Genomic DNA, 72,089 nt, shown 5'->3' with positions numbered 1-72,089 from the left:
TTTCTGATTGAGAGGGGGTATATACTTATTTTCCCTCATTAAAATACAAATCAATTTATAACATTTTTGACATGCGTTTTTCTGGATTTTTGTTGTTGTTATTCTGTCTCTCACTGTTCAAATAAACCTACCATTAAAATAAATTATAGACTGACCATTTCTTTGTCAGTGGGCAAACGTACAAAATCAGCAGGGGATCAAATAGTTTTTTCCCTCACTGTACTTCTCAAGCTTTGAATAAGGCTCTAGTTAATAATGAATTAAACAAAGTCCCATTTCTGCATTAGATCAGTATTTTATTCATGAGAGCTCTGAAAATCATACAATGCACAATGTTTTTTATACCTCTACTACGCCCTAAGTGGGCCAATCAGAAAGCTCTAGCCCATATTTAGACAACTATCATATGTCTCTGTTAGCTGCACAGCAACCTATTGTTTCTTCCTGGATCTATTTCACACTCCAGCTGTGTTCGTGTGGTTGCTTTTCTGGTTCCTCCAGTATCAGGTCACACATACACAGACTTCCTTTACTGGTTTCACAAGACACAAATACTCTGTTGCTGGGCAAATATGCATCTTATACAAGCACATATGATTAACTCTCTAAGCTCTCTCACTGTCCTCACCCTAGGTGGGGACATGTTTTTCAGTGTCTAGTTTCACATCCTGTTTTCTGTTGTTGGTTTCACAGCTGCACTCTGCTTGCATAGATACAAAAATAAGACAACTGCCTCATTTTACTTCTAACTAAGCTAAACACATGATCAGATTATAGTCTTATGATTCTAACACATTTCACACAGTTTCGGGGTGGAATACTTTAGTCATTACCTTAAACATACAAATGCTTCTATCAGACTTGGGTGACTGGAGTCTTTGACAATTTTTTTGGGCCTTCCTCTGACACCGCCTAGTAGATAGGTCCTGGATGGCAGGAAGCTTGGCTCCAGTGATGTATCTGGGCCGTACGCTCTACTCTCTGTAGCGCCTACGGTCGGATGCCAAGCAGTTGCAATACCAGGCGGTGATGCAACCGGCTCAGGATGCTCTCGATGGTGCAGCTGTTTAACATTTTGATGATCTGGGACCCATGCCAAATCTTTTCCAGTCTCCTGAGGGGAAAAAGGCATTGTCGGGCCCTCTTCACAACTGTCTTGGTGTGTTTGGACCATGATAGTTTGTTGGTGATGTGGACACCAAGGAACTTAAAACTCTCGTGTTCGGCCCTCCTTTTCCTGTAGTCCACGATCATCTCATTTGTCTTGCTCACATAATAAAATGTAATTGTTCAATAATGTGTAATGTGTAATTGTTAAATAATTAAATGTGTTGTGTTTAAAAATAAAAATATCTGATCATATAATGTGTGTTTTTTAAATTACATTTACAAATAAAAATATGTGATAATAAACAAACAAATCTAAACTAACAAATGTCAAATCATATTTGTCGCTGAGATGGCCAGTCAATTTGAATTACGTTATTGTGTATTCTACGTAATGACGCAGTTTTACCTTATAACGACACATCACAACGTCATTTAGCAACTTTTAGCAACAAATCGACCTGCCTCTAGCAACTTCCCCTGAAAATTAGTTGGTAACACTGCAGGGGAGTTGCTCTTTCAGCTTTCAATTTTCTCTTAGACTTTCCAACATAATAATAGCCACATGGGCACATCAGGAAATATACCACACATTTTGTTTTACAGGAAATTCTACCCAGGACATACATTTTATTTCCAGTATGAGGGCGAAGAAAGAAATCCCCCTTGGTCATCACATTACAGTTCTCACAATGATTTGAGGGGAGGGTGGATAGGAAATTCTGAGGGGGAACATATTCATCTGCTCTTATTAGGCTGTCCTTTATGTTTCTAGCATGTTTAAAAGAGAATCAAGAGATATTCTGAAAAGCCCGGCCCACAGAGGGATCCCAGTCCTAAATAGAAGTCAGAGATCAAACTCCTGGTTCTCCCCTGTTCCTTCCACACGCCCTCCCATTGTACTGTATGTATGAACACATTTTGAACAATGGCTGCCTCAAATGCTGTGGTGCTTACAAACACAACAGGAAAGGTTGTGGTAGACGTGGGCCATCACAGGTGACTTCACAGCTTTTACTCTGAGCATTCATATCAATGACTCACCCTCAGATGGACCATCAATGCCAGAGTCTCCTACAAGACTGTTTACATAATCAACTGGGCATTTCAACAGTCTGTCCCCTCAATATGTCCTGGGCATATATTGCTTATCTTACTATTCGTTATAACTGCTAACTTTTTTAGCATTTGTGGCACAAATCCACTGCAAGTCAATGGTATGTATACAGTCACAGTGAAGTCTACACACCCTTTACATTTTGCAAGCTTAAATCTTAATAGAGATTCAATATAGTTTTTATCCTGCCGACCTATAAAAACTATCCCACATTTTCAAAGTGTAAGAAAATTGTAGAAGAACTTTCCTTCTAAAGATATCCAGTAGTTTTGATTACATATATTTCACACCCCATGAAACAGTTCTACAGCAACTTTACATGTGTGTTGTGGCCTGTAAGTAGCTAGCTAGAGGTTTAAGACATGGTTTGAATCTAATTAACCCCATCCAATGTGAGTACATGTTGAAGTACAGTAGATTAATAAAGCTACAGTACTGCAGCTCAACGGCTAACATAGAAAGTATATTGAAAAAGCGTGTTAGTGCATAGGTCAAAATGTATCTTTGTGATGCTCATTTCAGGTCTTTTTTCCAGCCAGACAAACACTAAATATTTCACTTCAAACATAGTTTTGTTGTATTTAACGATAGAGAAGAGAAGAGTTTGACCAACACAGATTCATGTCCAATCATTGAGGACGATGTCTACATTGTTAAAGTGGTCACATACCAATCTGTTCCATATAATAGACAGTCTTTGGAACATTGGAAAGCTGCATGTCTCCTTGGTTGTTGCTAAGCATGCATTCTTCTTCTATGGTGTTTATTGGTGGTGTTCAGACCAACGTTAAAGGTACATCACTGCCTCCTTCTGGGCTGGATGTGATAGAGACATGTGGTTCTGTCCTGGTGAGATCACAGGTCAGAGAACTCCCTGACTGTGGTCATACCAAAACACTCCAGGCACTCAGCCTATAAGAGCCATTCATACTGTCAGATCTAATATGGAAGAACTGAATACAACCATAAGAGCCATTCATACTGTCAGATCTAATATGGGAAAGAATACAACCATAAGAACCATTCATACTGTCGGATCTAATATGGAAGAACTGAATACAAAAGAGAAGGAGAGGTTGACCAGTATTCATCAAACATATGTTTCAGATCAATGCAGTTTTCCAACCATATTCATCATCCAGTTTTTTAATAATGATTTTTCACCTGAACAAAATATAAACATTCAACAATTTTGGGGTACAGTTTGCCCCATATGGAAATCAGACAATTGAAATACATATAATTAGGCCCTAATCTTTGGATTTCACATGACTGGGCCACCATCAGCCAATAAGAATGATTTTCCCCCACTAAAGGGCTTTATTACAGATATAAATACTCCTCAGTTTCATCAGCTGTCCGGTGGCTGATCTCAGATGATCCTGCAGGTGAAGAAGCCAGATGTGGAGGTCCTGGGCATGCACAGTTACACATGGTCTCCGGCTGTGAAGCCAGTTGGACGTTCTGCCAAATTCTCCGTAGAGAATGTACATTCAATTCTCTGGCAACAGCTCTTGTGAACATTCCTGCAGTCAGCATGCCAATTGTGCCACTCCCTCAAAATGTAGACATCTGTGGCATTGTGTTGTGTGACAAAACTGCACATTTCAGAGTGGCCTTTTATTGTACCAAGCACAAGGTGCACCTGTGTAATGATCATGCTAATCCTTCTTGATATGCCACACACTGGCAGGTGGATTGATTATCTTGGCAAAGGAGAAATGCTCACTAACAGAAATGGAAACAAATTTGTGCACCAAATTTGAGAGAAATAAGCTTTTTGTGCGTATGGAAAATATCTGGGATCTTTTATTTCAGCTCATGAAACATGGGACCAACACTTTACATGTCAAGTTTATATATTTTTTCAGTATAGTTTTAGAAGACTTAACTAAACACGTAGTCATTTCATTTTTGTCACATGTTTGGTAAACAACAGGTGTAGACTAACAGTGAAATGTTGACAAACAATGGAGAACACAATACAACAATTATAATAATAGGAAAAAGATTGTAGCACAAGGAATTAATACACGGTGAGCAATGATAGCTTGGCTATATACATGGGGTGCCAATACCTAGTCAATGGAAGCTTGGATATATACATGGGGTGCCAATACCTAGTCAATGGTAGCTTGGCTATATACAGTGGGGGAAAAAGTATTTAGTCAGCCACCAATTGTGCAAGTTCTCACTTAAAAAAGATGAGAGGGCCTATAATTTTCATCATAGGTACACGTCAACTATGACAGACAAAATGAGATTTTTTTTCTCCAGAAAATCACATTGTAGGATTTGTAATGAATTTATTAGCAAATTATGGTAGAAAATAAGTATTTGGTCAATAACAAAAGTTTCTCAATACTTTGTTATATACCCTTTGTTGGCAATGGCACAGGTCGAACGCTTTCTGTAAGTCTTCACAAGGTTTTCACACACTGTTGCTGGTATTTTGGCCCATTCCTCCATGCAGATCTCCTCTAGAGCAGTGATGTTTTGGGGGCTGTCGACTAGGCAACACGGACTTTCAACTCCCTCCAAAAGATTTTCTATGGGGTTGAGATCTGGAGACTGGCTAGGCCACTCCAGGACCTTGAAATGCTTCTTACGAAGCCACTCTTCGTTGCCCGGGCGGTGTGTTTGGGATCATTGTCATGCTGAAAGACCCAGCCACGTTTCATCTTCAATGCCCTTGCTGATGGAAGGAAGTTTTCATTCAAAATCTCAGATACATGGCCCCATTCATTCTTTCCTTTACAGGATCAGTCGTCCTGGTCCCTTTGCAGAAAAACAGCCCCAAAGCATGATGTTTCACCCCCATGCTTCACAGTAGGTATGGTGTTCTTTGGATGCAACTCAGCATTCTTTGTCCTCCAAACACGACGAGTGGAGTTTTTACCAAAAAGTTATATTTTGGGTTCATCTGACCATATGACATTCTCCCCAATCCTCTTCTGGATCATCCAAATGCCTCTAGCAAACTTCAGACGGGCCTGGACATGTACTGGCTTAAGCAGGGGGACACGTCTGGCACTGTAGGATTTTCAGTCCCTGGCGGCGTAGTGTGTTACTGATGGTAGGCTTTTATTACTTTGGTCCCAGCTCTCTGCAGGTCATTCACTAGGGTCCCCCACGTGTGGTTCTGGAATTTTTGCTCACCGTTCTTGTGATCATTTTGACCCACAGGGTGAGATCTTGCGTGAGCCCCAGATCGAGGGAGATTATCAGTGGTCTTGTATGTCTTCCATTTCCTAATATTTGCTCCCACAGTTGATTTCTTCAAACCAAGCTGCTTACCTATTGCAGATTCAGTCTTCCCAGCCTGGTGCAGGTCTACAATTTTGTTTCTGGTGTCCTTTGACAGCTCTTTGGTCTTGGCCATAGTGGAGTTTGGAGTGTGACTGTTTGAGGTTGTGGAGCCTCTTAAAGAGAAGAAGTTACAGGTCTGTGAGAGCCAGAAATCTTGCTTGTTTGTAGGTGACCAAATACTTATTTTCCACCATAATTTGCAAATAAATTCATAAAAAAATCCTACAATGTGATTTTCTGGAAATGTTTTTCTCAATTTGTCTGTCATAGTTGACGTGTACCTATGATGAAAATTACAGGCCCTCTCTATCTTTTAAGTGGGAGAACTTGCACAATTGGTGGCTGACTAAATACTTTTTTCCCCCACTGTACATGGGGTGCCAATACCTAGTCAATGGTAGCTTGGCTATATACATGAGGTGCCAATACCTAGTCAATGATAGCTTGGCTATATACATGGGGTGCCAATACCTAGTCAATGATAAACGCTTGGCTATATACATGATGCCAATACCTAGTCAATAGTAGCTTGGCAATATACATGGGGTGCCAATGTCTACCTAGTCAATGGTAGCTTGGCTATATGCAGTGCAATCTGAAAGTATTCAGATCCCTAGACTTTTCCCACATTTTATTATGTTACAGTCATATTCTAAAGTTCGTTAAATCTTTTTTTCCCCTCATTAATCTACACACAATACCCCATAATGTCAAAGCAAAAGACAGGTTTTTAGACATTTTCCTAATTTATTAATAAAAAACGGAAATATCTAAGTATTCAGACCCTTTACTCAGTACTTTCTTGAAGCACCGTTGCGCAGCATTACACCATTGAGTCTTCTTGGGTATGATGCTACAAGCTTAGCACACCTGTATTTGGGGAGTTTCATTCATTCTTCTCTGCAGATCCTCTCAACTCTATCAGGTTGGATGGGGAGCGTTGCTGCACAGCTATTTTCTGGTCTCTCCGGAGATCTTCAATCGGGTTCAAGTCTGGGCTCTGGCTGGGCCAGGTGAACCTGCGCCCCAGTCTGAAGTCCTAAGCGCTCTGGAGCAGGTTTTCATCAAGGATCTCTCTTGTACTTTGCTCCGTTCATTATTCCCTCGATCCTGACTAGTCTCCCAGTCCCTGCCTCTGAAAAACATCCGCACAGCATGATACTGCACCGCAGGGCATGGTGCCAGGTTTCCTCCAGACGTGGCCGGCTGCATTCAGGCAAAATAGTTCAATCTTTGGTAACATCAGACCAGAGAGTCTTGTTTCTCATGGTCAGAGTCCTTTAGGTACGCCTCTTGGCAAACTCCAAGCGGGCTGAACTCTGGAGCTCTGTCAAAGTGATCATCGGGTTCTTGGTCACCTCCTGACTAAGGCCCTTCTCCTCCGATTGCGCAGTTGGCCAGGCGAACAGCTCTAGGAGAATCTTGGTGGTTCCAAACTTCTTCCATTTATAGAATGATGGTAGCCACTGTGTTATTGGGGACCTTCAATGCTGCAGACATTTTTTTGGTACTCCCTTCCCCAGATCTGTGCCTCGACACAATCCTGTCTCTGAGCTCTCTACGGACAATTCCTTCGACCTCATGGCTTGGTTTTTGCTCTGACATGCAATGTCAACTGTGGGATGTTATATAGACAGGTGTGTGCCTTTTCAAACCATGTCCAATCAATTGAATTTATCTCAGGTGGACTCCAATCAAGTTCTAGAAACATCTCAAGGAAGATCAATGGAAACAGGATGCACCTGAGCAAAATTTCGAGATTCATAGCAAAGAGTCTGGAATACTAATGTATATAAGGTTTTGCAAAAATGTCTAAACCTGTTTCCACTTTATCATTATGGGGTATTGTGTGTAGATTGATGAGGGATTTTTGTTGTTGTTTGTAAAACAAATAATCATTTTTACAATAAGGCTGTAACTTATTTTTTGTTGAAAAGGTCAAGGGGTCTGAATACTTTCAATATGCACTGTATAGACTAACTATTTCACTTTAAACACTTTGTTATTTTTATGCACAAGAGAAGAAGAAGAGGTTGCCCAGCACAAATTAATGTACGAACATGATTTTTCATTACATATTTGTAATTTAGCAGATGCTCTTATCTAGAGCGACTTATAGGACCAATTGGGGTTAATTGCCTTGCTCAAGGCCACAATGACAAATTTTTGACCTAGTTGACACTCTTAACCGCTAGGCTACCTGTTAAATACATAACACAATACGTGACATAAGTAGAATACAGAACACTGAAAACATTACAGGACATTTTTCATGATGGAAATTGAAATATTAAAATGTTATTGGGAAAAAAAGAGTTTTGGGAAAACCATTTAAGAGCTGGAGTTATTATGCAGTCTGATAGCAGTGGGTAGAGATGGCGTTTCACAGGCGGTTTGTACGGGCAGTTATACAGGACAGTTTGTGGCTGTTTCTCAGGAGCCTGGTGGTGCAGTTACCTCTTTTGGAGGGGAGGCAGGTCATTCAGTGGATGGTCAAGAGTGTGCATGTCCCTTCACCAGGTGCACTGCAGCCTGTTCTGCCCTGCTCTGCAGTGACGGGAGCTGTGGTTGGACTGCCTCCACCTCTGGAGATGATCCTCAAGGCCCTCCTCTGCACCCTGTCTAATTGGGCCTGCTGCTTTTACTGCATCCAACTAACAGCACTCCACCGTATTCCAGAACAGTCAAAAGGCGTTTCGAGGCCTTTCTCACTGGCTGCTCCCATGTCACCACTGAGGTTAGAGTCTAGATTAAAATCAAGATACTTGATTGTTGTTACCACTGGTACTTCCTGTCTTCCTAGGATTAGTGGTGCAGGTTGTGGATGGTCCTCTGACCAAGGGCTAAATGTGCTAGTTGCCATCACCCCTCTGCCCTCTTTCGGTGGTGTAGCTGTGGAGCCAGGCTAGTAACCTTGGACACAGTTCAATGTCAGACAGATGTTGCAGGAACTTTGCGTGATCTACTCGATAAAAGGCTTTGGACACATCAGCAAGTAAATCACTCACCATTGTTGGTTTTATGGAGTCTGTAGCTGTCAGCCAGGAGTATGTGGCTTTCTACAAGGGCGGTAGTAGTGCTGGACATTGGGAGGTAGTCATACTGATTCGTGCACTCAGATAACACCTCCTACAGGCAGGGGACAGTTTTAACAATGTGTTTGATGACAGGGGCTAGATCTTCTGCATGCTCTTTTAGTAGCCAGGCTGGAATTCCATCAGGCCCACATGTTTTACTTGCTCTGAGTCTGTTCAGAGCTTGCTTTAACTGGCCAATGCTGCACAGCTCAACCTGCTTTGTAGGCATGGGGAAGATGGCAAGAGGTGTGGTGCTTGTCCATGCCTCAGCAAAGAAGCCATTCAAAACATCAGCCACGTCGTCGTCTTCAATTCCCTCGACCTGTATTCTCCCTCCTGATGTTTTCTTTGGTCCCAGTCCTTTGTTAATGAAGTCCCACCATTCCTTAGGGTTTTTCTTCTTTAGGTCCTGGATTTCAGTTTTGTAGTAGCTTGTCTTTGCTTCCTTTATAATCATTTGCACTGTGTTTCTGTATTTTCTCCATGTCATTGTTTCTCCCCATCTGTTGAAAATATTCTGTATTTTCCTGATGGCAGCCTTTATTCGTTCAGTCATCCAGGGCTTGTCCAGTGTTGTTGTTTTCTTATTTCTTATTGGCATGCATACATCAAGTGCAGTTTGAATGCAGGAGTTGAACGTCTCCACTGGGATGCTGGCCTATGTTGACTGCAATGCTTCCCACAGTTGTGTCGGGTTGACTGGCAGTGGATTTCTACTCCGAATAGCTCGTTTCCCATCTCCTACAACAGATGTACAATTGGAATGAGATCTGGTGCCTCGGAAGGCCACTGCAGTAACCTGAATTCACTGTCATGTTCGTGGAACCATTCCTGGACAAGCCTTGTGGAATGGGACATAATCCTGCTGAAAAAATGTATTTGAAGATGGATAACTGCTGCCATGAAGGGATGCACCTGATTGGCAATATTGTTTAGATATCCTGTGGCATTCAAACGTTGCTCCACTTTTATCAAGGGGCCCAATATGTGCCATGAAAACACAGCCCACACCATCACCATCAGCCTGCAATATTGACACATGGCATGGATGCATGTACTCGTGGTTTCCTCAATACCCTAGTCCTCTCAATATCTTTACAGTAGGAGCTATCTAAGCACTGCCAAAAACTGACAAGGTGCACACTGATCAGTAAAGAGAGATGCTAACATTCTACAACGTTCCCATTCCTCTGCACAGTTCTCTCACAGTGAGAAACAATAGGATTACAATAGTGTTCTATGCTTTCTTCATTTGATCCAATCCACTACCACTTCTTATGTATACGTTGGTGTCTTTTTAAATTGCACAATATGTAGAATCTCATTTCACAGTCAGAGCAGGAGTAAGGCTTCTCTCCTGTGTGTATACGTTCATGTTGTTTTAAGGTGCCCAGGTGAGAGAAACTCTTCCCACAATCAGAGCAGAAGTAAGGCTTCTCTCCTGTATGTATACGTTCATGTATTTTAAAGAGGTCCATTCGAGAGAAACTCTTCCCACAGTCAAAGCAGGAGTAAGGCTTCTCTCCTGTGTGTGTTCTCTGATGAAGTTTTAGCTAATTTGATGTTGTGAAGCATTTTACACAGTCAGAGCAGGAGTAAGGCTTCTCTCCTGTGTGTATACGTTCGTGTTTTTTTAAGTTGCCCAGTTGAGAGAAACTTGCCCCACAGTCAGAGCAGGAGTAAGGCTTCTCTCCTGTGTGTATACGTTCATGTTGTGTTAAGGTGCCCAGTTGAGAGAAACTATTCCCACAATCAGAGCAGGAGTAAGGCTTCTCTCCTGTATGTATACGTTCATGTATTTTTAAGAGGCCCATTTGAGAGAAACTCTTCCCACAGTCAGAGCAGGAGTAAGGCTTCTCTCCTGTGTGTGTTCTCTGATGACGTTTTAGCTTATCTGATGTTGTGAAGCATTTTACACAGTCAGAGCAGGAGTAAGGCTTCTCTCCTGTGTGTATACGTTCATGTATTTTTAGTTGCCCAGTTGAGAGAAACTCTTCCAACAATCAGAGCAGGAGTAAGGCTTTTCTCCTGTGTGTATACGTTCATGTGTTTTTAAGTGGCCCAGTTGAGAGAAACTTGCCCACAGTCAGAGCAGGAGTAAGGCTTCTTCTCCTGTGTGTGTTCTCTGGTGAAGTTTTAGCTCAGTTGATGTTGTGAAGCATTTTCACACAGTCAGAGCAGGAGTAAAGGCTTCTCTCCTGTGTGTGTTCTCTGATGAAGTCTTAGCTCAGTTGATGTTGTGAAGCATTTTACACAGTCAGAGCAGGAGTAAGAATTCTCTCCTGTATGTATACGTTCATGTGATTTTAAGTGGCCCAGTTGAGAGAAACTTGCCCCACAGTCAGAGCAGGAGTAAGGCTTCTCTCCTATGTGCACTCTCTGATGAACTGTCAGAGCCTTTGATATCATGAAATTCTTCCCACAGTCAGTACAGGAATACAGATTCTCTCCTGTGTGTATTTGTAGGTGTATTTTTAACTTTGATAGAACTGAGAAACTCTGTGATCTTCCTGCTGTTGCTCTCTGGATGTAGAGAATGTCGCAATGTCACCTGTGAGAACAACATCAGAAGAATAAGTCAGTTGGTGTGATATACATGTCAATCAAATGTACTGTGGGGAAAAAAAGTATTTAGTCAGCCACCAATTGTGCATGTTCTCCCACTTAAAAAGATGAGAGAGGCCTGTAATTTTCATCATAGGTACACGTCAACTATGACAGACAAAATGAGGGAAAAAAATCCAGAAAATCAATAACAAAAGTTTCTCAATACTTTGTTATATACCCTTTGTTGGCAATGACACAGGTCAAACGTTTTCTGTAAGTCTTCACAAGGTTTTCACACACTGTTGCTGGTATTTTGGCCCATTCCTCCATGCAGATCTCCTCTAGAGCAGTGATGTTTTGGGGCTGTTGCTGGGCAACACAGACTTTCAACTCCCTCCAAAGATTTTCTATGGGGTTGAGATCTGGAGACTGGCTAAGCCCTCCCAGGACCTTGAAATGCTTCTTACGAAGCCACTCCTTCGTTGCCCAGACGGTGTGTTTGGGATCATTGTCATGCTGAAAGACCCAGCCACGTTTCATCTTCAATGCCCTTGCTGATGGAAGGAGGTTTTCACTCAAATCTCACGATACATGGCCCCATTCATTCTTTCCTTTACACGGATCAGTCGTCCTGGTCTCTTTGCAGAAAAACAGCCCCAAAGCATGATGTTTCCACCCCCATGTCTTCACAGTAGGTATGGTGTTCTTTGGATGCAACTCAGCATTCTTTTCCTCCAAACACGACGAAGTTGAGTTTTTACCAAAAAGTTCTATTTTGGTTTCATCTGACCATATGACATTCTCCCAATCCTCTTCTGGATCATCCAAATGCACTCTAGCAAACTTCAGACGGGCCTGGACATGTACTGGCTTGAAGCAGGGGGACACGTCTGGCACTTGCAGGATTTGAGTCCCTGGTGGCGTAGTGTGTTACTGATGGTAGGCTTTGTTACTTTGGTCCCAGCTCTCTGCAGGTCATTCACTAGGTCCCCCGTGTGGTTCTGGGATTTTTGCTCACCGTTCTTGTGATCATTTTGACTCCCACGGGGTGAGATCTTTACGTGGAGCCCCAGATCGAGGGAGATTATCAGTGGTCTTGTATGTCTTCCATTTCCTAATAATTGCTCCCACAGTTGATTTCTTCAAACCAAGCTGCTTACCTATTGCAGATTCAGTCTTTTTCTCAATTTGTCTGTCATAGTTGACGTGTACCTATGATGAAAATTACAGGCCTCTCTCATCTTTTTTAAGTGAGAATTGAACACTGTCGGGTGGCTGACTAAATACTTTTTTCCCCCACTGTAGATAAGTGAATATCAGTTCTTGCATTTGTATGAGTTTGTATGAATGAGTGGTTACAGGATATGTAGACGTTCCAAACTGACAGAAGGGTGTTCCACAATCTTTGTTTAGCAATGACTAAAAGTTCCAACTGGACAAGTCCAGAAATTAAAAATGTAAAAGTCCTTGAGGAACGGTCCATGGTCAACCCACGGCAGGCACGCTCTGAGGGATCCAATCCAGTGTTTGCAGCAGGCCTCTCCTGGGTTGTGTTGCACTCAGTGAAAGAGAGAGATTGTCGGATTGCGCCGTAGGGCCAAGTATAATAAACTGCAATACCTCTCCAAAAATGATGAAACTAAATCACAATGAAGCAACAAAAGAACTAAGGAAAGGAGTATAATCATATCAAAGCAAAAACAAACAATAATGGGGAAATCAATAAGGCTTGATACTGTCATTTCAACCTAAATAAATGGAGAAATGGGACAGTGGCTCAAGTAATGTTATCTGGTATCAACAAAGGTCAACGTCTATTCACGAAAGTTCAGGTTCTCAATGGTCTCTGTCGTAAGAGCCAGTGGAGGGACACTAGTGACTCAAATAGTTCAGATGTGAGCTGGGAGTGAGTGTTCAGGCAGAAAAGTCTCTATAATCCACAATGACTTGTCGAGTGCGATCCAAAGGAATTTGCCTCAGTTGTTAGTCTATAGTGGTGCGGATGGAAAGAAGGGTAGGCTACTTCACTTAGGGAATGGTGAATGTGCATTAACGAGTGTAGCACAAAGCAGTAGAGAATTTTGGCAGATCTGATCCCTACACAGGCTCAAGGGACCCCTTGCAAGTCTTCAGTCCCAAAAACGTTTCTGCCGCAGCCACAATCATGTCCAGTTTCTTAGACGTCTTTGAGACTTGTGCTGTCCAGTTTATAACTGTGGTAATGAACGCAAAACAAATAAACATTTTTAACCCACAGGGTATGTTTTGACTGGCAGCAAACATTTACTACAGGCTGTGGTGTATCCACTACCATATCTTCCCTAGCATCACTTGTTTTCTCAACTATTTTAAATCGCCTCCGAATAGGAGATTCGATTGACCCATCTAACTTTTGCCACCTCAATCTCCTTCACCCTTACAGGGCACTCCAGGAACTCAGGATCATCATCCCCACCACAATTGCAACACTGTCGTCCTTCTACACACCGTTCTTCAGTATACTCTGTCCGTCTGCACACACTTGAAACACAGTCAAATTCTTACATTGCAGTGGTTTGGGGATGACAGCTCTTACAGCGTATCTTACATAACCAAGCTTCACATGTCATGAATCCCGCTTCCTGAGTCTGTTTCTGCCTGAGTCGTCTGTTTCCTGTCTTGGAGTCTGTTTCCTGAAGGTTCCTGAACGCACCCTGTCTGGTTGCCGGGCGACGAAGCTAGGCGGGAGATCTCTCGATTGCCCGCACCTGCATCTCATCAGCTGTCTGCACACCTGGTCCTGATCATCACCTCTTCATAAGCTCTGACCTGACATCCATTCCCTGCCGGATCGTTAGCCATGAACAGTATGTTGTGCCTGCGTATCAGCCTCAAGTTACTAAGAGTTCGTTTTGTTGTTATGTACTTTTTGCTTGCTGTGAACTCACCTTCGTTTACTCTGTCTACAGGTACTCTTCCGGAACATTCACTCCACTGCTGTCTGGTCATCTGTGGCTTCAGAGACATAATTGGATCTGCCCATTCACTCGCACCAACTCACCTCCACTGCCAGCTCCGTCACCTGGATTCTCCTGCTTCCACATTTAAGTCTTTAAATAAATACTCACCTTCATTCAACTCACCTTGTCATGGTCTGCTTCTGGGTTCTGCTTTAGAGAATCGTGACATCACATGCGTAGGTATTTGCTCTTTATCAAAAATACTTTTGTTTAATTAGACACATGCTATGAAACGACTACATGTGATATTAAAACTATATTCATTATTTTAGCCATTGATGATGAATGTATTTGGATAACTGCATTGAACTTGATTGATCTGTCAATGAGGAATAAAGTTTGTACATTAATTTGTAATGGTCAACCTCTTCTTCTCTTAAGTGTAATTGTATACAAAACAACTATGTTTTTATAATATTTAGTGTTTGTCTGCAGCTGAGGAAGAAAGGAAGTTCAAATGAGCATCACAAAGCTATATTTGACCTATTCACTAACATGTTTTGTCAGCATAAGCAACTTTGTGACCTGCTAGAGTACTATAGCTTTATTGATCTACTGAATCATTGTAGTTTTGGGGGTTGTCTTTACAGTAAATATAATGCTTTTGTGTATGTAGTTTTGTTAGTAACAGCGCCGGAGAAGATGGCTGCCGTTTTACAGCCCTCTAACCAATTGTACTATTATGTGTGTTTTTCCGCGTTATTTGTAATTTATTTTGTACATAATGTTTCTGCCATCGTCTCTTATAACCAAAAAGAGCTTCTGGATATCAGGACAGCGATTACTCGCCTCGTATTGGACAAAGATTTTTTCTTCAACGAGGCGGCACGAAGGATATCATACAGACACCCGACAAGGCCCAAATCCCGTCATTCGCGTGAGGAAGAGACGGAGATATCGTGGACGTAGATCGGGGTGCCTTGTGAGGATCCGACGGTGAGCGAGTAAACTGCCTCTTCCATCAATCCTATTAGCCAACGTTCAATCATTTGAAAATAAATTGGATGACTTAAGATTACGGTTATCCTACCAACGGGACATTAAAAACTGTAATATCTTATGTTTCACCGAGTCGTGGCTGAAGCGACGACATGGATTTCATACAGCTAGCGGGCTATACGCTACATCGGCAGGATAGAACGGCTGACTCCGGTAAGACAAGGGGTGGCGGTCTGTGTATATTTGTAAACAACAGCTGGTGCACAAAATCAAATGCTAAAGAAGTCTCGAGGTTTTGCTCGCCTGAGGTAGAGTATCTTATGATAAGCTGTAGACCACACTATTTACCAAGAGAGTTTTCATCTATATTTTTCATAGCTGTCTATTTAACACCACAAACCAATGCTGGCATTAAGATTGCACTGAATGAGTTGTACAAGGCCATAAATCAACAGGAAAACGCTCATCCAGATGCAGCGCTCCTAGTGGCCGGGGACTTTAATGCAGGGAAACTTAAATCCGTTCTACCTCATTTCTACCAGCATGTTAAATGTGCAACCAGAGGAAAAAAAACTCTAGACCACCTTTACTCCACACACAGAGACGCATACAAAGCTCTCCCTCGCCCTCCATTTGGCAAATCTGACCATAACTCTATCCCTCCTGATTCCTGCTTATAAGCAAAAACTAAAGCAGGAAGCACCAGTGACTCGGTTAATAAAAAAGTGGTCAGATGACGCAGATGCTAAGCTACAGGACAGTTTGCTAGCACAGACTGGAACATGTTCCGGGATTCTTCAGACAGCATTGAGGAGTACACCACATCAGTCACTGGCTTCATCAATAAGTGCATCGATGATGTCGTCCCCACAGTGACCGTGCGTACATACCCCAACCAGAAGCCATGGATTACAGGAAACATCCGCACTGAGCTAAAGGGTAGAGCTGCCGCTTTCAAGGAACGGACTCTAACCCGGACGCTTATAAGAAATCCCGCTATGACCTCCGACGAACCATCAAACAGGCAAAGAGTCAATACAGGACTAAGATTGGAATCGTACTACACTGGCTCTGACGCTCGGTCGGATGTGGCAGGGCTTGAAAACTATTACAGACTACGGGAAGCACGCCGCGAGCTGCCCAGTGACACAAGCCTACCAGACGAGGCTAAACCACTTCTATGCTCGCTTCAAGGCAAGCAACACTGAAGCATGCATGAGAGCACCAGCTGTTCCGGATGACTATGTGATCACGCTCTCCGTAGCCGATGTGAGTAAGACTTTTAAGCAGGTCAACATTCACAAGGCCGCAGGGGCCAGACGGATTACCAGGACGTGTACTCCGAGCATGTGCTGACCAACTGGCAAGTGTCTTTACTGACATTTTCAACATGTCCCTGACTGAGTCTGTAATACCAACATGTTTCAAGCAGACCACCATAGTCCCCGTGCCCAAGGACTCCTAAGATAACCTGCCTAAATGACTACCGACCCGTAGCACTGACGTCTCTCTCTCGTAGCCATGAAGTGCTTTGAAAGGCTGGTCATGGCTCACATCAACAGCATTATCCCAGAAACCCTAGACCTACTCCAATTTCCATACCGCCCCAACAGATCCACAGATGATGCAATCTCTGCACTCCACACTGCCCTTTCCCACCTGGACAAGAGGAACACCTACGTGAGAATGCTATTCATTGACTACAGCTCAGCATTCAACACCATAGTGCCCTCTAAGCTCATCACTAAGCTAAGGATCCTGGGACTAATCACCCCCTCTGCAACTGGATCCTGGACTTCCTGACGGGCCGCCCCAGGTGGTAAGGGTAGGTAACAACACATCTGCCACACTGATCCTCAACACGGGGGCCCCCTCAGGGGGTGCGTGCTCAGTCCCCTCCTGTACTCTCTGTTCACCCATGACTGCATGGCCAGGCACGACTCCAACACCATCATTAAGTTTGCAGGCCGACACAACAGTGGTAGGCCTGATCACCGACAACGATGAGACAGCCTATAGGGAGGAGGTCAGAGACCTGGCCGTGTGGTGCCAGGACAACAACCTCCCCTCAACGTGACCAAGACAAAGGAGATGATTGTGGACTACAGGAAAAAAAGAGGACTGAGCACGCCCCCATTCTCATCGACGGGCTGTAGTGGAACAGGTTGAGAGCTTCAAGTTCCTTGGTGTCCACATCACCAACAAACTATCATGGTCCAAACACACCAAGACAGTCGTGAAGAGTGCCACGACAAAGCCTATTCCCCCTCAGGAGACTGAAAAAGATTTGGCATGGGTCCTCAGATCCTCAAAAAATTCTACAGCTGTACCATCGAGAGCATCCTGACTGGTTGCATCACCGCCTGTGTATGGCAACTGCTTGGCCTCCGACCGCAAGGCACTACAGAGGGTAGTGCGTACGGCCCCAGTACATCACTGGGGCCAAGCTTCCTGCCATCCAGGACCTCTATACCAGGCGGTGTCAGAGGAAGGCCCACAAAATTGTCAAAGACTCCAGCCACCCTAGTCATAGACTGTTCTCTCTGCTACCGCAAGGCCAAGCGTACCAGTGCCAAGTCTAGGTCCAAAAGACTTCTCAACAGCTTCTACCCCCAAGCCATAAGACTCCTGAACAGCTAGCTAATCATGGCTACCCGGACTTTTTGCACTGCCCCCCACCCCATCCTTTTAGCTGCTGCTACTCTGTTAATTATTTATGCATAGTCACTTTAACTCTACCCACATGTACATATTACCTCAACTACCTCAACTAGCCGGTGCCCCCGCACATTGACTCTGCACCGGTACCCCCCCTGTATATATAGCCTCCCTACTGTCACTTTATTTTACTTCTGCTCTTTTTTTCTCAACACTTTTTTTGTTGTTGTTTTATTTTTACTTTTTTTGTAAAAAATAAATGCACTGTTGGTTAAGGGCTGTAAGTAAGCATTTCACTGTAATGTCTGCACCTGTTGTATTCGGCGCATGTGACCAATACAATTTGATTTGATTTTATTTGAATTCATGGCATTCAAAACATATTGTCACATTTACCCACGCGGTTGGATTTTAACATTGAGGAGGCAACAGCAGTTCTTTACTGTTCTTGCCCAGAGTGAGGCTTTTATTTGCTAGTGGAGATATAGTCAGCGAACTGTACAATTATTTACCAGCAAAATAACAAACTGGACGTGAACACTATGTAGGCCTCAAACTGAGTAAACTAGTGCTCTCAAAGAAAAAACCCAGGCTCAATCATGCCTGAAAACCCAGCAGCATGCAAACCTGTTCCCTGTCCTCTCTCAAACAAGGTAATGCCAAGGTTTAAACTAGCATGCTAGCTTCCAATAACACGGTTTAGCACCAATACTCGGTTACAACAAACTACCAATAGTGTGTTAACACGCTAAACAGATCATTCGTGTCCGTGTCTAATGTCCGTGTCGAACATCATTTCAACAGCACTTGGACCATTATTTTAACAGCACTAGGACCATCATTTCAACAGCACTAGGACCATCATTTCAACAGCAGTAGGACCAATCTACCTTGTTTTATTAGGGCTCTAAAGCAATACTATTTGAATTTAAAATGCCCCCTCAGCATGTCATTCTGGATCCGGGCCTAAGTGGATGCCCCACAGCCTGTTGAGATTCAGAAGGTAGTTCTCCAGTTCTCAATCCATGGTGGGGCACAACTAGTATTGCTTTAGAACCCTGATAAAACAAGGTAGATTGGTCCTACTGATGTTGAAATGATGGTCCTGATACACTGATTGTAAAGAAGGTGGATGTTGTGGCAGTTATTGCGCAGGTGATTCATTGTGTTGCCCTAACAAACAAGAAGTCTAAGAAACTGGATATAATTGTATGTGCGGCTGAAAGGTTTTTGGGTCTTCAGGAATTAACAACAGTTGAAGATGAGGGAGGACGATTCTTTTTTTAAATGAGCATGGCCTTATTTCTATTACAGCATATTGGATGACTGTCATTCATATTCCATTCACCCAGCTCAATGTAACATCAATAGGTTTAGGCTACGAGGTTGCTACAACCTAGCCTATGAATTTGCAACATAAATTAGGTGCACACAGGTCGAGAGAAAGCTTTTAGGTGACAGACAGTGACACATTCAATACTGCCTTACACACACTTGCCTTGATCTAGCTTATCTATGTTGTAATCATTAGTCCAACAGTTGCAAACAAGAGTTTCTATTGGACAAATTCAGGTATGTTTATTCCCGTTTCATTCCGTTTGCTTCTGTTTAAGAAACGTTTTTCAACAGATTCGGCGGAATGAATACACCCTGATCACACGCAAACAGTTCACTTTCATAGCCAAACAGGTTGTTGTATTCCTTCTTGCATTTAAACGCTCTCCTCCTCTCACCTTTTCCCTTCACTTGTGAACAACACAAAAACCTTTCCAAGCCAAACTATCATATCATAACCGCTACACACAGCCTACATCGTTGTCACCATATTAGCTAAAGTAATGTCATAGTCAACATAGCTAATAGAACTAACACATTAGTAAACCTGCTACAATCATGCAGTATGTGGTCCTATGTAGCTCAATTGGTAGAGCATGGCGCTTGTAACGCCAGGGTAGAGGGTTCGATCCTCGGGACCACCCATACGTAAAAATGTATGCACACATGACTGTAAGTCGCTTTGGATAAAAGTGTCTGCTAAATGGCATGTTATTTATTATGTTACAGTGTACAGTCAGTAAGCAGTTTAGCAGTTACACCGGCGGGCCCTGGTGGCAATAAATTAGTAAAACCAAAAGCTTACCTTGACTTGGAAGAGTTCCAGTGTTGGATAGTCATAGCCAGCTAGCTAACATAGCATCCCTCTGTTTGAGTAGGCTAAACTAGCCATCTGCTAGCCAAGTAAGTGAAACTGGAAAAAAAGGGACAAAATAGCTCTCTCACTGCTCCTTCATTTTTGAAGAAATTCATTTGTTCAAAACTGTTCAACTATTGTCTTTCTCTCTCTTTGAGTCAACTACTCACTACATTTTATGCACTGCAGTGCTAGCTAGCTGTAGCTTATGCTTTCAGTAGAAGTTTCATTCTCTGATCCTTTGATTTGATGGACAACATGTCAGTTCATGCTGCAAAAGCTCTGATAGGTTGGAGGTTGTCCTGCGGAAGTTGTCATAATTACTGTGTAAGTAAGTCTATGGAAGGGGGTGAGAACCATGACCCTCCTACGTGTTGTATTGAAGTCAATGTACCCAGAGGAGGACGGAAGCTAGCTGTCATTGCAAAACAGTGTGTTTTAATCAATTATTTGGTGAAATATATGTATTTTTAAATAGTTTTTATCTAAAAAGGATAACTTTTTTTTATGTTTCACTATTTTTTTTTTTTAATGAAATTCACTGAGGAGGATGGTCCTCCCCTTCCTCCTCTAAGGAGTTTCCACTGATTGCAGGGAATACTGACTGGAGATGTTCCGCCCTCCAAGGCCCCTGAGCCTGTGTAGGGATGTGATCTGGATTGGACTGTGACTTTTATTATTATGTATTTTTATTTTGTGTGATGTAGTTTGTCCTCCTTTTCCGCAATGGACATTTATTTTTTCTCCAGTTTCCTAACCGAACAGTAGAGGTAGTTAGTCCATCAGTCCAATAGATGTCGTTGTTGCACTGTGGTAGTGGGGGAACAGGAAGTTCCGGGTTGGCGCCCCCCATTGTCAGAATAAAGAATGCGTCAGACATGTGCTGTCAAGACGACAACTTTGTGTCCGTTTCAAATGTATTACTACAGGTATGTAATAGCACGTTTAAACTTTCTAATATCGAAAGAACATGTCATAACATGCTAGTTAACAAATACGTCAAGGTATTATCACGCTTGGTAAAGTTATTATGTGTTCTTTTTGTGTCAAACCGAGTGAGTGAAAGAACGTGATAAAAACTATTTTACAAGTCACGTAGCTAGAGATTTTGGATTTGTCTGAGTGAATGTACATAATTTCGTCAATGTAATTTAATAAAGGATCAATTTCAGATTGCTGTGTTCGTTTTACATGTTATTGGTTTTGTGTAAAAATGTATAATCTTACGAGCTGTTAAAATGGCGTCGTCCATTCTGTTGTTCGTTTAAAGTCCACGTAGAAGATAATGGCCCCCATCAGATATTTATGTAGTTGGTGCAGTATATTATTTGACTGTAGTAAATATACATTGGGTGGTCGGGGTTGTTCGAGCCCTGAATGCTGATTGGCTGAAAGCCGTGGTATATCAGACATACACCACAGGTACAATTAGGCGACTCAGGCATTGCATCATGCCTAAAAGCCCTTAGCCGTGGTATATTGACCATATACCACACCTCCTTGGTCCTTATTACATAAATATACATGAGTTCTTACTTGGAAAAGTATTTATTAGCTTACAATTGTACAATTTATGCTTCCCGCATATAACCACGAAGACGGCCGGAAAGGCCCTAAAGCAAGATCGTAAATGGTGAGCCTGCTGTAGCCTACAGTCCATGGTAAACTGGTGCGCACCAAGTTGTACTATACGTTTTAGTATTTGATTTGGAGAACCTCAAACCCAACTTTTAGAACAATATTACAGTATTATAAAATTGGATTTTTGAGTTTGTAATTTGGGAATGTTTTCTGGGGTGCTCTAAGTTACTATTATATGTGTTTCAAGCATTGAGAAATAGCTGCTATATGCCCTTTAACGGACTTCAGTGCCGGCAGTGCAGTAGCTCTCAAAATCCCTTCTCCGTATGTAGGGTTTTCAGCCATTATATTAGTCCACATTTGACTCTGTGTAAACTACATTTCCGATGCTCTGTTTTAATGTTGAGAAACGTCAATAATCATCGCTTTCACAACCGTATGCTAATATGCCCCTTATCTTTCATGTCAGCGAGAACTAATCTTTCAAATAAAGATACACTTACTGTAGCAGTTTTACACAGATCCATACACTGTGTGCCTCCAGTTGACAAACTACACTTCCTCCCCAGTTAGCTGACACACAGGTATTGGGAGAACGCTAGATAGCTAATTAGCACAGGGCCTATGGCTTACGTCTGTCTCCTGTGAACAAGTGCTGTAACATGGAGATAGGACCATGTGGGAACACTAACCCTATAAAGGTGTGTAGTAATTTAACCTTTTTGTGTTTTGAAAATTATATTTAGCTGATATGAAAGTTTCCAAAAACGTACCGCAAGCGATGCGTGTTAATGTTGAGGCTCTTAACAAAACTCCCCCAGTCAGAAGATACTATCGTCAAGAGGCACTAAAGCAGTTAGCGTCTATGAATGGGGGAGCAGTGCAGGTGCATGAGAGAGAGACAATTTCACTGTTGCACTACTGTTTTGAAGTTGAATGTAATGTTTATCAGTTTTCTACATGTGTAGCAATATTCAGACACGTTCAGTTGTTTCTATCTTTATCTATAATTGTTACTATGGTGTGAACGGGAAATACAATTGGCAGTGGTGTAAAGTAACTAAGTAGTCCTGTGTGGCTCAGTTAGTAGAGCATGGCGCTTGCAACGCCAGGGTTGTGGGTTCCATTCCCCCTGGGGACCAGTATGAAAAATGTGTGCACTCACTACTGTAAGTCGCTCTGGATAAGAGCTTCTGCTAAATGACTGAAATGTAAAAGTAAAAAGGCTTTGAAGTACTACTGAAGTCGTTTTGGGGGGATTTGTACTTTACTATTTATATGTTCTGTCAACTTTTACTCCACTACATTCCTAAAGAAAAGTTGTACTTTTTACTCCCATACATTTTCCCTGACACCCAAAAGTACTCGTTACATTTATAATGCTCAGGCAGGACAGCAATATGGTCCAATTCACTCACCTATCAATATCACGCATTGTCACCCCTACTGCCCCTGATCTGGCGGACTCACTACTGCGTTTGTAAATGACGTTTGAGTGTTGGAGTGTGTCCCTGGCCGTCCGTGAATATTATTATTTTTGAGTGAAAAAATACAGTGAAGATAAGGTTATTAAGGAAAATAGCTCATAGTGCTGCCTAAAACAAACTGTAACCTTGTCCTAAATAGTTTTTGAGTCATTTATTCATTTCTGCAGTTGCTTTATGTAATTTTTGTGCACTTGTCTATTGTGAATGAATGTTGTTTTGTCATTGTTTAGCTACCTGATCTGTTGAAATTAGGTAATTGAACAAGAAGAAATATAATATATTTTTTGAGGATAAAGAAAGTTCCAGAACTGTCAAAACTGTTGTCTGTTTCTCTTTATCACTACAGACCGACTAGGATTAAGTCTGAGGCCTGTAACATCAACAGTGAGGACAAACCCAGCCTGCCTCTCTCCTTCCACACTGAGTCCAAACCTACAGTCACTGGGTCCTGATTGACAGTCGAGTCCAGTTTGCACCGCAGGTACCAGAGATGGCATCAGTAAAGCTGGAAGACTGCAGTCAAACACTGGAGCTGAATGTCAACATTAAAGATGAAGAAAAGGAGGAGAAGATTGGGAAATCTGTTTCTCATGGTAAGAGCAGGTTCATTCCAACTTTCCACTGTGCATGAAAAGTTGCAGTACAACTGTTTCATGATGAACTGTTTCAATGGGAAGGTAGATGTTATTTCATGCTACTGAGACTTGCATGGATGATGCCAGTATAGTCTGTTTTGGAATGGGTGGCCAGTAATAAACTGGCCCCTGAACATCTAAAACTAAGAGCACTGTATTTGGTACAAATCATTTCCTAAGTTCTAGACCTCAGCTGAATCTGGTAATGAATGGTGTGGTTGTTGTACAAGTTGAGGAGACTAAATTACTTGGCATTACCTTAGATTGTAAACTGTCATGGTCAAAACATAGATTCAATGGTTATAAAGATGGGGAGAGGTCTGTCCATAATAGATGCTCTGCATTTTTTACACCACACTCTAAAAAGCAAGTTCTACAGGTTCTAGATTTGTCTTATCTTGATTATTGTCCAGTCGTGTGGTTGAGTGCTATAAGGAAAGATCTAGTTAAGTTAATAAGTATGTAGGTTATTGTCACGAGAATTGTTATCGCAATGGTTGAAGTCAAACACTTCTTAAATCTTTGAATAATTCCAGAGGTGTAAATCTCTAGTTTAAATAAATTAAACAATGACCCAATTCTGCAATGGTCAGCCTTTATTCATTGAGAGCGCTCTGCCCTCTCAAGTTCAGAGTCCATCTTTTATACACACACATCAGAGTAAAAGTCCCACCCTGCTTTAGGCGGGCTGTATTTTTCCACTGTACACATATACAGTGGGGAGAACAAGTATTTGATACACTGCCGATTTTGCAGGTTTTCCGACTTACAAAGCATGTAGAGGTCTGTAATTTTTATCATAGGTACACTTCAACTGTGAGAGACGGAATCTAAAACAGAAATCCAGAAAATCACATTGTATGATTTTTAAGTAATTAATTTGCATTTTATTGCATGACATAAGTATTTGATCACCTACCAACCAGTAAGAATTCCGGCTCTCACAGACCTGTTAGTTTTTCTTTAAGAAGCCCTCCTGTTCTCCACTCATTACCTGTATTAACTGCACCTGTTTGAACTCGTTACCTGTATAAAAGACACCTGTCCACACACTCAAACAGACTCCAACCTCTCCACAATGGCCAAGACCAGAGAGCTGTGTAAGGACATCAGGGATAAAATTGTAGACCTGCACAAGGCTGGGATGGGCTACAGGACAATAGGCAAGTAGCCTGGTAAGAAGGCAACAACTGTTGGCGCAATTATTAGAAAATGGAAGAAGTTCAAGATGACGGTCAATCACCCTCGGTCTGGGGCTCCATGCAAGTTCTCACCTTGTGGGGCATCAATGTTCATGAGGAAGGTGAGGGATCAGCCCAGAACTACACGGCAGGACCTGTTCAATGACCTGAAGAGAGCTGGGACCACAGTCTCAAAGAAAACCATTAGTAACACACTACGCCGTCATGGATTAAAATCCTGCAGCGCACGCAAGGTCCCCCTGCTCAAGCCAGCGCATGTCCAGGCCCATCTGAAGTTTGCCAATGACCATCTGGATGATCCAGAGGAGGAATGGGAGAAGGTAATGTGGTCTGTTGAGACAAAAATAGAGCTTTTGGTCTAAACTCCACTCGCCGTGTTTGGAAGAAGAAGAAAGATGAGTACAACCCCAAGAACACCATCCCAACCGTGAAGCATGGAGGTGGAAACATCATTCTTTGGGGATGCTTTTCTGCAAAGGGGACAAGACGACTGCTCCGTATTGAGGGGAGGATGGATGGGGCCATGTATCGCGAGATCTTGGCCAACAACCTCCTTCCCTCAGTAAGAGCATTGAAGATGGGTCGTGGCTTGGTCTTCCAGCATAACAACAACCCGAAACACACAGCTAGGGCAACTAAGGAGTGGCTCCGTAAGAAGCATCTCAAGGTCCTGGAGTGGCCTAGCCAGTCTCCAGACCTGAACCCAATAGAAAATCTTTGGAGGGAGCTGAAAGTCCGTATTGCCCAGCGACAGCCCTGAAACCTGAAGGATCTGGAGAAGGTCTGTATGGAGGAGTGGGCCAAAATCCCTGCTGCAGTGTGTGCAAACTTGGTCAAGACCTACAGGAAACGTATGATCTATTTAATTGCAAACAAACGTTTCTGTAGCAAATATTATGTTCTGCTTTTCTGATGTATCAAATACTTATGTCATGCAATAAAATGCAAATTAATTACTTAAAAATCATACAATGTGATTTTCTGGATTTTTGTTTAAGATTCCGTCTCTCACAGTTGAAGTGTACCTATGATAAAAATGACAGACCTCTACATGCTTTGTAAGTAGGAAAACCTGCAAAATCGGCAGTGTATCAAATACTTCTTCTCCCCACTGTATATAACCTATATATATATATATATATATATATATATATATATATATATATATATATATAACATACAGTGAGGGAAAAAAGTATTTTATCCCCTGCTGATTTTGTACGTTTGCCCACTGACAAAGACATGATCAGTCTATAATTTTAATGGTAGGTTTATTTGAACAGTGAGAGACAGAAAAATCCAGAAAAAAGTATGTCAAAAATGTTATAAATTGATTTGCATTTTAATTAGGGAAATAAGTATTTGACCCCTCTGCAAAACATGACTTAGTACTTGGTGGCAAAACCCTTGTTGGCAATCACAGAGGTCAGACGTTTCTTGTACTTGGCCACCAGGTTTGCACATCTCTGGAGGGATTTTGTCCTACTCCTCTTTGCAGATCTTCTCCAAGTCATTAAGGTTTCGAGCCTGACGTTTGACAAATCGAACCTTCAGCTCCCTCCACAGATTTTCTATGGGATTAAGGTCTGGAGACTGGCTAGGCCACTTCTGGACCTTCATGTGCTTCTTCTTGAGCCACTCCTTTGTTGCCTTGGCCCCCAAAGCATAATGTTTCCACCTCCATGTTTGTCTGTGGGGATGGTGTTCTTGGGGTCATAGGCAGCATTCCTTCTCCTCCAAACACGGCGAGTTGAGTTGATGCCAAAGAGCTCCATTTTGGTCTCATCTGACCACAACACTTTCACCCAGTTCTCCTCTGAATCATTCAGATGTTCATTGGCAAAATTCAGACGGGCCTGTATATGTGCTTTCTTGAGCAGGGGTACCTTGCGGGCGCTGCAGGAATTCAGTCCTTCACGGCGTACTGTGTTACCAATTGTTTTCTTGGTGACTATGGTCCCAGCTGCCTTGAGATCGAGTTGTCAGAGCACCTTACCGATCACTGCACCTGTACACAGCCCATCTGAAATTAGCCCACCCAACTACCTCATCCCTAAATTGTTATTTATTTTGCTCTTTTGCACCCCAGTATCTCTATTTGCACATAATCTCTTGCACATTTAGCATTCCAGTGTTAATACTAATTGTAAATATTTTGCACTATAGCCTATTTATTGCCTTACCTCCATAACTTGCTACATTTGCACACACTGTATATATACAGTGGGGGAAAAAAGTATTTAGTCAGCCACCAATTGTGCAAGTTCTCCCACTTAAAAAGATGAGAGAGGCCTGTAATTGTCATCATAGGTTCACGTCAAGTATGACAGACAAAATGATATTTTTTTCCTCCAGAAAATCACATTGTAGGATTTTTAATGAATTTATTTTCAAATTATGGTGGAAAATAAGTATTTGGTCAATAACAAAAGTTTCTCAATACTTTGTTATATACCCTTTGTTGGCAATGACACAGGTCAAACGTTTTCTGTAAGTCTTCACAAGGTTTTCACACACTGTTGCTGGTATTTTGGCCCATTCCTCCATGCAGATCTCCTCTAGAGCAGTGATGTTTTGGGGCTGTTGCTGGGCAACACAGACTTTCAACTCCCTCCAAAGATTTTCTATGGGGTTGAGATCTGGAGACTGGCTAGGCCACTCCAGGACCTTGAAATGCTTCTTTACGAAGCCACTAATTTGTTGCCCGGGCGGTGTGTTTGGGATCATTGTCATGCTGAAAGACCCAGCCACGTTTCATCTTCAATGCCCTTGCTGATGGAAGGAGGTTTTCACTCAAAATCTCACGATACATGGCCCCATTCATTCTTTCCTTTACACAGATCAGTCGTCCTGGTCCCTTTGCAGAAAAACAGCCCCAAAGCATGATGTTTCCACCCCATGCTTCACAGTAGGTATGGTGTTCTTTGGATGCAACTCAGCATTCTTTGTCCTCCAAACACGACAAGTTGAGTTTTTACCAAAAAGTTATATTTTGGTTTCATCTGACCATATGACATTCTCCCAATCCTCTTCTGGATCATCCAAATGCACTCTAGCAAACTTCAGACGGGCCTGGACATGTACTGGCTTAAGCAGGGGGACACGTCTGGCACTGCAGGATTTGAGTCCGTGGTGGCGTAGTGTGTTACTGATGGTAGGCTTTGTTACTTTGGTCCCAGCTCTCTGCAGGTCATTCACTAGGTCCCCCCGTGTGGTTCTGGGATTCTTGTGATCATTTTGACCCCACGGGGTGAGATCTTGCGTGGAGCCCCAGATCGAGGGAGATTATCAGTGGTCTTGTATGTCTTCCATTTCCTAATAATTGCTCCCACAGTTGATTTCGTCAAACCAAGCTGCTTACCTATTGCAGATTAGGTCTTCCCAGCCTGGTGCAGGTCTACAATTTTGTTTCTGGTGTCCTTTGACAGCTCTTTGGTCTTGGCCATAGTGTAGTTTGGAGTGTGACTGTTTGAGGTTGTGGACAGGTGTCTTTTATACTGATAACAAGTTCAAACAGGTGCCATTAATACAGGTAATGAGTGGAGGACAGAGGAACCTCTTAAAGAAGAAGTTACAGGTCTGTGAGAGCCAGAAATCTTGCTTGTTTGTAGGTGACCAAATACTTATTTTCCACCATAATTTGCAAATAAATTCATAAAAAATCCTACAATGTGATTCTCTGGATTTTTTTCCCTCAATTTGTCTGTCATAGTTGACGTGTACCTATGATGAAAATTACAGGCCTCTCTCATCTTTTTAAGTGGGAGAACTTGCACAATTGGTGGCTGACTAAATACTTTTTTTCCCCACTGTATTTTCCGTTGTATTTTTTGACTTTGTTTTTTTTACCCCATATGTAACTCTGTGTTGTTGTTTTTATCGCACTGCTTTGCTTTATCTTGGCCAGGTGGCAGTTGTAAATGAGAACTTGTTCTCAACTGGCTTACCTGGTTAAATAAAGGTAAAGTAAAATAAAATAAAATCACTGACAAGATCCTCCCGTGTAGTTCTGGGCTGATTCCTCACCGTTCTCATGATCATTGCAACTCCACAAGGTGAGATCTTGCATGGAGCCCCAGGCCAAGGGAGATTGACAGGTCTTTTGTGTTTCTTCCATTTGCAAATAATTGAACTGTTGTCACCTTCTCACCAAGCTGCTTGGCGATGGTCTTGTAGCCCATTCCAGCCTTGTGTAGGTCTACAATCTTGTCCCTGACATCCTTGGAGAGCTCTTTGGTCTTGGCCATGGTGGAGAGTTTGGAATCTGATTGATTGATTGCTTCTGTGGAAAAGTGTATTTTATAAAGGTAACAAACTGAGATTAGGAGCACTCCCTTTGAGTGTGCTCCTAATCTCAGCTCGTTACCTGTATAAAAGACACCTGGGAGCCAGAAATCTTTCTAATTGAGAGGGGGTCAAATACTTACTTCCCTCATTAAAATGCAAATCAATTTATAACATTTTTGACATGCATTTTTCTGTCTCTCACTGTTCAAATAAACCTACCATTAAAATTATAGACTGATCATTTCTTTGTCAGTGGGCAAACATACAAAATCAGCAGGGGATCAAACATTTTTTTCCCTCACTGTATATATTATATATATTTGTGAAAAAAGTATATTTGGGGGATTGGAAGTGATGCAGACAATTACATTGATGGAAGTTACAATCTATCTGCAACATTAAAGCTGATCTACCCCCCCCCCATAAAATATCAAAAATTGTATAAAAATACCTATTTAAGCTGCAGCTGGCCCAGAACAGAGCAGCACATCTTGCTCTTCATTGTAATCAGAGGGCTAATATAAATACTATGCATGCCAGTCTCTCTTGGCTAAGAGTTGAGGAGAGACTGACTGCATCACTTTTTCTTTATGTAAGAAACATTGTGTTAAATCCCAAATTGTTTGCATAGTCAATTTACACACAGCTCTGACACACACACTTACCCCACCAGACATGCCACCAGGGGTCTTTTCACAGTCCCTAAATCCAGAACAAATTCAAGAAAGTGTACAGTATTATATAGAGCTGCTTTTACATGGAACTCCGTTCCATCTCATATTGCTCAAATAAATAGCAAACCTGCTTTCAAAAACAGATAAAGCAACACCTCACGGCACAACGCCTCTCCCCTATTTGACCTAGATAGTTTTTGTATGTATTGACATGTAGGCTACGTGTGCCTTTTAAAATGTTTTTATGTAGTTCTGTCCTTGAGCTGTTCTTGTCTATTATTTTTTTGTATTATGTCATGTTTCATGTTTTGTGTGGACCATAGGAAGAGTAGCTGATGCTTTTGCAACAGCTTATTGGGATCCTAATAAAATACCAAAGAACCAAAATACACAAATACCAGTATTGCCAGCATGTGTTTATTAACTGGGCTATCTGGAGTGCTCAGAGGGTAGACTAAAGAAGTGACGTAGACAAACTGCCAGTAATTAGAACTTCTATGAAATGAGTCTGTGTAGTTACTAGTCTTGGGTGGTATACTGTATACCAGGTTATTTGGAAAAAGCCACTGGATGGGTTTTCAGTACAGTTGAAACTATTTCTTTGAAGTATTTTTATTTATTCATTTGAATATTTGTAGCTACTTTTTAAGTAAATACCTGCAGTCAACTTGTGCAATACGTTATGAGATAAAGAACATTACGTCCCATTATTATGTAGCTTACGGTAGTCCCCAGTCAACGAGAAGAGACCGGAGCCTTGTGAGTCACTCTCTGTCCTGCAGCATGCGCCAGGTGATCTAATTACAGTATGGAATTCACAACTAAATGTTTGCCAGCTAGATATCTTATAACTATTAAGGTAACAGTCTACATTGTGCGAAATGCTCTGCAGTTTCCCATTTGTTTTGCTAATTTAGTAGTTAGTTAGCTATCTAGCTAAGTGGATAGCTTCTTCCAAAATCAAGCATTCGCTTGGTAACAACCGAGAATCCCCTCCTGGATCAAGAGCCTTGCTAACAGCAGAGAATTCCCTCCTGGATCAAGAGCCTTACTGGATAATATTAGGTTTGTGCGTGCAGCAAACTGTGAGAAGCGTTTGAGTTACTTGTATAGTTGAGGTCAGAAACTGTACAAAATGTTAGCAATGCACTCGTTAGCATTTAGTTAGCGTTCTCTATGATGATTCCTTAATACTAGTTAGCATTTTGTTAGCATTCTGCTTAGTGATGTTTTTTGGGCTTTGAATATTAGTACTATTTAAATAAAGACCTGTAGTCAACTTGTGCACTAGGTAATAGATAAAGCACATCGCGTACATAATTTAGCCCGTTAGATTATTTTTTGTTATGAACCTTTTTCATTATTAAGCGTTCTGTTAGGTTCTGAACAAACAGAGTAAAAACTCAAACGACATCTAGGAAAAGCTCAAACTAAGTTTATTCACCCAAAGGGTCAAACAGCTGCAAAGACAAAGCATGAATACACAAGCACATATATATTTATAACCTCCTACTAGGCGGTGTCAACTCCTTACACATCGACACAGCCAATACATCTCTGTTGCTAGTCAGGAACTTAATTGGTTCCTCTCACTGGTGTAGTCCTGGCCCTGCCTGATGCTAGAACCTTCGTGGGCGTGAAAGTGTATGCGTGTGAGATAGGACTGTAGTAGGAGGGTCGTTGTGGTGGGCCCCTCTGGCCCCCCTCCCAGAGGTTTCTTCTCACTTCATCTGTTGACATGACCTCGACCCGGATTCCTTGCTCCTCCCTAGTTCCGCAACTGGCCTGCCTTATCAGGAACTGAAACTAGACTGTTGCCCTTTGCCTCCCTCCTTAGGAACAGAAGATGAATTCTGCACTTCCCCTTGTCTCCCTCAGTAACTTTCCATGCACCAAGTTCCTATCCACCCTTCATTGACCCCAACATATACAGTGCCTTCGGAAAGTATTCAGACCCCTTTACTTTTTCCATATTTTGTTGTGTCACAGCCTTATTCTAAAAATGATTAAATTGTTTTTTTGCCCTCGTCAATCTACACTACCCCATAATGACAAAGCAAAAACAGTGTCACGATCGTCGAGGTAAGGAGTAGACCAATGCGCAGCGTGTTGAGCGAACATGATACTTTATTATATAAAGCACAAAACCAAAACAATAAACGACACGTGAAGTCCACGGTGACAAAGACTGACAAGGAACATGGAACAAAAACCCACAAACACAAGGTGAAAACAGACAGTTTAAATATGGCTCCCAATCAGAGACAACCAGCGAACAGCTGACACTCGTTGCCTCTGATTGGGAGTCACTCAAGCAAACAGAAATACCACAACCTAGAAAAACCCAACCAATAAACAGAACACAACGAAACGAACACACCCTGGCTCAACATACAAAGTCCCGGAGCCAGAGCGTGACAGTACCCCCCCCTAAAGGCGCGGACTGCGACCGCGCCTCAAAAAACCCCAAACAGGGGAGGGCTGGGTGGGCATTGCTCCTCGGAGGCGGCTCCGGCTCCGGGCTTGACCACCACCCTTCCACAATCCCACCGTAGCGCCCCTGGTCCGGTCTGACCCCGCTGGCTGGATCTGGACTGGACATCGACGGAGCGAATTGCTCAAACTCCGTTGTGGAGCAGCTGACCGGTACCTGATCAGGCACCGGACTGACGACGCGCACCCCTGGCTTGGTGCGTGAGGCAGGAACGGACCGGACCTGGCTGACGATGCGCACCCCTGGCCTGGTGCGTGGAGCCGGAATGGGCTGGATCAGGCTGTCGACTCGCACCCTTGGCTTGGTGCGAGTAGCAGGAACGGGCTGGACTAGGCTGACGACTCGCACCCCTGGCTTGGTGCGAGTGGCAGGAACAGGCCGGGTCGGGCTGGCGACGCGCACCGTAGGTTTGGTGCGAGTGGCAGGAACAGGCCGGGTCGGGCCGGCGACGCGCACCGTAGGTTTGGTGCGAGTGGCAGGAACAGGCCGGACCGGACTGGTGACACACACTGTGGGCTTGGTGCGTGGAGCAGGGACAGGCCGGGCTGGGCTGGCGACGCACACCGTGGGCCTGGTGCGTGGAGCAGGGACCGGCCGGGCTGGGCTGGCGACGCACACCGTAGGCTTGGTGCGTGGAGCAGGGACAGGCCGGGCTGGGCTGGCGACGCACACCGTAGGCCTGGTGCGTGGAGCAGGAACAGGCCGGGGTGGGCTGGCGACGCACACCGTAGGCTTGGTGCGTGGAGCAGGGACCGGCCGGGCTGGGCTGGCGACGCACACCGTAGGCTTGGTGCGTGGAGCAGGGACAGGCCGGGCTGGGCTGGCGACACACACCGTAGGCTTGGTGCGTGGAGCAGGAACAGGCCGGGCTGGGCTGGCGACGCACACCGTAGGCTTGGTGCGTGGAGCAGGAACAGGCCGGGCTGGACTGGCGACGCACACCGTAGGCTTGGTGCGTGGAGCAGGAACAGGCCGGGCTGGGCTGGCGACGCACACCGTAGGCTTGGTGCGTGGAGCAGGAACAGGCCGGGCTGGGCTGGCGATGCACACCGTAGGCTTGGTACGAGAGGCAGGAACAGGCCGGGCCGGGCTGGCGACGCACACCGTAGGCTTGGTGCGAGAGACAGGAACAGGCCGGGCTGGGCTGGCGACGTGCACCGTACACTTAGTGCGGGAAGCAGTAACGGGCCGGACCGGACTGGTGACACACACCACTTGCTTGGTGTGAGGAGCGGGACTGGGTTTCGTCATAACCCCCCGCTCCCTCAGCTGCCTACCGAGTTCCTCTCGCCGTGCCTCATTTCTCACCCTTTCCCTTATCGCCTCCAAAAGCTCCATCCTCTGCAACACTAGCTCCTGCTCCCTCTGCGCCAGTAGCCCCCTTAACCTGGTGGCCTCCTCACCTAATCGCCCTGTAGCAGCCTCCTGCTGCCCAGTCGCCCCTGCCGTGTGCCCCCCCCTAAAAATTTTTTGGGGTTGCCTCTCGCCTGTCCGACGTTGACCCTGCTGACGCCGCTGCTCCCACGTCCAGGCTGCCTGCTCCTGGACACGCTGCTTGGTCCTGGTATGGTGGGTTTTTCTGTCACGATCGTCAAGGTAAGGAGTAGACCAATGCGCAGCGTGTTGAGCGAACATGATACTTTATTATATAAAGCCCAAAACCAAAACAATAAACGACACGTGAAGTCCACGGTGACAAAGACCGACAAGGAACATGGAACAAAAACCCACAAACACAAGGTGAAAACAGACAGTTTAAATATGGCTCCCAATCAGAGACAACCAGCGAACAGCTGACACTCGTTGCCTCTGATTGGGAGTCACTCAAGCAAACATAGAAATACCACAACCTAGAACAACCCAACCAATAAACAGAACACAACGAAACGAACACACCCTGGCTCAACATACAAAGTCCCGGAGCCAGAGCGTGACAAACAGGTTTTTAGACATTTTAGCTAAATTATAAAAAATAAAAAATGGATTCAGTACTTTGTTGAAGCATCTTTGGCAGCGATTATAGAGTATTTTGTGGTATGACGCTACTTGCTTGACACATCTGTATTTGGAGAGTTTCTCCCATTCTTGTCTGCAGATCCTCTCAAGCTCTGTCAGGTTGGATGGGGAGCCCTGCTGCACAGCTATTTTCAGGTTTCTCCAGAGATGTTCGATCTGGTTCAAGTCCGGGCTCTGGCTGGGCTGCTCAAGAACATTGAGACTTGTCCCGAAGCCACTCCTGCGTTGTCTTGGCTGTGTGCTTAGGGTCGTTGTCCTGTTGGAAGGTGAACCTTCGTCCCAGTCTGAGGTCCTGAGCGCTCGGGAGCAGGTTTTCATCAAGGATGTCTCTCTGTACTTTGCTCAGCTCATCTTTGCCTTGATCCTGACTAGTCTCCCAGTCCCTGACGCTGAAAACATCCCGACAGCATGATGCTGCCATCACCATGCTTCACCGTAGGGATGGTGCCAGGATTCCTCCAGACATGGCGCTTGGCATTCAGGCCAAAGAGTTCAATCTTGGTTTCATCCAACCAGAGAATCTTGTTTCTCATGGTCTGAGAGTCTTTAGGTGCCTTTTGGCAAACTCCAAGCGGGCAGTCATGTGCCTTTTACTGACAATTGGCTTCCGTCTGGCCACTCTACCATAAAGGCTTGATTGCTGGAGTGCTGCAGAGATGGTTGACCTTCTGGAATGTTCTCCTATCTCCAGAGGAACTCTAGAGCTCTGTCAGTGACCATCGTGTTCTTGGTCACCTCCCTGACCAAGGCCCTTCTCCCCCAATTGCTCAGTTTGGCTGGGCGGCCAGCTCTAGGAAGAGTCTTGGGGGTTCCAAACTTCTTCCATTTAAGAATGATGGAGGCCACTGTGTTCTTGGGGACCTTCAATGCTGCAGACGTTTTTTGGTACCCTTGCCCAGATCTGTGCCGTGACACAATCCTGTCTCGGGGCTCTACGGACAAGTCCTTCGACCTCATGGCTTGGTTTTTACTCTGACATGCTCTGTCAACTGTGGGACCTTATATAGGGGAACAGGTGTGTGCCTTACCAAATCATGTCCAATCAATTGAATTTACCAAGGAATGGCTACAATCAAGTTGTAGAAACATCTCAAGGATGATGAATGGAAACAGGTTGCACCTGGGCTCAATTTCGAGTCATAGCAAATGTTCTGAATACTTATGTAAATAGGGTAGTTCTGTTTTATTTTTAACATATTAGCAACATAAAAAAAAAAGAAACTGTTTTGGCTTTGTCATTATGGGGTATTGTGTGTAGATTGCTGAGGATTATTAGTTTTTTTATCCATTTTAGAATAAGGCTGCAACGTAACAAAATGTGGAAAAAGTTAAGGGGGTCTGAATACTTTCCGAATGCACTTGTTAGCAGTTGATGTTATTCTTCAATAACACAGACCCCAAAGCAAATTAGGGGGAGAAAAATATATTTATTCAAAAAAGAACCAATCATTGTTATGCTGGAAAGTAGATTGTAGATGTTTATTCTTCCCTGTCCTCAGTGTTTTCCCACTGAACAAAGAGACAGGATGTAGTTTATACCCAAGCCTTGCCTGTGGTTGACCAATTAGAATTCCTTGCAATAACATTGGTCCAATGGCCAAATACCAAGTATCCCATTTCAGGCTCAATGTATAGACCATTTGGACCAATGCTAACTTGCCACATGTAGCTATGAGTCCCGGACTGGAACCCCTACATAGATACTAAACAGATGTTGAACTGAAAAACAACTGTTTCCATTGATCGTTAATTCCCTGTGTTGTATATTTATCTTGGAATACTCTTGCACACTGTATATAGGCTACTGTATCAATCATTCATTTGTTAATGTCATCACACAGCATGCAAGCCATTGAAATGTAATCAAGCATTTTTGGTTTCAAAATAACAAAGCAACTCTTGATTCATTAGCGTAAACAATAAATAAACCGTTCCATTTCGGAAGTTGCATTCAGGAATCAATGCAACTGTTTTTAGTCTTTGCTGTAATAAAGGCTTAGCAATAAAACGTTACAACAGACTCTCTGGTACGCTTATCATTTATTTACTATTTAGTGCGCTTCAACCTGTCAGACAAGCTCAGTGCATATGGTGGATTTGATTACCTGAATGTGCGTATATTCTTCAGCTTTTGTATTTGATTTGATTAAAACACACCATTCACCCTCTGAATGGCACACATACAAAATCCATGTCTCAATTGTCTCAAGGCTTAAAAGCCCTTCATTAATCTGTCTCCTCCCCTTCATCGACACTGATCTGAAGTGGATTTAACAAGTGCCATCCATGAGGGATCATAGCTCTCACCTGGTCATTCTATGTCATGGAAAGAGTTCATAATGTTTTGTACACTCAGTGCATATCACACCAATTGACTTTTTTAAAATGCTTTTCACACAGGTGACATTGAGACACCCTCTACATCCAGAGAGCAACAGCTGGAAGATCGCAGAGCTAAGAGGTCTCACCACTGCCCACATTGTGAGGAGATTTTCCCAATTCTATCAAAGCTAAAAATACACCTAAAAATACACACAGGAGAGAATCTGTATTCCTGCACTGACTGTGGGAAGAGCTTCATAACATCACAGGCTCTGACAGTTCATCAGAGAGTGCACACAGGAGAGAAGCCTTACGCCTGCTCTGACTGTGGGAAGAGTTTCTCTCTACTGGGCAACTTAAAAATTCATAAACGTATACATACAGGAGAGAAGCCTTACTTCTGCTCTGACTGTGGAAAGAGTTTCTCTCGACTGGACCACTTAGAAAAACATGAACGTATACATACAGGAGAGAAGCCTTACTCCTGCTCTGACTGTGGGGCAAGTTTCTCTCAACTGGGCACCTTAAAACAACATGAACGTATACATACAGGAGAAAAGCCTTACTCCTGCTCTGACTGTGGAAAGGGCTTCACAACATCACAGGCTCTGACAGTTCATCAGAGAACACACACAGGAGAGAAGCCTTACTCCTGCTCTGACTGTGGGAAGAGTTTCTCTCGACTGGGCCACTTAGAAAAACATGAACGTATACATACAGGAGAGAAGCCTTACTCCTGCTCTGACTGTGGGAAGAGTTTCTCTCGACTGGACCACTTAGAAAAACATGAACGTATACATACAGGAGAGAAGCCTTACTTCTGCTCTGACTGTGGCAAGAGTTTCTCTGTACAGGACCGCTTAAAATCACACCAACGGATACACACAGGAGAGAAGCCTTACTTCTGCTCTGACTGTGGGGCAAGTTTCTCTCAACTGGGCACCTTAAAATAACATGAACGTATACATACAGGAGAGAAGCCTTACTCCTGCTCTGACTGTGTGAAATGCTTCACAACATCAACTGAGCTAAAAGTTCATCAGAGAAGACACACAGGAGAGAAGCCTTACTCCTGCTCTGATTGTGTAAAATGCTTCACAACATCATCTCAGCTAAAAGTTCATCAGAGAACACACACAAGATAGAAGCCGTTTTCCTGCTCTGACTGTGGAAAGATTGTATCTCAAATGGGCCATTCAAAAAGACACCAAGGTAAACATAAAGGAGAGAAGCCTTACCACTGCTCTGACTGTAGAAAATGTTTTAAAACAACAGCTGAGCTTAAAAGGTCATGATGTAAGAGAAAGTAGCAGACACTCAGATGGAAGTTTGATGTACATTTATTTCAGTACTGGATCACATAATAAGACGAACGCGCTTTGCCTCTTATCATATGACTGACTTACATAGACTCTCTCTCAGCCTATATAGTGCTCTTCAAGTCTACTTTTATCCTTCCAGTTGCTAACTATTACTAGCTGCCACTCATTTCCTACATATCATTCCTCTCCCTGGTGTCATATCTCACCCTAGCCAGTCCATTCCATCACGCACCAATCCTAAGATTAGCACTAGTGGACCCCAATCTATCTTGGCACACCGACCCTCTGCTCATCACTCTTGTTACCACTAACACATGGTTTTCTTATCCTCTCTACATACAATGTACAATCTTTATAATATTGGATCAAACACTCTTCATATCAACTGCCATCAGGAAAATACAGAATATTTTCAACAGATGGGGAGAAACAATGACATGGAGAAAATACAGAAACACAGTGCAAATGTTTATCAAGGAAGCAAAGACAAGCTACTACAAAACTGAAATCCAGGACCTAAAGAAGAAAAACCCTAAGGAATGGTGGGACTTCATTAACAATGGACTGGGACCAAAGAAAACATCAGGAGGGAGAATACAGGTTGAGGGAATTTAAGATGACGAGGTGGCTGATGTTTTGAATGGCTTCTTTGCTGAGGCATGGACAAGCACCATACCTCTTGCCATCTTCCCCCTGCCCATGTCTACAAGGCAGGTTGAGCTGTGCAGCATGAGGATCATTTCCAGAGGTGGAGCAGTCCAACCACAGCTCCCGTCACTGCAGAGCAGGCGAGAACAGGCTGCAGTGCACCTGGTGAAGGACATGCACACTCTTGACCATCCACTGAATGACCTGCTCCCTCCAAGAAGAGGTAACTGCACCACCAGGCTCCTGAGAAACAGCCACAAACTGTCCTGTATAACTGCCCGTACAAACCGCCTGCGAAACGCCACTCTACCCACTGATATCAGACTGCATAATAACTCCAGCTCTTAAATGGTTTTCCCAAAAACTCTTTTTTTTAATCAATTTTAATATTTCAATTTCCATCATGAAAAATGTCCTGTAATGTTTCAAGTGTTCTGTATTCTACTTATGTCACGTATTGTGTTATGTATTTAACATGTAGCCTAGTGGTTAAGAGTGTTGGGCCGGTAACTGAAAGGTCACTGGTTTGAATCCTGAGCCAACTAGGTCCAAAATCTGTCATTGGGCCCTTGAGCAAGGCAATTAACCCCAATTGGTCCTATAAGTCGCTCTGGATAAGAGCATCTGCTAAATTACAAATATGTAATGAAAAATGATGTTTGTACATGAGTTTGTGCTGGGCAACCTCTTCTTCTCTTGTGCATAAATATAACAAAGTGTTTAAAGTGAAATAGTTAGTGTCTATACAGTGCATTCTGAAAGTATTCAGACCCCTTGACTTTTCAACAAGAAAATACGTTGCAGCGTTATTGTAAAATTAATTCAAAATGTGTATATAATCCCTCATCAATCTACACACAATACCACATAATGACAAAGCGAAAACAGGTTTAGACATTTTTGCAAATTTATTAGAAATTAAAAACAGATACCTTATTTACATAAGTATTCCAGACCCTTTGCTATGAATCTCGAAATTTAGCTCAGGTGCATCCTGTTTCCATTGATCTTCCTTGTGATTTTTTCTACAACTTGATTGGAGTCCACCTGAGATCAATTAAATTGATTGGACATGGTTTGGAAAGGTACACACCTTTCTATATAACATCCGACAGTTGACATTGCATGTCAGAGCAAAAACCAAGCCATGAGGTCAAAGGAATTGTCCGTAGAGCTCCGAGACAGGATTGTGTCGAGGCACAGATCTGGGGAAGGGTACCAAAAAATGTCTGCAGCATTGAAGGTCCCCAAGAACACAGTGGTCATTCTTAAATGGAAGTTTGGAACCACCTAGATTCTTCCTAGAGCTGTCCGCCCGGCCAAACTGAGCAATCGGAGGAGAAGGGCCTTGGTCAGGGAGGTGACCAAGAACCCGATGATCACTTTGACAGAGCTCCAGAGTTCAGCCCGCTTGGAGTTTGCCAAGAGGCACCTAAAGGACTCTGACCATGAGAAACAACATTCTCTTTTCTGATGTTACCAAGATTGAACTCTTTGACCTGAATGCCAAGCGTCACGTCTGGAGGAAACCTGGCACCATGCCTACGGTGAAGCATGGATGTTTTTCAGAGGCAGGGACTGGGAGACTAGTCCAGATCAAGGGAATAATGAACGGAGCAAAGTACAGAGAGATCCTTGATGAAAACCTGCTCCAAAGCGCTCAGGACTTCAGACTGGGGCGAAGGTTCACCTGGCCCAGCCAGAGCCCAGACTTGAACCCGATTGAACATCTCTGGAGAGACCAGAAAATAGCTGTGCTGCAACGCTCCCCATCCGACCTGACAGAGCTTGAGAGGATCTGCAGAGAAGAATGGATGAAACTCCCCAAATACATTTACATTTACATTTTGGTCATTTAGCAGAAAAATACAGGTGTGCCAAGCTTGTAGTGTCATACCCAAGAAGACTCGATGTTGTAATCGCTGCCAAAGGTGCTTCAAGAAAGTACTGAGTAAAGGGTCTGAATACTTATGTAAATTTGATATTTCCCGTTTTTTATTAAGATATCAGGAAAAAATTATAAAAACCTGTCTTTTGATTTGACATTATGGGGTATTGTGTGTAGATTGATGAGGGGAAAAACTATTTAATCAATTTTAGAATATGGCTGTAACATAATCAAATTTGGGAAAAGTCAAGGGGTCTGAATACTTTCAGAATGCACTGTATATATCCAAACTATCATTGACTAGGTATTGGCACCCCATGTATATAGCCAAGCTACCATTGACTAGGTATTGGCACCCCATCTATATTGCCAAGCTACCATTGACTAGGTATTGGCACCCCATGTATATAGCCAAGCTACCATTGACTAGGTATTGGCACCCCATGTATATAGCCAAGCTACCATTGACTAGGTATTGGCACCCCATGTATATAGCCAAGCTACCATTGCTCATCGTGTATTAATTCCTCGTACTACAATATTTTTCCCATTATTATAATTGTTTAATTGTGTTCTCCATTGTTGGTCAACATTTCACTGTTAGTCTACACCTGTTGTTTACCAAGCATGTGGCAATTAAAATGAAATTACTATGTATTTAGTTAATTGTCTTCTAAAACTATACTGAAAAAATATATAAACTTGACATGTAAAGTGTTGGTCCCATGTTTCATGAGCTGAAATAAAAGATCCCAGATATTTTCCATATGCACAAAAAGTTTATTTCTCTCAAATTTGGTGCACAAATTTGTTTCCATTTCTGGTAGTGAGCATTTCTCCTTTGCCAAGATAATCAATCCACCTGCGAGTTGTGGCATATCAAGAAGCTGATTAAACAGCATGATCATTACACAGGTGCACCTTGTGCTGGGTACAATAAAAGGCCACTCTGAAATGTGCAGTTTTGTCACACAACACAATGCCACAGATGTCTACATTTTGAGGGAGTGCACAATTGGCATGCTGACTGCAGGAATGTTCACAAGAGCTGTTGCCAGAGAATTTAATGTACATTTCTCTACAGAGAATTTGGCAGAACATCCAACTGGCTTCACAGCCGCAGACCACGTGTAACCGTGCAAGCCCAGGACCTCCACATCTGGCTTCTTCACCTGCAGGATCATCTGAGATCAGCCACCCGGACAGCTGATGAAACTGAGGAGTATTTCTATCTGTAATGAAGCCCTTTTAGTGGGGGAAAATCATTCTTATTGGCTGATGGGTGGGCCCCTGTCATGTGAAATCCATAGATTAGGGCCTAATGAATGTATTTCAATTGACTGATTTCCTTATATGAACTGTACCCCAGTAAAATTGTTGAATGTTGTGTTTATATTAGTGTTCAGTTAGTTAAAATCTTACCAAAAAAAGTGATGATGAATATGTTCGGAAAACTGCATTGATCTGCCAATTAAAAATAATGTTTGTACATGAATTTGTACTGGTCAACCTCTCCTTCTCTTTTGTATTCAGTTCTTCCATATTAGATCTGACAGTATGAATGGTTCTTATGGTTGTATTCAGTTCTTCCATATTAGATCTGACAGTATGAATGGCTCTTATGGGCTGAGTGCCTGGAGTGTTTTTGTATGACCAAAGTCAGGAGTTCTCTGACCCTGTGATCTCACCAGGACAGAACCACATGTCTCTATCACACTCCAGCCCAGAAGGTGGCAGTGATGTACCTTTAACGTTGGTCTGAACACCACCAATAAACACCATAGAAGAAGAATGCCTGCTTAGCAACAACCAAGGGGTCATGCAGCTTTCCACTGTCCCAAAGACTGTCTATTATATGGAACAGATTGGCATGTGACCACTCTAACAATGTAGACATGTCCTCAATGATTGGACATGAATCTGTGTTGGTCAAACTCTTCTCTTCTCTAACATTAAATACAACAAAACTATGTTTTAAGTGAAATATTTAGTGTTTGTCTAAAGCTGGAAAAAGCCAGTCTCAGATCTCAACCCCATAGAAAATCTTGGAGGGAGTTTGAAAGTCTGTGTTGCCTAGCGACAGCCCCAAAACATCACTGCTCTAGAGGAGATCTGCATGGAGTGAATGGGCCAAAACACCAGAAACAGTGTGTGAAAACCTTGTGAAGACTTACAGAAAACGTTTGACCTGTGTCTTTGCCAACAACGGGTATATTACAAAGTATTGAGAAACTTTTGTTATTGACCAAACACTTATTTTCCACCATAATTTGCAAATAAATTCATAAAAAACAATGTGATTTTCTGGATTTTTTTTTCTCATTTTGTCTGACGTGTACCTATGATGAAAGTTACAGGCCTCTCTCATCTTTTTAAGTGGGAGAACTTGCACAATTGTTTGCTGACTAAATACTGGTTCTGTTATAATCTCCACCCGGCACAGCCAGAAGAGGACTGGCCACCCCTCATAGCCTGGTTCCTCTCTAGGTTTCTTCCTAGGTTTTGGCCTTTCTAGGGAGTTTTTCCTAGCCACCGTGCTTCTACACCTGCATTACTAGCTGTTTGGGGTTTTAGGCTGGGTTTCTGTACAGCACTTCGAGATATCAGCTGATGTATGAAGGGCTATATAAAATAAAATTGATTGATTGACTTGTTTTCCCCACAGTGAGGACTGGCCACTGCTCAGAGCCTGGTTCCTCTCTAGGTTTCTTCCTAGGTTCCTTCCTTCTAGGGAGTTTTTCCTAGCCACTGTGCTTCTGCATTGCTTGCTCTTTGGGGTTGTAGTCTCGGTACCTGCACCCTCAGCGGAGTCAACAAACACCAGAAGCAACCGTGTTTCAGGGAAAAGGCAGAGAGGAAGGCAAAGCCTGAAATCCGGAAGCTTCTGGTTTCTGTGGACCTGGGTTTAGGCGTTCTTTTCGCTTGATACGTTAGGTTAGGGTATCTGTAAAGCACTCTGTGACAACGGCTGATGTAAAATGGGCTTCATAAAATAAATGTGATTGATGTAAATCACACCAACTGACTGGTTCTTCTGATGATGTTCACACAGGAGACCATGTTGAGACATTCTCTACATCCAGAGACAACAGCAGGAAGATCACAGAGCTAAGAGGTCTCACCACTGCCCACATTGTGAGGAGATTTTCCTAATTCTATCAAAGCTAAAAATACAAATAAATATACACACAGAAAAAATATGTATCTCTGCTCTGACTGTGGGAAGAGTTTCTCTCAACATGGCCACTTAAAAAGACACCAACAAATACATAAATGTGAGAATCCTCATCAGTTCTCTGACTAGCTAAGATTAAAAATCATTCCATCACTTAATTCTCAAGAAACGAGCACACTCTATTGTAATCCTATTGTTTCTCACTGTGAGAGAACTGTGCAGAGGAAAGGGGAGACATATTTACTGTTTTTCTGAAGCTGAACAAGCAGGAAGTTTAAATCATCACAAAGCTAAATCTGACCTATTCACTAACATGCTTTGTCAGCATAAGCCAGCTGTGAGACCTGCTAGAGTATTGTAATATTATTGATCTACTAAATCAATGTAGTTGTTTGGGGTTATCTTTACAGTAAATATAATGCTTTTGTTCAATTTATGGCATTCCAAATAATATATGTTTTATTTATCCACTCAATACATGTCACGACACATCTACACATTGGTACAAGCCAATTTGCTAGTCACCAATATTCTCTGAATCAAATCAGTGATGGCTGTTTAACAGTTTTATGGCCTGGAGATAGAAGTGGTTTCATACTCTCGGGTCCCAGCCTTGATGCGTCTGTAATGACTTTGTGGCCTTTATCGCAATTTACATTTACATTTGCGTCATTTAGCAGACGCTCTTATCCAGAGCGACTTAAAAATTGGTGCATTCACCTTATAGCCAGGGATAACCACTTTACAAGTTTGATTTATATATATATATATATATATATATATATATATATATATATATATATATATTTATACATATACATATATATATATATTTTTATTATTTCTTTGGGTGGTGGTTAACGGCACTGCCAAGGTGGAGAAAAGATCTAGGAAGATAGAAATCATTGTGGTTGGTCAGAACGGTTTTCCTGGGGGCTGAAAGATTTATTGGCAAAAGAGTTACATGGAATATTGGCAAAAGCCGAACCACCATCTCAGGTCCTAGAGACTGAGAAGGGAGATATGGAGATTTAAAGGAAGGAAGAAATGGGAGTTTTGTTTGTTTTCAATGTACCATATTTTTATTAGGGTGAGTAAGTTATTATCACTATTAAGTATGGATGTATTTTTTATTTAATTAATTTTTGTGGTTTCAAACCGTCCAGTTGGTGCCGGCGATGTAACTTTTGGATGTAGTCTGCCATAAACCCACAGAAGAAGAAGAAGATGTCGTTGTTGCATTGTGGTAGTTGGGGAACAGGAACTTCCGGGAGGCGCGCAACATTCTTCAGAACAAAGAAAACGGTGGGACTGTGATTTCCGTTCTCTTTATAACTACAGGTATGTAATATCACTTTTACACTGTGAAATAACATGTTAGATAAGAAATCAGTCAAAGTATTATCACATTTGGGAAAGGTTTTTGTGTAATGTTTGTGTCAATCCGTGTGATTGAAGAACGTATAAAAATATTTTACCAGCACATGGCATAGGCAAACGATACACGTTTTCATTTGTGAGGCTTTCCAGGTTCGTATATAGGTCAGTGCGTTTCGCCTGGGCATGTTCAGTACAAAAACGTTTTGGAAAGTTGCAGATAGAAATACCCTGAATAGAACTGACATGATTAATTAGAATCAGAGGCATGTTTGCTCTACATAATACATTTGTATCTGATCGTGGCCAACGTCTCTGTCCTCCTGCTGGACGCAGCCCTGGTACCCGCTTGTCCCTACGGATGTGAAGCAGGCCACAAATTCAGTGTTGCCAGCTCCTCAGTAAGGAAAAAAAAAACTAAATATGTTTAGAACTATAAATGAACTTTCTAATGTCGATTCTTGTTTTTTTGGTGATGCAACCAGTCAGGATGGTGCAGCTGTAGAATATTTTGAGGATCTGAGGAGCCAAATCTTTTCAGTCTCCTGAGGGGAAAAGTCTTTGTCGTACCCTTATACAAATGTTAGCGTCTTCACTCTATTGCAGGACTCTGAAACCACTGTTGTCCAGGAGTTTAACCATGTCAGCTAAATTTTCATGATAATCAGTGATTTCAAGTTTGTTCTGTTCACATTTTTGACGAGATGAATATAAACAAATTAGAATACTTCTGCATTTCCCACTGTGCAAATGCATTGATTCCTGATAAGTTGGGTAGCTGATGGGCCTTTTTAGAGCTTCAATGGGAGCCAAAATGATTAGTCACATGGCTCCTGCGTGGCGCAGCGGTCTAAGACACTACAGAGCCTGGTTTGATTCCGGCTGTGATTGGGTCCCAATTAATTGCCCAGCGTCGTCCGGGTAGCCATCATTGTAAATAAGAATTTGTTCTTAACTGACTGGCCCAACCATTGGGTCAAACATTAGACCAGACCAAATCTCGGAACCAATCACTTAGACATTAGCCAGGTTTCCATCTTACCCAGCTGCATTCGGAACAAAAGCGTAAAAGCCTTTCAAAATAATGCGACGTGTGTAATGGAGAGACGGCAGATATAGGAGAAATGTTCAAAGCTCAAAAACATTTTTAATCGTTGGACGGGTGGGTTTTTCCTTTGTCAAAGTTTCTTTATTCGACAAGTGAGGATTGAAACAGTGCTTTTTAAATAAATGATTGCCAAATCATTTTGACGCTACAGTCTGAGGTGAGTCATTACGTCCAGCTGTTTTTATCGAAACAGGATATTTACAGGAAACACACCCTAGATGGCAATTTGCCGTTATCCTATTTTCTATGCAAACTTTTTTCTTAATGTCGAGAAACAAAGCACTGGACAAGTTATTGGAAACATAGCTACTGTTTCTCTAGATTGGAAAGTACAGTACAGCAGAGTACAGGAAAGAGAAGTTTAGTTCAGTACAGTACAGCAGAGTACAGGAAAGAGAAGTTTAGTTCAGTACAGTACAGAGTATAGTACAGTATAACGTACTGTATTGGATTCTACTCTAATGTACTCTGTTATGGCTGGGCTATATGGACTACAAATCATACAGCTGTATCTTGAGTTTTTTTTAAAACTTATGGGCGATTCACGATATCTCGATTTTGTTTTTCTCTAAGTAAGCTTGTACAATTAAAGGTTAAATACACTGCATTTCAAACAGTCAGCTATAATCTAATGAATTCAGGGCTTGTGAAGTTATACCTAGGCTAAATATAAGCCATCCACAACCAATAAGACCCACTAATTATTGTATTATTTTATAAAAAATAGTTTTACCTGCTTTTTTTTTGTTGGCAATAATCACTGATCAGAACCTTTTCAAGTTGGTCTATGAAAATGCAATTTTTTGTTACAAATTGACTAATTTATTGTAGCAGGCATTAGGCTATAGACAATGAACACAGGTCTCATCAACAATCTCTCAAGCTCACATGCTAGTGATTAACCAGCTAATCTTTATAATTTAAGTTTAGCCAACTTGGATCTATTTGCTAACAAGGATGAACAGTTGAGTTGTTATGAACACACCATTCTGTCTGTCTCCAACTGTTTGAAAAGCATGTTAGCCTGTCCACTTTGTTCAGATGTTGAAATCAAGTGGCCTACCTTATTTCTCAGAATGAGAACGAGTTGCCAATTCCTTACAGTGGATTCAGAAAGTATTCAGACCCCTCCCCTTTTTCCATATATTCAGACACATTCAGTTGTTTCTATCTTTATCTATAATTGTTATTATGGTGTGAACGGGAAATACAATTGGTTTTGATTGAAATAATACAGTGGAGACGGTTATTAGAGGAAAATATTACATAGTGCTGCCTAAAACAAACTGCAACCTTGTACTAAATGGTTTTTGAGTCATTTATGAGAATTTCTGAAATCTACTATAGGTTAAGTGCACTTACATGGTTTAATTCAAAGTGTGCAATTTGTGTCCTAATGTGAAATTAATAAATGGTTTGTTGTCAATGTTAGCTACCTGATCTAATATATTTTTTAGAGTATAAAGAAAGTGCCAGAACTGTCAAAACAATAACTTTTGTGTCCGTTTCCTCTTTATTACTACGGGCTGATTCAGGTAAGTCTGAGGACGGTAACATCAACAGTGAGGACAAACCCAGCCTGCCTCTCTCCTTCCACACTGAGTCCAAACCTACAGTCACTGGGTCCTGATTGTGACAGTGGAGCCCAGTTTGCACTGCAGGATCCAGAGATGGCATCAGTGAAGCTGGAAGACTGCAGTCAAACACTGGAGCAGAATGTCAACATTAAAGATGAAGAAGAGGAGGAGAAGATTGGGAAATCTGTTTCTCATGGTAAGAGAAGGTTATATCTAACTATAAGTTATCTTCATAAGTTAGAACTCCATAAGTTATCACCCAGTCTATTGCTAGGTTGGATTCTGTAATTCTGACATCACACATCCCTGAACAACTGGGCTTTGACTGGGTTATTTCATGCCACTGAGACTTGCATGGATGACACCAGTATTGTCAGCATTTGTTTTATTCACTGGGCTATCTGGAGTGATCAGAGAGTAGACTAAAGTTGGTCGACCAATATTTTTTTTGTCAAGCAGTGGCAAATATACAGTACCAGTCAAAAGTTTGGACACACCTACTCATTCAAGGGTTTTTCTTAATTTTTACTATTTTCTACATTGTAGAATAAGAGTGAAGACATCTAAACTATAAAATAACACATATGGAATCATGTAGTAACCAAAAAAGTGTTAAACAAATCAAAATATATTTCAGATTTTTAGATTCTTCAAAGTAGCCACCCTTTGCCTTGATGACAGCTTTGCACACACTTGGCATTCTCTCAACCAGCTTCACCTGGAATGCTTTTCCAACAGTCTTGAATAAGTTCACACACATGCCGACGGCACTTGTTGGCTGCTTTTCCTTCACTCTGCGGTCAACTCATCCCAAACCATCTCAATTGGGTTGAGGTCGGTTGATTGTGGAGGCCAGGTCATCTGATGCAGCACTCCATCACTCTCCTTCTTGGTCAAATAGCCCTTGCACAGCCTGGAGGTGTGTTGGGTCATTGTGCTGTTGAAAAACAAATGATAAATCCCACTAAGCGCAAACCAGATGGGATGGCGTATCGCTGCAGAATGCTGTGGTAGCCATGCTGGTTAAGTGTGCCTTGAATTCTAAATGAATCACCAGCAAGCACCATCACACCACCACCTCCTCCATGCTTCACGGTGGAACCACACATGAGATCATCCGTTCACCTACTCTTCATCTCACAAAGACACTACGGTTTAAACAAAAAAATCTCAAATTTGGACACATCAGACCAAAGGACAGATTTCCACCGGTCTAATGTCCATTGCTCATGTTTTTGGGGGCCAAGCAAGTCTCTTCTTCATGTTGGTGTCATTTAGTAGTGGTTTCTTGCAGCAATTCAACCATGAAGGCCTGATTTACGCATTCTCCTATGAACAGTTGATGTTGAGATGTCTGTTACTTTAACTATGTGAAGCATTTATTTGGGCTACAATTTTCTTGATTACTACATGATTCCATATGTGTTGTTTCATAGTTGTGATGTCTTAACTATTATTATCCTATGTAGAAAATAGTCAAAAATAAAGAAAACCTCTGGAATGAGTAGGTGTCCTAAAACCTTTGACTAGGTACTGTATGTGAATTTGGGAAAATCTACTATAGGTTAGTACCGACACCTCAAATATCTAGTGCTTGAGCTCCTGTTCCTCTAATAGAATGTTAGCTCAACAGTATTGTGGAGAGCTCCTGCACCTAAATATAAACAGTACCGGCACCTATTCCAGCCCCAAGTCAAGCACTGAATTAGATAATTTAACAAGAATAAATATAATATATTTTTAGAGAATAAAGAAAGTACCAGAACTGTCAAGACAACAACTTTTTGTGTCTGTTTCTCATTGTTACTACAGGGACTAACTAGAATTCAATCTGAGGCCGGTAACATCAATAAGTGAGGACAAAACCCAACCTGCCTCTCCTTCACACTGAGTCCAAACCTCACAGTCACTGGGTCCTGATTATGACAGTGGAGCCCAGTTTTGTACTGCAGGATCCAGAGATGGCATCAGTGAAGCTGGAAGACTGCAGTCAAACACTGGAGCTGAATGTCAACATTAAAGATGAAGAAGAGGAGGAGAAGATGGGGAAATCTGTTTCTCAGGGGAAGAGCAGGTTCTATCTAACTAAGTTTGTTGGACATGATTTGGAAAGGCACACCTAAGTCTATATACAGTGCATTCGAAGTATTCAGACCCCTGGACTTTTCCACATTTTGTCACGTTACAGCCTTAATGCAAAATTGATTTAAGTTGTTTTTTTCCTCAATCTACTCACATTACCCCATAATGACAAAGCAAAACAGGTTTTAATCAATTGTTGCAAACAACTGAACGATCACATTTACAAATGTCTTTCTACTCTGCGAGTGAGAAGTGTCTAAACCAGAGGAGCAATCTAGATGAGGATCAAGAGTGCAATTAAAGTCCCCTGCCATTAGGACCTTTACCAGGAATGGGAGGCTATCTAATAGAAATACATTCTCAAAGAATTTGGGATTATCATCATTAGGACCATAAAAATTAACCAGATTAATATGCTCATTCAAAAGAGTTCCCTGTATCAAAATGTATCTACCAGCTGTATCAGTTATAATAGTATCCATTTGAAACGGAACAGATTAGTGAATTAAAACCATAACACCATGAGAATGAGAGGAGAAACAGGATGCTCTACTTGCCCTTGTCATCTCCTGCATACTTCAATAGCTCATCCTTCAACAAGTGAGTTTCTTGTAGGAACACAATAGATGGTTGTTTGAGCTTAGTAATAACCTGTTTTAAGCTTGGATAGTTTTACAAACTCACAGACAATCCACAAAGTAATTTAGTTTTGCATTTGAGGGCATTTAACTAAAGATGTAAACATGGAATAAGCTATAGCATAAAGGCATATCTAAAATATGTTTAGGGAACCACAAGGACCGCATTAATATTTTGTAGTGAGGAAAATATAAAGAGCTGTTGAAACAAACCATAAATATTTCCTAACAGTAAAACACTGAACCCCATTCCAATGTCTCCCTAACCGAGACACCCAACGCTTCCTCTCCCACCTCCCCCTAATGTAGAGTGTAGCCTGGTGGACGACTGATCCATTAAAGAGAGCAGTCTAACCTAAGTGACGCTAAACAAAACAAAGGCCTATCTAGCAAGATGATATGTGAAATATCACGTAGTATTTGTTTGAAAAATAGCCAAAAGAATAGCTCCACCTAGAAACAGTAACGCTAGTTAGTGAAGCCTGAGACTAGCGTTAACGTTACAGTATGGACCGATCCAAAATAGTGGTAGATGATCCACATACAGGGTCTGTTGCTAGTAGCTACCAAGTAACAATATGGCCCATACGTATAGCGTTAATGTAGTATAACCATGATACGTTTATAAACAGAAAAAGTATCAAAGATCGAAATGAACAGCCTACGTGAGAAAAAGAGAATATCAGTGAATATGTGCAATGTTACCCAAAGGCCCTTTGCACATGATGTTAGGCTTGCACCTGAGTGTCAATCATTTTAGTCCAAGGATATGATCAAAAGGCCTCCATTCTTAAATGGAAGAAGTTTGGAACCACCAATACGTTTTCTAGAGCTGAGCTGCCCGGACAAACTAAGCAATCGGAGAGAAGGGCCTTGGTCAGGGAGGTCACCGAGCTGGTGGTCACTGAGTTCCTCTGCAGATGGGAGAACCTTCCAGAAGGACAGCCATCTCTGCAGCACTCCACCAATCAGGCCTTTATGGTAGAGTGGCTTGACGGAAGCCACTCCTCATGAAAAAGGCACATGACTGCCCGCTGGGAGTTTGCCAAAAGACACCTAAAGGACTCTCAGACCATGAGAAACAAGATTCTCCTGGTCTGATGAAACCAAGATTGAACTCTTTGGCCTGAATGCCAAGCGTCATGTCTGGAGAATCCTGGCACCATCCCAACAGTGAAGCATGGTGGTGGCAGCATCATGCTGTGGGGATGGTTTTCAGTGGCAGGGACTGGGAGACTAGTCAGGATCGAGGAAAGAATGAACGGAGCAAAGTACAGAGAGACCTGAATATAGCTGTGTGGTGACTCCCCATCTAACCTGGACTGAGAGCTTGAGAGGATCTGCAGAGAAACTCCCGAAATACAGGTATGCCAAGCTTGTAGCGCCATACCCAAGAAGATTTGAGGCTGTAATCACTGCCAAAGGTGCTTCAACAAAGTACTGAGTAAAGTCTGAATACAGTTTTTTTATTTTTTATTATTATTTTCGCAGAAATTGTGTCAAAACGTAGCGGTCAAACAGGAAAATGCTTTAATCATTTTTCCTTTTTATTCAATTTAGAAACACTTAAAATAGGGCTGTGTTTCCGTGTTGAAGGCTTCCCTAGTAATGACATATTCGATCTCTATTTCCTCTCCAGATTATGAAACGCTAATTATCATCGAAGTAGACATCATACCCAAAACAACAATCACTGCAATCTCCTGCCGTCATCTCTAGCTGACACCTTTGCTAATAGGTATTGTGTCAATTTAAAAACTTGCACGAAGACAGTTCATAGAATTAACATTTAAATAAATGTAGCCTATTTATTCATTACTAAATTTAGCTAACATTATATAGTTAACGAGATCCTTACATTTTTGACTCGATTCTGCAATTTTGTCCAGAATCATCATGGCATTTGTAGTTCTTTATGATAGCCACATTAGCAGCTAATTACCATTTCATTTTTGTAGGGGTAAATACAGGCCAATATATTGATACTACATGAAGCTAGTGGGGTGTGGATGAGCTGAGACATGTGGTAAGATGGCGGACAAGAAAAAAAGTGGAATGGGGATGCACAAACCTTCTGGAAGATCTGATGAAGGAGAAGCTGGTGGAAAAGGAAAAAGGAGAAAAGTGGAATATGTTTTGAGTGAATATGGAATGGAACACAGAACTTTTAGAAGAGCTACAGGAGGAAAGTGAACGTGGCGAGTGAGGATGAAATAACTGTGTTGGCAGGTGCAGTGCTGAACGCCGAGAAGGAGCTGAGTGTAGAGGGAAGCAGTGTGGTGAGGGAGGTTATCGTCTAGTGTATAAAGATGCGTCCTCCAGTAGCTCAGCGATGGAACCTGGTGAGAGTGAGGATGAATTACCTGCGGTGAGGAACTCCGAGTTCGGGCCTCGTTCTGAGGATGATAAGGATGATTCTGGCCCAGTGGGAGTGAGATTTGTAGAGAGAATGGAGTCCATATGTGGTGTCAGGTTAGGTGGAGAAGAGGTTGGGGACTGTTGAGTTGGTGACGGTAACTGAGTGGACTCGTGATGATTTATTGTTTCTCCTCTGTCCAGAGGAGCGGGCGCTGCGGATTACGTGATTAGAGAGCAGGAATTGTGACTTGAATTGCTCTCCGGAACAGGGCGGCATTGATAGGAGTGATAAGCGGGGGTTAGGTTTAAGTGTTGAGGATGAGCAGTTGAAATGGAAGATTCCAGGTGTCTGTGACACCCTCCGTTTGGTGAGACGTAGATCCGGTGTAGCGCGTGGGAAACAGAGAATACATTATCTGTCGTGCTGAGTTTTGATGCATAGTCTCTGCCAGATACGATCAAAATAGGAAGTGTCAGTTTATCCCGTGAGCGATTTTTTGTTCCATAAATGCTACAGTGTTTTAGGGTGAAGTTTATGGGCCTGTTGCAGCAGTGTGTGGGCGTGAGATGCCTAGATGTGACAAGTGTGCAGGAGGGCATGAGATGAAGAAATGTGTGTATCGGTGGAGAAAGTTCTGTGTGTTAGTTATGGGGGGTGCTATCGGGCTGGGGATCTGAGGTGTCAGGTGAGAGAAGGACAGATTGAGGTTGCCAGGGTTACAGTAATACAGAAAGTGTTGTATGCAGAAGCAGTGAAGAGAGTGGTAGAGAAGATGGGTACAGGGTGATGGATCTTGAGAGGGATTCCTGTGAGTAGGCAGAGACCAAGAGAGTGATGGGAAAAATATTTCTTCAGTAAGGTGGGCATTTTAGCATTTATAGCAATGGTTGTCAATTGTACTGCAGAAATGGATCAAAGTACCAGAAAATAGAGGCTGTGGTGGCAGCGTCAGAGAAGTACTTGGGATTGCGAGTTTACAGCAGAACAGCTGCAGGGGGTGTTGAGTGGTAGTGGTCTGGCGTAGGACTAGATGGTGTTAAATAGTGGAATGGGTGGTTGGTTTTTCGTAGTGGAAAATCGCCACGAAGGGACTCAAAGTCAAATGAGTCCCTTGTTGGAGAGGTTCCAACAAACGTAAAGCGCCACCATAGTACACGTCGGTCGGGAGTCTGCCGGGCAGTCCCGTTAGTTGTCCTATATACTGCTTACAGACAGACAAGTTATATTTGCATGATTTTAGCTTTATTAATAATTGATTAATCGTTAACATTTGGTTTCCTGCATGTGACCCACCAATACCTCACAAGGCTTCTTCTCTCCAAGCTGAGACCTTGAAACCGAGATATCCCTTTGGATCCCAGAACAATGTTCTGGGCGTACTGCCAATTGGTCTGAGGAGGTCAGTCATCTGCCAACCAAGAACATTTACCCTCACATTTTATAGAGCGGAGCTAATACTTGGCAGGGACATTTTGTATTAATTACTGTATCAATGAATTTAATGTATGTAGGCTGTGAATGGCCTCACACACCAGTACAGTAGGTGGCGGTGTATGCACATAAAAGTTGAATGCACTCCACCAACCAAATCCTGAAGAAGAAGGATGCAAATGCACTTAACTTTATTATTGATTTTTGATGAAGAGTATCTACCACCTATGTAAAGCTGGGATATATAATATACCCCATAAGAGAGTTGTGTAAAACCTGATGCAATGCAAGAAATGTAAAAGTTTGTACATGTTTGCAGATGGAAGGAATATGTTATTGAAGAGCATGTGAATGTAAAATGTAACTGGTCATATTCCTGAATTCCCAGAATGCCCTGTTAGGGTGAAAGAGGTTGAGGTCTCAAGGGATCAGGGCTGTAGCAAATCTCCTATGTGGAGGCGGTGAAGAGAGTTATAGTAGCAAGAGGCCACATTTCTGAGGAAGATATGGCGGTGGATGCACTGCAACCAGTTGCAAATGTTGTCGTCAATCAAGCGATCTGGATACTCTATTTTGAAGGTGGATTTTTTAGTATTTACAGCCACAGTTATTAATTGTACTGCACAAGAAGTCCAAGATGCTGGACATCATTATATCTGTAGCTGAGAAGTTTTTGGGCCTCCAAGACTTCACGGCAGAAGCCCTGCAAGGACTACTGTACAGAGAATGTTCCCACCCTCACAGGGTCCTTCTGAGCCTGTGTAGGGACCTGATTAGAACAGAAAAGCAGGCTGATTTAATTTAAATGTTGTTATTGATAGTTTATGATTTTTAGAAATACTGTTTACACTGAACAAACATATAAATGCAGCATGTAAAGTGTTGGTCCCATGTTTCATGAGGTGAAATAAAAGATCCCAGAAATGTTCCAGACACAAACTTATTTCTAAAATGTTGTCACAAATTTTTTTACATCCCTGTTAGTGAGCATTTCTCCTTTGCCGAAGATAATCCATCCACCTGACAGGTGTGGTATATCAAGAAGCTGATTAAATAGCATGATTATCATTCCACAGGTGCACCTTGTGCTGGGGGACAAGAGTAGCTGAATAGGTTCTTGGCAGCATCTAATGGGGATCCTAACAAATACAAAAATGCCACACTAAGATGTGCAGTTTTTTCACACAACACAATGCCACAGATGTCTCAAGTTTTGAGGAGCATGCAATTGGCATGCTGACTGCAGGAATGTCCACCAGAGCTGTTGCCAGATAATGTTAGGTTACATTTCTCTACCATTAGCTGCCTCCAATGTTGTTTTAGAAATTTTGCCCAACCAGCCTCACAACTGCTGACCACCGTGTAATGGCGTTGTGTGGGCGTAGCGAGTTTGCTGATGTCAATGTTGTGAACAGAGTACCCCATGGTGGTATCGGGGTTATGGTACAGTGGGGGAAAAAAGTATTTAGTCAGCCACCAATTGTGCAAGTTCTCCCACTTAAAAAGATGAGAGAGGCCTGTAATTTTCATCATAGGTACACGTCAACTACTGACAGACAAAATCGATCACATTGTAGGATTTTTAATGAATTTATTTGCAAATTATGGTGGAAATAAGTATTTGGTCAATAACAAAAAGTTTCTCAATACTTTGTTATATACCCCTTTGTTGGCAACGACACAGGTCAAACGTTTTCTGTAATTCTTCACAGGTTTTCAACACACTGTTGCTGGTATTTTGGCCCATTCCTCCATGCAGATCTCCTCTAGAGCAGTGACGTTTTGGGGCTGTCACTGGGCAACACAGACTTTCAACTCCCTCCAAAAGATTTTCTATGGGGTTGAGATCTGGAGACTGGCTAGGCCACTACAGGACCTTGAAATGCTACGTGAAGCCACTCCTTCGGCCCGGGCAGTGTGTTTGGGATCATTGTCATGCTGAAAGACCAAGCCACGTTTCATCTTCAATGCCCTTGCTGCTGGAAGGAGGTTTTCACTCAAAATCTCACGATACATGGCCCCATTCATTCTTTCCATTACACGGACCGGTCGTCCTGGTCCCTTTGCAGAAAAAACAGCGCCCAGCATGATGTTTCCAGCCCCATGCATCACAGTAGGTATGGTGTTCTTTGGGTGCAACTCAGCATTCTTTGTCCTCCAAACACGACGAGTTGAGTTTTTACCAAAAAGTTATAATTTGGTTTCATCTGACCATATGACATTCTCCCAATCCTCTTATGGATCATCCAAATGCACTCTAGCAAACTTCAGACGGGCCTGGACATGTACTGGCTTAACATTTACATTTACATCATTTAGCAGACGCTCTTATCCAGAGCGACTTACAGTTAGTGCATACATTTTCTTTTAATTTTCATACCCCATGGGAATCGAACCCACAAACGCCTATGCTCTACCAACTAAGCTTACCTCCCTGCTGGCCATTCCTCCCTACCCTGGACGAGCTGGGCCAAGCGCCGTAAATTGGTCTCCCGGTTGCTGCTGCAGCAGACCTGGATTCGAACCAGGATCTCCTAGTGGCACAGCTAGCACTGCGATGCAGTGCCTTGCCCTGCGCCACTCGGCCCGTGGCTCTCTTAGCATTGTGGGGACACGTCTGGCACTGCAGGATTTGAGTCCCTGCGCGTAGTGTTACTGATGGTAGGCTTTGTTACTTTGGTCCCAGTTCTCTGCAGGTCATTCACTAGGTCCCCCGTGTGGTTCTGGAATTTTTGCTCACCGTTCTTGTGATCATTTTGACCCCACGGGGTGAGATCTTGCGTGGGAGCCCCAGATCGAGGGAGATTATCAGTGGTCTTGTATGTCTTCCATTTCCTAATAATTGCTCCCACAGTTGACTTCTTCAAACCAAACTGCTTACCTATTGCAGATTCAGTCTTCCCAGCCTGTTGCAGGTCCACAATTTTGTTTCTGGTGTCCTTTGACAGCTCTTTGGTCTTGGCCATAGTGGAGTTTGGAGTGTGACTGTTTGAGGATGTGGACAGGTGTCTTTTATACTGATAACAAGTTCAAACAGGTGCCATTAATACAGGTAACGAGTGGAGGACAGAGGAGCCTCTTAAAGAAGAAGTTACAGGTCTGTGAGAGCCAGAAATCTTGCTTGTTTGTAGGTGACCAAATACTTATTTTCCACCATAATTTGCAAATCAATTCATAAAAAATCCTACAATGTGATTTTCTGGAGAAAAAAATGCTCAATTTGTCTGTCATAGTTGACATGTACCTATGATGAAAATTACAGGCCTTTCTCATCTTTTTAAGTGGGAGAACTTGCACAATTGGTGGCTGACTAAATACTTTTTTCCCCAGCTGTATGGCATGGTATAAGCTACAGATAACTAATACAATTGCATTTTATCGATTGCAGTTTGAATGCACAGAGATGCCATGACAAGATCCTGAGGCCCACTAAATACTTATTTCCCTCATTAAAATGCAAATCAATTTATAACATTTTTGACATGCGTTTTTCTGGATTTCTTTGTTGTTATTCTGTCTCTCACTGTTCAAATAAACCTACCATTAAAATTATAGACTGATCATGTCTTTGTCAGTGGGCAAACGTACAAAATCAGCAGGGGATCAAATACTTTTTTCCCTCATTGTACATGGTTTGACACCAGTATTGCCAGCATTTGTTTTATTCACTGGGCTATCTAGAGTGATCAGATAGTAGACTAAAGAAGTGAAGTAGACAAACTGCCAATGTTTTAAAGTTCTAAGAAATGAGTCTGTGTAGTTATTACCCTTGTGATAGTGAGTAGGACTAACCCTTGTGATAGTGAGTGAGGATGATATGGCTTCTACATTTGCAAGTTGCTTGCTCTTTGGGGTTTTTGGCTGGGTTTCTATAAAGCACTTTGTGACAACTTCTGATGTAAAAGGGCTTCATGAAATACATTTGATTGACATGTATATCACACCAACTGACTGGTTCTTCTGCTGTTGTTCACACAGGAGACCATGTTGAGACATTCTCTACATCCAGAGAGCAACAGCAGGAAGATCACAGAGCTAAGAGGTCTCACCACTGCCCACATTGTGAGGCGAGTTTCTCAATTCTATCAAAGTTAAAAATACACCTACAAATACACACGGAGAGAATCTGAATTCCTGTACTGACTGTGGGAAGAATTTCACAATATCAAAGGCTCTGACAGTTCATCAGAGAGTGCACATAGGAGAGAAGCCTTACTCCTGCTCTGACTGTGGGTTAAGTTTCTCTCGACTGGGCCACTTAAAAACACATGAACGTATACACACAGGAGAGAAGCCTTACTCCTGCTCTGACTGTGGTTTAAGTTTCTCTCGACTGGGCAGCTTAAAAACAACATGAACGTACACACAGGAGAGAAGCCTTACTCCTGCTCTGACTGTGGGACAAGTTTTTTCTCAACTGGGCAGCTTAAAACAACATGAATGTATACACACAGGAGGAGAGAAGCCTTACTCCTGCTCTGACTGTGGGTTAAGTTTCTCGCGTCTTGGCAACTTAAAAACCATGACGATACACACAGGAGAGAAGCCTTACTCCTGCTCTGACTGTGGGTTAAGTTTCTCTCAACTGGGCAGCTTAAAACAACATGAACGTATACACACAGGAGAGAAGCCTTACTCCTGCTCTGACTGTGGGGCAAGTTTCTCTCAACTGGGCAGCTTAAAAACAACATGAACGTATACACACAGGAGAGAAGCCTTACTCCTGCTCTGACTGTGGGAAGAATTTCTCTCATCTGGGCCACTTAAAAGACATGAACGTATACATACAGGAGAGAAGCCTTACTCCTGCTCTGACTGTGGGAAGAGTTTCTCTCAACTGGGCCCCTTAAAATTACATGAACGTATACACACAGGAGAGAAGCCTTACTCCTGCTCTGACTGTGGAAAGGTTTCTCTCATCTTGGCAGCTTAAAAACATGAACGTATACACACAGGAGAGAAGCCTTACTCCTGCTCTGACTGTGGGAAGAATTTCTCTCGACTGGGCCAATTGAAAACACATGAACGTATACACGCAGGAGAGAAGCTGACTGTGAGATGAGATTCTACATATCTGACAATTTAAAAAGACACCAACGTATATACATAAGAAGTGGTAGTGGATTATACGTAATCCTATTGTTTCTCACTGTGAGAGAACTCTGCAGAGGTACGGGAAAGTTGTAGAATGTTAGAATCTCTTAACTGATCAGTGTGCACCTTGTCAGTTTTGCAGTGCTTAGATTGCTCCTACTGTAAAGATAATGAGAGGTCTAGGATATTGAGGAAACCACGAGTACATGCATCCATGCCGTGTGTCAGCATTGCAGGATGGTGGTGGTGGTGTGGGGTGTGTTTTCATGGCAGACATTGGGCCCCTTGATAAAAGTGGATCAACGTTTGAATGCCACAGGATATCTAAAAATCATTGTCCATCAGGTGCATCCCTTCATGTGAAGAGTTATCCATCTGCAAATATATTTTTTTCAGCAGGATTATGCCCCATGCCACAAGGCTTGTCCAGGAAAGGTTCCACGAACATGACAGTGAATTCGGGTTACTGCAGTGGCCTGCCGAGGCACCAGATCTCAAATCCAATTGTGCATCTGTTGTAGGAGATGGAACGAGCTATTCTGAGTAGAAATCCACTGCCAGACATCTTGACACAACTGTAGGAAGCATTGCAGTCAACATGGGCCAGCATCCCAGTGGAACGCTTTCGACACCTTGTAGAGTCCATGCCCTGACAAATTGAGGCTGTTCTGATGACAAAGACTATCAGCTGTTCAGAAATGACAGGTCCAGAGAGGGGATGCGAGGAGGGGGCGTGGCTATGCATGTGAATCACAGTATGCAGGCAAAGAGAAGAATAACTGACCTAGAGAAAGAAGAGTTTGAGTGTCTTCAGCTCCGTTCTAAACAACACCCCAGCTCAGTTTCATCTCTGGTAGTGGAGTGCTCTAACATCCACCATGGGCACATGACAAAACACTGCAGCAGAACACTGTGGATTATCTCATAATCACTGTCCATGTGATCAGGATGTCCTCTCCCCAAATGGGTCTCATCCTGTGTGGAGACTTTAATCACCTGCCCATCAAGATGCTGACAAACTCCCATCCAGACATGAAACAAGTGGCCAAAGACAAGACCACAGAGGGGACTCCATCCTAGATCTGATCAACACAACCCACTGTACTTGCCCCTCTCGGATCCAGTGATCACAAATGTCTGCTGTTCTCTCCAAACACAACATCAGGAGGGAGAAGAGAGGTGCAGTGGAAAAAAGGACATCTGGTAACCCAGAACAGAAAGGAGACCTTTGCACGATGTATGGCCAGTACTGACACTTCTGCCATATATGAGGTGGAGACATTCAACTCCTGCATTCAAACTGCACTTGATTTATGCATGCCAATAAGAAAACAACAACAACACTGGACAAGAACTGGATGACTGAAAGAATAAAGGCTGCCATCAGGAAAATACAGAATATTTTCAACAGATGGGAAGAAACAACGACATGGAGAAAATACAGAAACACAGTGCAAATGCTTATCAAGGAAGCAAAGACAAGCTACTACAAAACTGAAATCCAGGACCTAAAGAAGAAAAACCCTAAGGAATGGTGGGACTTCATTAACAATGGACTGGGACCAAAGAAAACATCAGGAGGGGAGAATACAGGTCGAGGGAATTGAAGACGACGACATGGCTGATGTTTTGAATGGCTTCTTTGCTGAGGCGTGGACAAGCACCACACCTCTTGCCATCTTCCCCTGCCCATGCCTACAAGGCAGGTTGAGCTGTGCAGCATTGGCCAGTTAAAGCAAGCTCTGAACAGACTCAGACCACGTAAAGCATGTGGGCCTGATGGCATTCCAGCCTGGCTACTAAAAGCATGCAGAAGATCTAGCCCCTGTCATCAAACACATTGTTAACACTGTCCCTACTGCCAGTGGAGGTTTTATCTGAGTGCACGATTCAGTATGACTACCTCCCAAAGTCCAGCACTACTACCGCCCTTGTGAAAGCCACATACTCTTGGCTGACAGCTACAGACTCCATAAAACCAACAATGGTGAGTGTGTTACTTGCTGATGTGTCCAAAGCCTTTGATCGAGTAGATCACGCATAGTTCCTGCAACATCTGTCTGACATTGAACTGTGTTCAAGGTTACTAGCCTGACTCCACAGCTACACCACCGAAAGAGGGCAGAGGGTGATGGCAACTGGTACATTTAGCCGTTGGTTAGAGGACCATCCACAACCTGCACCACTAATCCTAGGAAGACAGGAAGTACCAGTGGTAACAACAACCAAGTATCTTGATTTTAATCTAGACTCTAACCTCAGTGGTGACACGTGGAGCAGCCTGGGAGAAAGGCCTCGATACGCCTTTTTTACTGTTCTGGAATACGGTGGAGTGCTGTTAGTTGGATGCAGTAAAAAGCAGCAGGCCCAACTAGACAGGGTGCAGAGGAGGGCCTTGAGGATCATCTCCAGAGGTGGAGCAGTCCAACCACAGCTCCCGTCACTGCAGAGCAGGCGAGAACAGGCTGCAGTGCACCTGGTGAAGGACATGCACACTCTTGACCATCCGCTGAATGACCTGCTCCCTCCAAGAATAGGTAACTGCACCACCAGGCTCCTGAGAAACAGCCACAAACTGTCCTGTATAACTGCCCGTACAAACCGCCTGAGAAACGCCACTCTACCCACTGCTTTTTTTTAAATCACATTTTAATATTTCAATTTCCATCATGAAAAATGTCCTGTAATGTTTCAAGTGTTCAACTCTATTCTACTTATGTCACGTATTGTGTTCTGTATTTAACAGGTAGCCTAGCGGTTAATAGTGTTGGGCCAGTAACTGAAAGGTTGCTGGTTTGAATCCCGGAGCCAACTAGGTCAAAAATCTGTCATTGTGGCCTTGAGCAAGGCAATTAACCCCAATTGGTCCTATAAGTCGCTCTGGATAAGAGCATCTGCTAAATTACAAATATGTAATGAAAAATCATGTTTGTACATGAGTTTGTGCTGGGCAACCTCTTCTTCTCTTGTGCATAAATATAACAAAGTGTTTAAAGTGAAATAGTTAGTGTCTATACAGTGCATTCTGAAAGTATTCAGACCCCTTGACTTTTTCAACAAAAAAATAAGTTACAGCCTTATTGTAAAAATTATATTTTTTTACAAACAACAAGCAACAAAAATCCCTCATCAATCTACACACAATACCCCATAATGACAAAGTGGAAACAGGTTTAGACATTTTTGCAAAACCTTATTCACATTAGTATTCCAGTCCCTTTGCTATGAATCTCTAAATTTAGCTCAGGTGCATCCTGTTTCCATTGATCTTCCTTGAGATGTTTCTACAACTTGATTGGAGTCCACCTGAGATAAATTCAATTGATTGGACATGGTTTGAAAAGGCACACACCTGTCTATACATCCCCATGCATGTCAGAACAAAAACCAAGCCATGAGGTCGAAGGAATTGTCCGTAGAGCTCAGAGACAGATTGTGATGAGCCACAGATCTCGGGAAGGGTACCAAAAATGTTTGCAGCATTGAAGGTCCCCAAGAACACCAGGCCTCCTCATTCTTAAATGGAAGAAGTTTGGAATCACCTAGATTCTTCCTAGAGCTGTTCGCCCAGCCAACTGCGCAATCGGAGAGAAGGGCCTTGGTCAGGAGGTGTCCAAGAACCCGATGATCACTTTGACAGATCTCCATAGTTCAGCCCGCTTGGAGTTTGCCAAGAGGCACCTAAAGGACTCTGACCATGAGAAACAAGATTATCTGGTCTGTTGTTACCAAGATTGAACTCTTTGGCCTGAATACCAAGCGTCACTTCTGGAGGAAACCTGGCACCATGCCTACGGTGAAGCATGGTCGTGGCAGTATCATGCTGTGCGGATGTTTTTCAGAGGCAGGGACTGGGAGACTAGTCAGGATCGAGGAATAATGAACGGAGCAAAGTACAGAGAGATCCTTGATGAAAACCTGCTCCAGAGCGCTCAGGACTTCAGACTGGGGCGAAGGTTCACCCGGCCCAGCCAGAGCCCAGACTTGAACCCGATTGAACATCTCCGGAGAGACCAGAAAATAGCTGTGCAGCAACGCTCCCCATCCAACCTGTGGTCTCTGAGGCTGGTAGAGCGGTATGTTCCACCCATACCGCACACCTTAGCGCTAAAAGAGTTTGAGAGGATCTGCAGAGAAGAATGAATGAAACTCCCCAAATATAGGTGTGCCAAGCTTGAAGCATCCTACCCAAGAAGACTCGATGCTGTAATCGCTGTCAACGGTGCTTCAAGAAAGTACTGAGTAAAGGGTCTGAATACTTAGATATTTCCATTTTTTTATTAATAAATTAGGAAAAATGTCTAAAAACCTGTCTTTTGCTTTGACATTATGGGGTATTGTGTGTAGATTGATGAGGGGAAAAATATTTAACCAACTTTAGAATATGTCTGTAACGTAATAAAATGTGGAAAAAGTCAAGGGGTCTGAATACTTTCAGATTGCACTGTATATAGCCAAGCTACCATTGACTAGGTATTGGCACCCCATGTATATAGCCAAGCTATCATTGACTAGGTATTGGCACCCCCATGTATATAGCCAAGCTATCATTGACTAGGTATTGGCACCCCATGTATATAGCCAAGCTATCATTGACTAGGTATTGGCACCCCCATGTATATAGCCAAGCTACCATTGACTAGGTATTGGCACCCCATGTATATAGCCAAGCTACCATTGACTAGGTATTGGCACCCCATGTATATAGCCAAGCTACCATTGACTAGGTATTGGCACCCCCATGTATATAGCCAAGCTACCATTGACTAGGTATTGGCACCCCATGTATATAGCCAAGCTACCATTGACTAGGTATTGGCACCCCATGTATATAGCCAAGCTACCATTGACTAGGTATTGGCACCCCATGTATATAGCCAAGCTACCATTGACTAGGTATTGGCACCCCATGTATATAGCCAAGCTACCATTGACTAGGTATTGGCACCCCATGTATATAGCCAAGCTACCATTGACTAGGTATTGGCACCCCATGTATATAGCCAAGCTACCATTGCTCATCGTGTATTAATTCCTTGTGCTACAATCTTTTTCCTATTATTATAATTGTTGTATTGTGTTCTCCATTGTTGGTCAACATTTCACTGTTAGTCTACACCTGTTGTTTACCAAACATGTGACAAAAAATGAAATGACTACGTATTTAGTTAATTGTCTTCTAAAACTATACTGAAAAAATTATATAAACTTGACATGTAAAGTGTTGGTCCCGTGTTTCATGAGCTGAAATAAAAGATCCCAGATATTTTCCATACCCACAAAAAGCTTATTTCTCTCAAATTTGGTGCACAAATTTGTTTCCATTTCTGTTAGTGAGCATTTCTCCTTCATTTAGGCCTGCAGTTTTGCGATACATTTTGAGGGAGTGCGCAATTGGCATGCTGACACCAGAGCTGTTGCCAGAGAGTTTAATGTAAATTTCTCTACCGAGAATTTGGCAGAACGTCCAACTGGCTTCACAGCCGCAGACCACGTGTAACCGTGCAAGCCCAGGACCTCCACATCTGGCTTCTTCACCTGCAGGATCATCTGAGACCAGCCACCCGGACAGCTGATGAAACTGAGGAGTATTTATATCTGTAATAAAGCCCTTTAGTGGGGGAAAATCATTCTTATTGGCTGATGGGTGGGCCCCTGTCATGTGAAATCCATAGATTAGGGCCTAATGAATGTATTTCAATTGACTGATTTCCTTATATGAACTGTACCCCAGTAAAATTGTTGAATGTTGTGTTTATATTTTTGTTCAGTTAAAATCTTACAAAACAACTGATGATGATTATGTTTGGAAAACTGCATTGATCTGCCAATGAAAAATAACATTAGTGCATGAATTTGTACTGGTCAACCTCTCCTTCTCTTTTGTATTCAGTTCTTCCATATCAGATCTGACAGTATGAATGGTTCTTGTGGTTCTATTCAGTTCTTCTATATTAGATCTGACAGTATGAAAGGTTCTTATGGGCTGAGTGCCTGGAGTGTTTTGGTATGACCACAGTCAGGAGTTTTCTCTGACCCTGTGATCTCACCAGGACAGAACCACATGTCTCTATCACACTCCAGCCCAGAAGGTGGCAGTGATGTACCTTTAACGTTGGTCTGAACACCACCAATAAACACCATAGAAGAAGAATGCATGCTTAGCAACAACCAAGGGGCCATGCAGCTTTCCACTGTCCCAAAGACTGTCTATTATATGGAACAGATTGGCATGTGACCACTCTAACAATGTAGACACGTCCTCAAAGATTGGACATGAATCTGTGTTGGTCAAACTCTTCTCTATCATTAAATACAACAAAACTATGTTTTAAGTTAAATATTTAGTGTTTGTCTAAAGCTGGAAAAAATACTTGAAATGAGCATCACAAAGATACATTTGACCTATGCACTAACAAGCTTTTTCAATATACGCAGCTTTGTCACCAGCTGCAGTACTGTAGCTTTATTCATCTACTGTACTTCAACATGTACTCACATTGGATGGGTTGATTACGATTCATACCATGTCTTAAACTGCTACCTAGCAAGTTACAAGCTACAACACAGATGTAAAGGTGCTGTAGAACTCTTTCATGGGGTGGGAAAATATATGTAATCAAAACTACTGGATATCTTTAGAAGTAAAATTGTTCTGCAATTTTCTTACACTGAGAATGTGGAATAGTTTTTGTAGGTCGGCAGGATAAACACTATATTGAATCTCTATTAAGATTTAAGCTAGCAAAATGTAAAGGGGTGTGTAGACTTTCACTGTGACTGTATACGTACCATTGACTTGCAATGGATTTGTAGCCACAAATGCTAAAAAAAAAGTTAGCATTTATAACAATAGTAAGATAAACAATATATGCCCAGGACTATATTGAGGGACAGACTGTTGAAATGCCCAGTTGATTATGTAAACAGTCTCGTAGAACTCTGGCATTGATGGTCCATCTGAGGGTGAGTCATTGATATAAATGCTCAGAGTAAAAGAGCTGTGAACTCACCTGTGATGGCCCACGTCTACCACAACCTTTCCTATTGTGTTTGTAAGCACCACAGCATTTTAGGCAGCCATTGTTCAAAATGTGTTCATACATACAGTACAATGGGAGGGCGTGTGGAAGGAACAGGGGAGAACCAGGAGTTTGATCTCTGACTTCTATTTAGGACTGGGATCCCTCTGTGGGCCGGCCTTTTCAGAATATCTCTCGATTCTCTTTTAAACATGCTAGAAACCTAAAGGACAGCCTAGTAAGAGCAGATGAATATGTTCTCCCTCAGCATTTCATATCCACTCTCCCCTCAAATCATTGTGAGAACTGTAATGTGATGACCAAGGGGGATTTCTTTCTTCACCCTCATACTGGAAATAAAATGTATGTCCTGGGTAGAATTTCCTGTAAAACAAAATGTGTGGTATATTTCCTGATGTGCCCATGTGGCTATTATTATGTTGGAAAGTCTAAGAGAAAGTTGAAAGAGCAACTCCCCTGCAGGGTTAACCAACTAATTTTCAGGGGAAGTTGTTAGAGGCAGGTCAATGTGTTGCTAAAAGTCGCTAAATGACGTTGTGATGTCATTACGTGATGACATCATTACATTTTAGTCATTTAGCAGACGCTCTTATCCAGACCGACTTACAGTTAGTGAGTGCATCCATTTTTCGTTATAACATAAAATTGCGTCATTACGTAGAATACACAATAACGTTATTCAAATTGACTGGCCATCTCGCCTACAAATATGATTTGACATTTGTTAGTTTAGATTTGTTTGTTTATTATCACATATTTTTATTTGTAAAAGTAATTTGAAACGCAACACATTTATATGATCAGATATTTTTATTTTTAAACACAACACATTGAATTATTGAACAATTACACATTACACATTATTGAACAATTACATTTTATTTATTTTCTTATTAACTAGTAAACTTACACATTCTGAACAATTATAGCTTCAAGTAGTTTATTGGTAGTTAGTTAACATGCTACCTGACTGATCAACAATTATAGGTACAAGCTAATAACAAGGTATACAGTGAGGGAAAAAAGTATTTGATCCCCTGCTGGTTTTGTATGTTTGCCCACTGACAAAGACATGATCAGTCTATAATTTTAATGGTAGTTTATTTGAACAGTAAACAGAATAACAACAACAAAATCCAGAAAAACGCATGTCAAAAATGTTATAAATTGATTTGCATTTTAATGAGGGAAATAAGTATTTGACCCCCTCTCAATCAGAAAGATTTCTGCCCCAAGGGGGGCACTTACCCTGCGACTTGAACAGAATTGCTAAAGTGTAAACTGTAGCAATTTATTTCCCTTTATAGTTTATTAGCCTAAGCATGACCTTCATCCGCATAATCCCCCCAACCCATGTTGCTTTTTGTGTCAGCAATTAGACATTGTTCTTAGGGGGGGGCGAGTTACCCCCTAGTACCCTACTGCCAGTCTCCTCTAGGTACATAGGATGGCTACTTCCCAACCAGAACCCTGGCCTGATGCGAACGTGAGTAGATTACGTTGAAAACAACGGTCGGCCATCTTGGAGACAGTCTCTACCTCTTATACCTCAGCGGTCAGGCGGGCACCATTCTTCAGATAAAGAAAAAAGCGCTAAAACTGTGCTGTCAAGACAATAGCTGTTGTGTCCGTTTCAAATGTATTACTACAGTTATGTAATAGCACGTTTCAACTTTCTAATTTAGAAAGAACATTTCATAACATGCTAGGTTACAAATACGTCAAGTGTCACGGTCATCGTAAAGGAGAGTAGACCAAGGCGCAGCGTGTGAAATGAACATGACTTTATTATATTAAAGTATCTAAATACAAAACAAAAAGACGACTCATGAAGTCCACGGTTACACTGACCGCATAAGGAACAAAAACCACAAACACAAGGTGAAAACACACAGTTTAAATATGGCTCCCAATCAGAGATAACGAGCCGACAGCTGACACTCGTTACCTCCGATTGGGAGTCACATGACTACACAAGAACACAACCCAAATGAACACACCCTATAACCAACATACCAAAACAAAACCCAACAAAACGAATACACCCTGGCTCAAATACAAGTCCCGGAGCCAGAGTGTGACAGTACCCCCCCCTAAAGGCGCGGACTGCGACCGCGCCTAAATACAAGCAACACAGGGGAGGGCTGGGTGGGCATTCCTCCTCGGCGGCGGCTCCGGCTCCGGGCTTGCCCACCACCCTCCAACAAACCCCCCATAGCGCCCCTGGTCCGGTCTGGCCCCTCTGGCTGGAGCTGGACCGGACGTAGCAGGAGCGGGCTGGACCAGGCCGACTACTGCACTCTGGCTTGGTGCGAGTAGCAGGAACGAGCTGGACCAGGCTGTCAACTCGCACCCCTTGGCTTGGTGCAGTAGCAGGAACGAGCTGGACCAGGCTGTCAACTCGCACCCTTGGCTTGGTGCGAGTAGCAGGAACGCAGCTGGACCAGGCTGTCAACTCGCACTTTGGCTTGGTGCGAGTAGCAGGAACGGGCTGGACCAGGCCGACGCACACCGTAGGTTTGGTGCGTGGAGCAGGAACCGGCCGGGCTGGGCTGGCGACGCACACCGTGGGCCTGGTGCGTGGAGCAGGAACTGGCCGGGCTGGGCTGGTAGCGCACACCACAGGCGTAGTGCGTGGAGCAGGAACAGGCCGGGCTGGGCTGGCGACGCACACCGTGGGCCTGGTGCGTGGAGCAGGAACTGGCCGGGCTGGGCTGGTGACGCACACCACAGGCGTAGTGCGTGGAGCAGGAACCGGCCGGGCTGGGCTGGCGACGCACACTCGTGGGCCTGGTGCGTGGAGCAGGAACCGGCCGGGCTGGGCTGGCGACGCACCCCGTAGGCTTCGTGCGTGGAGCAGGAACAGGCCGGGCTGGGCTGGTGACGCACACCACAGGCGTAGTGCGTGGAGCAGGAACAGGCCGGGCTGGGCTGGCGACGCACACCATGGACCTGGTGCGTGGAGCAGGAACCGGCCGGGCTGGGCTGGCGACGCACACCGTGGGCCTGGTGCGTGGAGCAGGAACCGGCCGGGCTGGGCTGGCGACGCACCCCGTGAGGCCGTGCATGGAGCAGGAACAGGCCGGGCTGGTGCACGCACACCGCAGGCGTAGTGCGTGGAGCAGGAACAGGCCGGGCTGGGCGGCGACGCCCACCGTGAGCCTGGAGCGTGGAGCAGGAACCGGCCGGGCTGGACTGGCGACGCACACCGTAGGCTTCGTGCGTGGAGCAGGGACAGGCCGGGCTGGGCTGGCGACGCGCACCGTACTCTTGGTGCGAGGAACAGGAACAGGCCGAGCCGGGCTGGCGACGCGCACCGTACACTTGGTGCGAGGGGCCGGAACAGTCCACACCGTACTGGGGACACACACCACTGGCTCTACCTCGGGATCTGGAACGGGCCGGACCGGACTGGTTACACACCCCAGTACCTCTCGCCGTGCCTCAACACCAACCTTCCCTGCCTTGACCAGTGGCCCCCGTAACCTGGTGGCCTTCTGAATCCGCCCCTTCTCTGCCTCCGTCAGCCCCCGTCGTCCCCTGCCGTGTGCCCCCCTAAAAAATTTTTTGGGGTTGCCTCTCGCCTGTCCACTGTTGATCCTGCTGACGCCGCTGCTCCCACTTCCAGGCTGCCGATTCCTGGACACGCTGCTTGGTCTCGTTGTGGTGGGTTTTTCTGTCACGGTCGTCGTAAAGGGAGAGTAGACCAAGGCGCAGCGTGTGAAATGAACATGACTTTATTATATTAAAGTATCTAAATACAAAACAAAAGACGACTCATGAAGTCCACGGTTACACTGACCGCATAAGGAACAAAAACCCACAAACACAAGGTGAAAACACACAGTTTAAATATGGCTCCCAATCAGAGATAACGAGCCGACAGCTGACACTCGTTACCTCCGATTGGGAGTCACATGACTACACAAGAACACAACCCAAATGAACACACCCTATAACCAACATACCAAAACAAACCCAACAAAACGAATACACCTGGCTCAAATACAAGTCCCGGAGCCAGAGTGTGACATCAAGGTATTATCAAGTTTGGTAAAGGTTTTTACTACGTGTTATTTTTTGTGTCAAACCGAGTGAGTGAAGAACGGATAAAACCGAGTGAGTGAAGAACGTGATAAAAACTATTTTACAAGTCACATAGCTAACTAGAGACTTTGGGTTTGTCTGCGTGAATGAATGTACATCATTTCGTCAAGATAATTTAATAAATAATCACTTTATTTGAGATTTCTGAGTTTGTTTACATCAACATACTTCACTGCAGACAGTGCGGATGCATTAGAGAGAGAGAAGTTGACGGTTGCACTACTATTTTGAAGCTGCCTGAATGTAATGTCCAGCAGTTTTCTACATGTGTTGTAATCTAGGAGTTGGAACCGGTTCTCCCGAAAAGAACCGGAAACTAAAGTGTTCTATACTTTTCAGTAATAGCAGTTATTTTAAAAGCATGGAATCCAGGTAATAACCTTATTTTACTTTCCTGGCATTGTTCTCCAGTCCCACAAAAATCGCAACAACCCAGGTAACAAGGAATGTAACTGAGACATTTGTAACATTCCCTTTAAGTCTTCCAGAGGTACTGAATGTCATAGCCCGTTTGGGACATTACAGGCACATTCATAACGTTTCTAATAAGTAATGTAACGACCCTGTATTGTGTTCTGTGTTCATGGATGTGTTATCGTTCTCATGGGTACTAGCAGGGGTTAAATATGCCAGGACAGATGGAAAGGTTGGGGGGTATGATGGGTAATCCCGCGGGATTTTGGGAATGATTAAATAGGGGTTACGGTCTCATCTCTCTCTTCTGTTCGGGACCCTTGATTTGACATGTTCTATTTGTGTATGTTTGAGGTTTAGCGGCGTGGGTTGTGGCCTGAACAATAGCCCATTTAGGAATAAACCTGTGTTCTGCCTGTACACCTGGTGCCCGTCTCTCTTTTACTTTATGACGCCCGCTGGGTCATTACATTGGTGTCAGAAGTGCTTTCGAACGCACGGGATAGATCGAGATTAGGCGAGTTAGCTGTTTCAGTATAGGCCGTGGTTAGCTTTAGCGTGACTCGCATCTCACGGTCAGGATGATCGGGGCGAGGCGGAAAGTTAAGGAAGAGTCGGACAAAGTGGCCGTTGTGGGCTCGGTGTACCCGGTCGGGAGGGTCAGGCGATGACGGCTGTAGAAGAGCTGGAGAGCCACATGGCGGGAGTTAAATTGTCAGTCAGCAAGATGGCAGAACGGGCGGGTTTTCCTTCAAACCGCTCGACCAGAACAGACGCCACGGCGACGGAGATATCGACGTCACCGCGTGCGGAAATGGCTGGACCTCCTATGTAAACAGAGATGGCAGCGCCCTATTGCCATTAGCCACGGTAGCGGCTAAACTCCCAAAGTTCAATGGACAAGGTAAATGGGAAGTTTTTTTCACTCAATTCGAGTTGTTGGCTAGAGCCGGGAGGTGGTCTGACGAGACGAAAGGGTTACAGCTTGCCCTGAGCCTGTCAGAGGAGGCGTCGGAATGCCTGCTAACGCTAGCCCCGGACGAGAGGGGCGACTACGGTGCCCTGGTGGAGGCCCCTGTCCTGTCCTCACCAGACCCAAACCGTCCGTTTATTCTGGACACCGATGCAAGCAATGAGGGCTTGGGGGCCGTGCTGGCTCAGCGTGGTTCTGACGGGGAGCACGT

This window comes from Coregonus clupeaformis, unplaced genomic scaffold, assembly GCF_020615455.1.
Source record: "Coregonus clupeaformis isolate EN_2021a unplaced genomic scaffold, ASM2061545v1 scaf0242, whole genome shotgun sequence".
NCBI classification, from domain to species: Eukaryota; Metazoa; Chordata; class Actinopteri; order Salmoniformes; family Salmonidae; genus Coregonus; species Coregonus clupeaformis.
The sequence above is the reverse complement of the archived record's forward strand: the minus strand, read 5'-3'. Positions refer to the sequence as shown.